This window comes from Gopherus evgoodei, chromosome 22, assembly GCF_007399415.2.
Source record: "Gopherus evgoodei ecotype Sinaloan lineage chromosome 22, rGopEvg1_v1.p, whole genome shotgun sequence".
NCBI lineage: Eukaryota > Metazoa > Chordata > Testudines > Testudinidae > Gopherus > Gopherus evgoodei.
Window position 1 is genome coordinate 11,270,237 of NC_044343.1, and position 69,358 is coordinate 11,339,594.

The 69,358-nt window shown below is 53.9% G+C and overlaps 2 protein-coding genes and 1 long non-coding RNA gene across 10 annotated transcripts in view; 2 read left to right on the forward strand and 1 right to left on the reverse strand.

The window, feature by feature from the left end:
* The window catches only part of LOC115638564 (AN1-type zinc finger protein 5-like), a 15,513-nt gene extending 12,250 nt beyond the window's left edge, over positions 1–3,263 (forward strand). For both annotated transcript variants that reach the window (XM_030540297.1, XM_030540298.1), the window contains exon 6: positions 257–3,263. In XM_030540297.1, coding sequence (XP_030396157.1) covers positions 257–405 — 149 coding nt within the window. In that variant the 3' untranslated portion in view covers positions 406–3,263. The remainder of the gene's footprint in view (positions 1–256) is intronic.
* An 11,501-nt stretch (positions 3,264–14,764) lies between these two features.
* On the reverse strand, positions 14,765–21,620 carry LOC115638745. 5 transcript variants are annotated; one of them, XR_003997520.1, is made up of 4 exons: positions 21,491–21,620; positions 21,035–21,177; positions 15,840–16,618; positions 14,765–15,589 (listed from the first exon to the last, which is right to left on the reverse strand). It is a non-coding gene; the product is annotated as an uncharacterized LOC115638745 (long non-coding RNA). The 5 variants fall into 5 exon arrangements; XR_003997519.1 differs by having other exon boundaries at positions 14,765–15,397; positions 16,289–16,618; positions 21,035–21,620; XR_003997521.1 differs by having other exon boundaries at positions 16,289–16,618; positions 21,035–21,620.
* A 482-nt stretch (positions 21,621–22,102) lies between these two features.
* ABHD17A (abhydrolase domain containing 17A) lies at positions 22,103–46,764 on the forward strand. 3 transcript variants are annotated; one of them, XM_030540702.1, is made up of 5 exons: positions 22,103–22,403; positions 24,912–25,447; positions 37,183–37,377; positions 43,444–43,623; positions 45,594–46,764. In XM_030540702.1, exons 2-5 carry the CDS (start codon positions 25,140–25,142, stop codon positions 45,817–45,819), a joined length of 909 nt encoding a protein of 302 aa, XP_030396562.1. In that variant the 5' UTR covers positions 22,103–22,403; positions 24,912–25,139; the 3' UTR covers positions 45,820–46,764. The 3 variants fall into 3 exon arrangements, with proteins under 3 accessions (XP_030396562.1, XP_030396563.1, XP_030396564.1); XM_030540703.1 differs by lacking the exons at positions 22,103–22,403; positions 24,912–25,447 and adding an exon at positions 35,382–35,845; XM_030540704.1 differs by lacking the exons at positions 22,103–22,403; positions 24,912–25,447 and adding an exon at positions 35,382–35,836.
* The last annotated feature ends 22,594 nt before the right edge of the window (positions 46,765–69,358 follow it).

Below are 69,358 nucleotides of genomic sequence, written 5' to 3' on the forward strand. Positions count from 1 at the left end.
GCCTAGTCACAGGAAATCAAATGAAGTGATGGCCAAGCCTGCTCCGTGGGAGCAGCTGAGCCGCCCCGGATGGGTGGGGAGAGGGGATGATCAACAGAGGACTCACAGGCAGTTAGTGCCTAATCTATCTTTTTTAGGCATAAATGGGGCATCAGAGCGTGCTAAGAGCCAACCCTCTCGCCCTGTTTGTGTCACCTCCCCATCCTGATAGTTCATGATTAACTCTGCTTTGTCTCTCTGGAATTCGCCTATCCAGGTTTCGACTGCCGCTGCGGGAACCTGTTCTGTGCCATCCACCGGTACTCTGACATGCATAGCTGCCCGTATGACTACAAGGCGGAGGCGGCTGAGAAGATCCGCAAGGAGAACCCCATCGTTGTGGCAGAGAAGATCCAGAAGTTGTGAAGGAAGCTGAGCATTGAGTACTTGAGCCTTGTGGCGTGGCACTTCTCTCACTCCCCTTCCCTTCCCCCCAAGGTGTCTGGGATCCTGCCAGGAGGCGAGGAGACTCAGCAACCCCGTGGCTCCTTTCTTCCCACTTCTTGTCCTCTACCCGTCGCTCAGTTGACGTGTTTTTAACCCATTTTCAACCGGAAAAGGGATCTGCACCTCCCCGCCCACCCTCCTGTTAAGAGCTTTGGACTTGTCTTCCAGCAGGGCTGCGCACACAGCTCACGGTGTGGAGGAGTTCAGCAGCCCTTCCGTTCTGTCTGTGCGACAGCCCAGGGCTTTGCAAACAGGAGCGTTGGTGAGCTGCTGTGAGCATTGGTGAGTCATTGCAGCACCTTGCTCAGCAGCAAACGTCATCTCCTCGCCCACTGAGGCTCCCATTTGGGCTCAGACACAGAACAAGGATTCTGTCCTGTTACAGCTCTGAGTTTTCCCTCTTCCCCTTAAGCAGCGGTTGGTGTCGCGACAGAATCGTGAAGCAGCGGCGGCTGGTGCAGCATAAGGAGCTCGTGGCTCGTGGACGCTGCAGCCAAATGTGAGCGTTACACCTATGAGCCAGGAACGTTAAGGAGAAACCCACAAATGCCTCTTGCCCTTCCCCAGGCTTTGTGGGATGCTGGGCTCAGCGGCGGGGGCTGCTTTCAACGCTCCGGTGGGACGCCCAGTGCTAGCCTCGTGTTTCAGACTCGCCCATGTGCAGTTGTTGGCTGCTTACCGAGCAAGGCCGATTGTAGCCCCACCAAAGCTCATGCTCCAATGACTCCTTTCCGCCCCTCCCACTCTTTACCTTCTGCCTTACTGTGTGATTCTCTCTTATCAGGGTTGTGTGCAAAACTCAGACCAGCAATCCTCCTCCTCCTCCTCCTCCTCCCTTTGCTGCACGCATGCAAATCTCAGAGAGCTCTGTCCTCCCTCCAGGCCTCGCTGATATTCAGTGAGCCTCTCTCTCGAATGGGTGGATCTGGTGGGAAATCACACTGAGCCGCCGACCTCTCCTAGCTCACTGCTTGTTCCCCAGAGTGCAGCGGTAATAGCAGATCCTCAGCTGTTGTGAATCAGGGCTGCTCCATTGCCTCATAGCAGCCTGCTAAAGAACTTCTACCGTTCTGAGCCATACAGGTCCCCCCCCAGTTCCCAGATGTGGATCAAAGGGGCTGAATTTGGGCACCTCTGGGACCCAGATTGAGGTTCTGATCCTAGATGGAGAGGAATGTTGGAAACTCACAGGATCTGGCCCTCGATTAGATTTGAAAAGAGGATTCGGGGCAGGGGTGGGTGTGAAATCCACTCCTGCGTGGCGCACCAGCCCCACACCCCTGCGCCATTGAAATCCCACTTACATTCCTGTGATGAGCAGGACTCGGTATATAGGCGCTGGGCAGGCTCTCTGCAGAGGAGTGAATTTCACCCGGGCCCCGCAGCAGCTAGGCGCCTAGGAATCAGGCTGCCACTGCTGCTTTGAGGGGAGCTCTCGGCTGGGAGCGTTAGGAGGTGGCTCGTTTCTGGGCTGTTTACAGGATCCAACAAACTGAACGAGCCCCCAATTGTAGAAGCAAAGGAAGTGAAATGAGCCCCCGGAGAACAAAGCAACTAAACTGCCTCTGTCCCACTTTGAAACTATCCCACCTGATAAATTGTTCCCTTAAACCTCAACTGTATAGTAAAAGTGCAAGAAGCAGTTCAATTCACCGGGCCAGACCTGAGCTGCTGTAAAGCAATCCTGAAATCCACACAGCCTGGCCCATTCACACCAGCTGAGGATAAAGATTTTTAATTTTTCTACCTGGATCCAGCCAAATCAGTCTCTCCCCTCCTTGTCCTAGCAGCATTCCCTGCAGAAGGTACTATGGGGAAAGAATACAAGAGCTACATTCTGGGCTCAGTAACACTGGTGTAAATCCAGAGTAACTACAGTGGAGATAGAGATCCTCATTCACTAGTGCCGCCCTCTCCAGTCTTACCCTGGTGTGACTCCATTGATCTGCATGGAGCTAGTGCATAAAACTGGAGTAACGCATTGGTGAATCTGATCCGCTCTGCAAATCCGATGTAGCTCCGTTGACTTCAGCGCAGACACGCCGGGCTAGCTACTGGGCTGGAGGATCCAGCCTGGAGCATCAATCCCAAGTAGCATTGCTGACTACATGGCAGATTCCAAGTCTTGTTTTGGTTTCAATAGAGGCGCTCTAGGCACTGAATCAGGGCCAGGCTGTAAACGCAGAGCAGCTGTGTTCTCATCAGTGTAGAAAGCTGGAACGTCTCCGCTGGAGTCATTCTGGATATACATGGGTGCTTCTGAGACCAGCATCTGGTCTCCAGCAGTTTGGGGCCATATAACCAGTGTCGGGGGTTGGTTTCCTTCTGCGCCATCCTTTTAGCCTCAGTGGGCTCATTTGGGCTTGTGTTTAATTCAAGCCAGGAGGGTGAATGCTAGCGGTTTCTTCCTCCCACCATACACTTGCTGGTGCCCACGTCCATCTTGAGCCCAGCAGAAACCCCACTTCCTTATGGAGAGACATTTTCATTGGTGAAAAGGGCCTGCTGCACCGTGGCTGGCTTGGTCCCCAGCCTTGGTTCCAGCATGGCCATGGGAGCCCTGGAACCATTCTCCGATCACACACACTGTCAGTAGCGTTCACATTAAGCCTGGGAATTCTTAACGGGGGGAAGGGGCAGTTCATTGTGAAGGGAAGCCCAAGCAGTGATAAACCAGCCCTCTGTTTCTCCACCACTTCCTCTATCTCTGTCTTCTTCCTAGAAAGTCTGATACCAGATATGTAAATATTAATATATTCTAGTTTGCTTGGATGGTGTCAACTGCTCTTTGTCTTGCTGTGGTTTGGGACCTCTCTGGCCACCTGCCATTTGAGCTGATGTTTTGCGGGTGAACTGCTGACTACCCCAGGAATAGCTGCGTGATGAAGGGTGCCACTGTCTTGTTCATCTGCAGTCATTGTTGGCAGCGCGCTTTGAGATTGCCAGGTGACAAGCGCCGTAGAAGAGCCGGGTATTCTGATGAGCGCCTGGGTGGGGTTTTCCCCAAAACGTATTGCACGTGTTTCTTATCTCCCTCACCCCAACATAAATCAGGAGTAGCTCCATTGGAATCAGCAGGCCTGATTCTTTGCCTTGTTCCGTGGGTCATTTAGAGCTGTGTAAAGTGACTGTTAAAACAGTGGCATTCTGAATTGCCTGTGAATTTCTGTTCATTCCCCCTGGGGCATGTGGCATTGGCCACTGTCGGAAGACAGGATACTGAGCTGAATGAACTATTGGTCTGACCCTGTATGGCCGTTCTTATGTGTTTTACACACCCACTTTGCACTGATGTAAATGGAGGGACAACGTGCAAGGAATGTGGGGGGCCAGCAGCGTTAGACTGACACAAGTGAACTCAGAATCAGGCTCTATCACGCTCCTGCTTTATCATTCACTTTCAGATGATCTCCAGGTCTGACTTGTCACAAGCAGTGGCTGGAGATGGCTGCAGTAAAGCTGCGTCTCAGGTCAAAGGGGTTTTGCTGCCACTGAGTGGGGCATGAGTCGTGCCTTGGGAGCTGTCTTTTAAAGTGCCTGAGTTGCTGTTCCATCCCCTACTGGGGAATACCCAAGCTAGCTGGGCTAAAGTGAGCTCAGGTGTGTCTGCCCATGCTGCAGTCACACCCCGTGATTGTGGTGCAGACACGCCCCAAGAGGCGTCTGGAGCCCAGGAACACAAAGCTACAAGGGGTTACTGAAACTCTCTTGCCTGTCTTGCCCAACGCTAACCAAGGCCTTGCCCCAGATGAGTGTCAAGCTGCCACTCACTGTAGTGCCCCTCTTCCTGGGACTCTCAGTGACTCTCAGCCAGCCAGTAAAACAGAAGGTTTATTGGACAACAGGAACACAGGTTACAGCAGAGCTTGCAGGCACAGTCAGGACCCCTCAATCGAGTTCTTCTGGAGTTTCAGGGTGCTTGGATCCCAGCTTAGGATACCCTGAATTCCCCAGCCCCAGCCCCAAACCGAAACTGACTTAACTCCCCTACAGCCGGCCCCTTCCTTTGTCCACCTTCCCGGGCAAAGGTGTTGACCTTTCCCCTCCCTTACCTAGCTCAGGTTACAGGCTCTGGCATCGTCCATCCCCTAAAGTCCTCCCCTGCTCTCCCACTCCCCACACAGACAGTCCCTACTCCATCACATCTCTCCCCCCTTCGAGACTGAACTGAGCGGGGTCACTCTGCCCAGTGACCTGGGGAAGTTCAGGGCCCCCTCTCCGGGACAACGCGTCCGCTGTCAGGTTGGCACTTCCCTTCACATGGACCACGTCCATGTCATAGTCCTGCAGGAGCAGACTCCACCTCAGGAGCTTGGCGTTGGCTCCTTTCATCTGGTGCAGCCAGGTCAGGGGAGAGTGGTCGGTGTACACGGTGAAGTGTCGCCCAAAGAGATATGGCTCCAGTTTCTTAAGGGCCCACACCATGGCCAGACATTCCTTCTCGATGGCCGCGTAGTTCTGTTCCTGGGTACTGCAGCCTGAATGCTTTGCAGGGATGGTGCTTGGAGGTGCGCATCCGTGGTGCCTGGCGGAAGCCATTGGAAGCATGGTGCATGATGACCTAAGGCGCAGCTTGTGTTCCTCTGCTCCCCATGGCCCTGAGCAGGCTGGAGCTCCACAGTATCCTGCTGCCAGAGCCTGAGGTCCATCCACTGCTCCTCAGCTGCCAGCGTGGCCATCACAGCAAGGCTGCCATAACCTGTCACTCACGGTGCCGTGGGGGATGTGGAAGCAATGGCTGGGTCCCAGGGGAGGGAAGGGGTTGGTGGCAATCACCTTGTGTGGATGAAAAGGGCTGAGGGCCAAATGCTGCCCTTGGGCTCAAGTTTGTATGGCTCCTGTGGGAGCTTTGGCCCAGATCCTCAAAGACATTTGGGCACCCAACTTCCCTGGAAATCAGTGGGAGTTATTAGCCCCAGTACCTTTGAGGAGCTGGGCCTTTGTGGGTCTGGTCAACAACCTGGGAGCTTCTGAAGCTGGGTCCATGTCCAGGGCCTCACTCACACCAGACGTTCACAGCCAGAGAATGTGCTTGGGGAAAGCAAAGGAAGGGGGGTGTAAGAATGCTTCTGGGCCTAGAGCCACCACCTGGAGCTGTCCAGACCAACATTTCCCTGACACAAGGAGATTCCCTGGAACCCTGACCGGGCTGCTCAATGGCCCCTGTGTCCTGTCACTAAAGCTGATAACCCGGCTCCAAACGCCTGGCATTAGTGAATCACATGCAGTCAAGGCAAAGTACAATATAGCCTCTGTGATCCCACAGCTAAAAGGCATCCCAGGGAGATGACCTCGGTGGCCTTTGCTCCAGCGATCTCAGGAAACTGGCCATGTTTCATTTTTGTGCCTTAGCCTGCGAATGTGAATCTCTGCTTCTGGACATGCCGAAAACAAGCTCCAGCTGGAGCGTCGGCGGGCTGCAGGGCCACGTCCTTGGCTGGGGGAAGTCAGTGGAGTAACACCAATTCATGCCAGCTAAAGATCAGGCCCACACCTTCCCGAACACACACTCTGTCGCTGATGGCTTTCACAGGCAAGACAAGAAGGGGAATTTCCCAATGGTGGAGGAGCTGGTCAGGTGAAAAGAGGCTCTCTTGGGGGGGGGTGCCCCCATGTGATTTGGGAAGGCCAAACAGGAACAATGCCAAGAAACAATGGAAAGGCTGCATCACGAGCTAGCCCCAGAGAGCAGCTGGGGAAGAGATGAAGCAGAGCAGAAACAGGAGGAGAGGAGCAGCTTTGGCAACTTCTCTGATCATCAGTTGCCTGCCATTGTCCAGTCTGAACACTGGAGGAGTCCTTGCTTTGTAGTAGTGTCCCTTGTCCTAAGACTGCCTAATATCTACCATTATATAATTTTCCAGCCACTGTTGGAAGAGCTTTAGCACCGTTGTGATTGGCAGCAGGACTTTGAAATTTGCTAGGAGGTGATGTGTGGTGTCAGGGAGGCGCTGCTGTTGGCTCTGTAATGATCCGTTTGGATCTGGCTGAGTTACAAGCTGTCCGAACCCACCAGTCGCTCTGCGTGTTACGCTCAGCACAGCTTGCTGCTAAAATTGCCTGACAGGCCGTCTGCACCGAGCTCAGCGCTATTCCCTGCGGCATTCGGAAGTGGCTGCGCAGGAAAATCCCTGGATGAGACGCAGACCAAAAGGGTGAAATTCTCTGGCCTTTGTTAGATGATCAAAATGGTGCCTTCTGGACCTGACATCTATTGATCCTCCTGGTCCTGCACCCCCATCAAAACACCTTTTGGCCTGTGGGAGGGAGCCTGAAGACGACGACTTCAGGTCTCCCCTGTTTAATCTCTCCTCACCTCTCCGTTCACTCCAGTTTTCTGAGTCTCTGCCAGTGTTACAAACCCTTTTTGCATCCTAGTTCTCCCAGGGCTGAAGATAAGTTGATGCCTCAGCCACCTCTAGTGGAAAAGGACAAGGATGGGTGCGGGGAGGAGGGTGCATTTGGGGCCCATGCCTGAGAGCCATGCACAGTGAGCAGTTTATATTAATCCTCGGCAGCTGTCTAGTTTATTTCAGCTGAGGTTCTACAAAGGCAGCTCACTTGTCACCCCCGTCTTTAACGTTGGGGAAACTGATGCACAGGAAGGAGACGTGAGGAGCCCCATTCTCACAGCAAGTGACAGGTTCCCTGCTCTAGCCACTACCTCCCAGTGCTGGGAATGGAACCCGGGAGTCCTGTCCGCCAGTTTCCCTGTCTCCCTCGCTCTCCTCTATTTGTCCCCCGCACCCTTGTTTATTTTTACTCTTCATCAGACTCTAATCCCCTGTCAGGGTTAATTCTCATTCTGCCCTCGCCTCGAGAGAAGCTCATTCTGAGAGCAAAGGACTCAAAGGTGGGGCGGGGGTGGATATTGTGAATCCTTCAAGAGGCTTACCCGGCACAGGTGCAGGAGTTCTGTGTTTAGAAGGGGGTTGGTTTTTTGCTCCTGATAAATGGAAATGAATTTACCTGGAGACAAGGAAAGAGGCGTCAGTCATAGATTGTAAGGCCAAATGAGAGGCAGTGTTGCCTAAGGGCTAGTGCACTGGCTTGAGACTGATTCTAGTCCTGGCTCTGCCAACGGCATACGGGGTGACCTTTTGGCAATTAAGTGATCTTTATTAGCAGATAAGTATGCCCAGTAGTCTGTGATGGGATGTTAGATGAGGTGGGATCTGAGTTACTACAGAGAATTCTTTCCTGGGTGCTGGCTGGTGAGTCTTGCCCACATGCTCAGGGTTTAATTGATCACCATATTTGGGGTCGGGAAGGAATTTTCCTCCAGGGCAGATTGGCAGAGGCCCTGGAGGTTTTTTGCCTTCCTCTGCAGCATGGGGCACGGGTCACTTGCTGGAGGATTCTCTGCACCTTGAGGTCTTTAAACCACAATTTGAGGACTTCAGTAACTCAGACATAGGTTAGAGGTTTGTTACAGGAGTGGGTGGGTGAGATTCTGTGGCCTGCATTGTGCAGGAAGTCAGACTAGATCATAATGGTCCCTTCTGACCTTAAGTCTATGAATCTATGAAAACCCTCTCTGTACCTCCGTTTCCCCATCTGTAAAATGAGGATGGCACTCTTCTGTGAAGGGCTTTGAGATCTCTGAGTGAAAAGTGCTGGGGATTTCTAGTCTGACCTCCTACACGGGAATGTCACCCAGTTAGCCCTGCCTTGAGCCCAATAACTTGTGTTTGGCCAAAGCATCTCTCCCAGTGTCGGGGACTTGAAGAGAGCAGGACATGGAGAATCTTGGGCGTTTGTTCCTGTGGTTCCTCCCCTCACAGAGACAAACATGGGCCTGATTTCTAATCTGAATGCATCTGACTTCAGGATCCAGCTGTTGCCGGCAGATAACTGCCTGAAGCCAAGCAACAGCGGGGGGGGTCCGTCGCCTGGTATGCCGCGCCAATAAACACACCAGGGTGGAGAAGCAAACCAAGTTTATTTGAGATCTCAAAGCGGTGCAGGGAGATTGACTCAGATCAAGCACACCTAAAACAAGCAGTCTGTTCCTTTATATCCATGAGAACTTTTCTCACTGACTAGCAATCCCCCGTTTCCCCTCCCTCCTCCTCCTTCCTCCCCCTGTAGCAATTACGTAAGCGCAGGTGCATTAAGTAATCTTGGCCGCGGCAGCTCGTTAGTAAGTTTTCCTTCTGCAAGTTATCTTGTCCTTCTGCTAAAGGTGCACAGGCCTCATTATTTCTGCTTTAGACCAGTTAGAACTGTTGCAACTGATAACGGCTGTTACACCTGGCCTTTTAGGTCGATTAAAGTTCAAACATGGAGGGACTCTTGTCTGCTGAGGCCTAAAACCAGGAAGGCTCCATACTCTTGTGGCCTTCCACCCTCCCGAGTTACGTAGGGTTATGCTTAGTGACACCAACAACTCCCTCCTTTGAGAATACTGAACAAACTTTTGGCTGAGTGTTCTCACATTTAAAGGATAACATGTGATTAAGCTCTAGGGAGCTGGAGTGCTTTACAGCAAGCAAGCAAGAGAAGAGTAATGATACACAACACCACACCAGTGAGCAGGAGGTGAACAATACCTTCCCCTAGTTCTCCCAGGTTGAGTAACCAGCCCCAGAGGGAATCAGAAAGAGTAGGTTTCCTTTCCTGGGCCTTCCACTGTTCAAAAGCCTGTTTGGCTGACAGGATGTGCTTGTTAATATCCTGTGCGCTTTCTGGGACATAAGTACAGCATTCATCCCCTATAAGGGCGCACACCCAGCCCTGGGAAGCCACACTTCCACCCAGGAAGTGTCCAAGTATGTCTCCATGATCACAGATCAGATGGTATTCCTGATGCGTCTGTAAGGGCAGTGGGCCAAGTCTGGTACTCAAGATCACTCCGAATGGCCATCAGCTGGTCATTTAGGAAATCGCGAATTCCTAAACATACTAGATCCCACTGCAATGCCTTCCCAGCCTCAGTTATATTTAATACCATCTTTTCTTGGTGTAGTACTATAATACACCTGTTATTTAACTATTCTCAGGTACTGTCAAAAGGCATTTCCATTAATAGCATACATTATTAGTCACTGGAATGGTTTCAATACGGGTAAAATTTCTAGTAGCAGAACAAACTCTTTGGGTACTTGTTATTTAAAATCCAATTAGAGAGAGATATATATGCTGAAGGATTTATCCAAAACACAGGGCACAGCCTGTAGAATAAACCCCAAAATCCAATTAATACCACATTCCCAAACATGGGTCCCACAAATGTCCTCCCACCAGTGTATAATTTGTTTCTTCACCAGGGTCAGTTCTTAATGTCCTTTCTAGTCAGGAATTCCTGGACTTTGCCAATTTCTGAGTGTTCCTTCTTCTTTCCCGAAACAGTCGTGGTGCAGCATCCTTGTACTTTTTCCCTACTGTCCAGAAGGCACAGTGGAGCTAGAAGGTGAAATAGGCTAATCATCAGTAGGAGAATTCTCCCGATGTGGAGGGGTCTTTTTGCAGTGAGAATCTTGGGTCCAAGCAGTCAGTCTTTGGCACTTCACAGTGGTGTTGGTAGGTAGCAGGACTTAATAAGGGCCTTTCCAGCATGGAGCCAAGGCAGTCTTTTGTCAGTGGACCTTTACATCAATCCCGTCTCCTGGTTCCAAGGAGTGGCAGGGCTGCTAGGGTCTTTGGGTAGCCCTTCTTTACCTGTGAGAAAAGAAACTTAACACATTTCATTAGTGCCTGGCAATGTTTTTCAGATCTCATAGCTGTGTGGGCAAATTCAAGCCCTCCTTTTCCTAGTTGTTAGCCAAGTCTTAACTGTGAGCAGTGTCCTTGAATGGAGTCAGTGTCTTATCTATAGCCTGAGCTTGCTAGCTAATTTTTTTTTTTCCCCGTTAACTCATTCTGTGCTTTGTTCTTCTTCCTTTCTTGTCTTCTTTTAACCTGCAAAGGAAACTTCCACTTTTTACTTATACACCTTTTTCCCAACAATGAAGACATAAACATTGTCATTATACAGTAATTAGTCTTATTATTTAATATATGCCACACACACCCTTTTACTAAAATAACCTTATTACAGAGCTTTGGAGCAACAAGCCAGGACAAGCACACCCACTTTGAGGAGTTAACTCAATACAACCTCTAGTCCAATAGCCTTCCACCATCCCAGCCCTCTGGCTAGAAATCTGAGGTAGCCAGAAAGATCCCATGTACAATATGGGGAGTGGGTTAACTTTTCATGTCTTTGCTTTCAAAGACTGTTGGTATGCAAATTTTAACAACAATTTTTGCAATTAACAGTTTGGCCAATGAAATTTCTTTTTCTTGAGGAAATGCATTAGACTTTAGTATATCACATTCTCCTGATTTATCCAAACAGTTTGTATACCAAGTTGAACAAAACAAATATCTGCATTTTAATTTAACCTTTTTGTTTGATTTTAAACTAGACTATTTTATAAAAATATTAAACACAAAAATTCCGGCCACAAGACAAACACCACAAGACAGAACATAGAACACAAAACATGATTTCTATTGTACCAGTAAATGCATGGTACGTTGAATGCTGTTCAGCTGGCATCAGTTTTCTCTGATTATCTGAAAGACAAAAAAGAGAGGTCTACCCATCCCTTCTGGGCAGACAATCATCGCTTGAAATATACAAATACTCTTGTTGGCTTCAGGCAAAACAGAGGAATTACCCCATAGTTTCTTGTATTTGTTTCATAGGCAGCCCAGGTTTTCAATTACATAACACTGTATACATTCTTCAGCTAATTCAACTAAATTGTTCACAGCCAAACCAAATGATTGCAATCCAATAACTTCTTTGCCTGAATTTATTTACAAACATTTCACAGACACCAAAAACTTTTTTTCTTTAGCATTTTTACAAAGTTCAACTGCTGTTTTCTCCAGCAACTACAGAGTTAACTTCTCACTCTCCCTTAAATCACTTGCTTGTCTCCCAACAGCCACTTTTATCAACTTCAATCACCATTCCAAGTAAGTCCTGAGTATTTGAAATCTCCATGCTTACACTTACTGACTCCTTCCTTCCACTACACCCTTAAAGTTTTCCAACCTGCTTTCCAATCTCTCTCTCTCTCTCTCTGTTGCCTGCCTGCCTGGGCCTGATCCTGCTTTTCTTGCTGAACTGTCCCTTCCATGGGCACCAACTTGTTCCACTACCAGTTTAGTTAGGAGGGTGGGCTTCTCAACTAGCCCCCACCCCTCCTGGTCTCTTCCCTTAAACATTCTTACTCACAAGACTACCCGTCCTCCTTCATGAGGCTTGCCACCTGGACAAAAACACATGGCCCATTGGGCAAAGGCCATTTACTTAACATATAATTTAAAGGACTATTCTTAGAGGGTTTACCCAGAGACTCATTCATCTGTTAGACACTTAAACAGAAAAGAGAATTACACAGAGAGCAGAGGGAATTACAGTCTAAGCCAGACTTTCCCACTTCTATACACTGACCGCTACAGGGGACGGGACAGAAGGATCTCCATTCAACCTCAGAACTTTCTCGCACACATGGCTTCCACTCCGAGGATTTACGAACAAGAGGTTCAGTTCTGTCCACACTCCTAACGCCCAAATGACCAGAGCAAAAAAACAACAGTAACCGGTTAAACAGAACAGAACCAGAACCAGATAGCGTTTTCTTATCCTATTAGGACTCACTTTTACTCATGCAGTTCTCAACATATAACACCAACAGTACCAAGCAAAGCAAACACAAAATAACAAGGGTAAAACAAATAGATGGTGTAAATTCTGCAGGGCTCCCCCCTTCTTAATTGCTCACCAAACTGTGACAAATTTCTGTTACCAATCTATCCCTCGTGTCAGGTGATCAGGCTGACACTACAGGATCGTTGGGGGAAGATAAAGAAAACACACCATATAACTGAATTTTAAAGCTTCATTAATAAAATAATAAAACAACAACGGAGAGTGTTGGGAACGCTCCCTCATCACTCAGGAAAACATTAATGCCCCAAGCCCCTTTCATACCCACACACGTACGTCCAGACTGGCCACTTCTGTGTATAATGTTCAGAGAAGGGGGGAGAGGTGGACTGGAGATTATCCTGTATACAGCTTGTCCAGAATTTCTAACATGCTTCCGCTCTTTGGAGGGCTGTTCTCTTGCACCCTGGAATCTTCTGCAGCGTCTCTTTCAGAGATTCCAATCCAGGTCAGCTGCCTGCGGCTTCTTCAGTGTCACCAAGCCACACCGGCTCCGGGGTCACAAAGGCACACTGTTGGATCTTACTGGACAGTTAAGCTTTGCAAATGTAATCTTAGTTCTGTAACTTGTATTGCCTTTGGTTTGCCTCTGTCTATATTTTTTCCTTCACAGCCAGCTGAGGCCGAAAGCAGTTTTTCTTTGTACTTAGCATAGTCTGCTTTGATTCTGGACCTTGAACGCAGAGCAATCCCCCCCTTCCATCCCTGGGCCAAGATGATTTTTAAATTAACCCGTTCCTTTCCTCAATAGACAAATTTGCTCACCCTGTGTCAGGGCTTTTTGGTGATTAAATGCTCCTCTTAGATGTATGATCTTATCTAGATTGAAGTACCTTCTAGTGGGCATTGTTTAGATGGATTTTCACGCGTGTAAATATTCCAATTCTCTAAATACCTGCAGGTTGTTGAACCATAATGTACGTACATGTAATATGCTGGGGTACCCTAGGGGGTGAGGTGGAATGTTTAGACTGCCCCCCACCCATTTTCCACTTACACACACAGGGAGGGTGCCCTGTCCGCGCTAGCGGCTCATAAACTAAGGATTTTTCCCTACAGGGTACTCACACAGGAGAGGCTAACGAGGATGGCCACGACCCTCCTACACCTCCCTTCAGCAAAGAGCGTCGGCTAGTCTCTGGGAGACGGCGCCGCTTACTCTGATTGCATCCAGTGAGATGATCAGACTGTCAGTAGCCCACACGGAAAGGAAAGGGGGAGGGAAGATGGGTACACACACTCCTAGACCCAGGCAGTTTCCTCACCGGACGATGCCAGGCCAAGTCAGCCCACCATGGGTCGGACCTCCTAAAGATCCACTAGTTACTGGGCTTGCGTTAGAGTAGTCCTGGTCACGAGCTTTTGCTTCACAGGGTACTCTGGGCGTCTTCCGGTAACAGTCACTCACACTGGCCCCCAGTACCATTCTGCATCTGATCTTGCTTTTTAGCTACAACAGGGAGAGAGTGCACTAGGACATAGGGTCTCCCTTTTCTAGACAGGTCCCTCCTTTGTCCCTGCACTATCCCTAACCTGCTTTTGGATCCTTGCACTCTGCCAGACAGAGGGAGGAACTGGAGCTACCGTGGGGTATTTTTACAAGAGCTCTCCATACAAACAGCTTCAGAAGCTACCCATTTGCTGACAAAACAGGAGTAATTGGAGGATCGTGTTATAATTAAGTGATCCTTCCGGTGGCCACCTTTCTGGTCCTCTAGTTGATATTGAGGCCAGTCTACTATACAGAACTTTTTAGTTTGCTTTTAGTTAGTGGATCTGATCCAAGCACTTCCCAATTCGCTAGAATGCATTCTAAGGGTGTACACCGTGCCCTGCCTGTACTCTGTCCCTGCCCCATATCCTAGGGTGACACTGGGCGTCCCCAGGTCATAACAGGCAAAAATCCAGACCACTGGACTGTTCCTACCTTATCCAAGGGACCGGTTCCTCACCGTCGCCCTCAACTGCTTCTCCGCTACTCGAGCGCGTTGCACCGTTGTGCCCTCTGGGGTCAGTCGAACTGCGTCTCCGCCGAGGCCCCCGGTGAAGTCACCGGTGCGCGCTGGGCGTCGGTCGTCGCCGCAATCCATCGACCACCAGAAGGGATCCAGGCAAGGCTAATTTTAGCCTCAATGCCCCACGTTGGGCGCCAAGAACTGTTACCGGCAGATAACTGCCTGAGGCCAAGCAACAGCGGGGGGGTCCGTCGCCTGGTGTGCCGCGCCAATAAACACACCAGGGTGGAGAAGCAAACCAAGTTTATTTGAGATCTCAAAGCGGTGCAGGGAGATTGACTCAGATCAAGCACACCTAAAACAAGCAGTCTGTTCCTTTATATCCATGAGAACTTTTCTCACTGACTAGCAATCCCCCGTTTCCCCTCCCTCCTCCTCCTTCCTCCCCCTGTAGCAATTACATAAGCGCAGGTGCATTAAGTAATCTTGGCCGCGGCAGCTCGTTAGTAAGTTTTCCTTCTGCAAGTTAACTTGTCCTTCTGCTAAAGGTGCACAGGCCTCATTATTTCTGCTTTAGACCAGTTAGAACTGTTGCAACTGATAACGGCTGTTACACCTGGCCTTTTAGGTCGATTAAAGTTCAAACATGGAGGGACTCTTGTCTGCTGAGGCCTGGGCCAGGCTTTTCAAAGAGGAGGCCCTAAGTGATGCCACAGGAGCTGCCGGCTCACCCAAAATCCTGGCCCCAAAGGTGGGCGCTGAGCCCCCTCAGTCCTTGGGCTCCAAAGGAAGAGCTGACACGTCTAAGTGCCGTTATTTGCAGTTATTGGGCATCTCTGACTTAATGTCACTTCCCTTCCCGTAGACAATGATTCTTCCCCCCCCCCGACTTTTTTTGGACCATTTTAAGCCACGGGCGTCCGGACTCCTGGGTTCTGTTCCTGGCTCCGCTACTGACTCGTGAGGTGACTTCATGTAAGTCACATCCCCTCTCTGGGCTCAGGTGGCCCCATGTCGAATGGGGCCATCACTATGACCCAGCCCTGGGGCTGATTCATTCTTGTTGGTGCGACGCTCTGAGAGCCGTGGAAGGATGGTGCTGGAGAAGGGCCAAGGGCCATCGTCATTCCCCGAACCCCATCAGCACAGGTGCTGTTTTACACCTTCGAGCTCCTTCCCTCCTGTGGGACGGGGCTGTGTCCTCGTTCCAGGGCAGGCGAGGGATCCCAGCCTGCAGAGAGACTAGACTCAGAAGCCCCTCCAGCCTGGTGTGTCATACTCACCACTTGCTCACACCCTTTGCTGGTGCAAAGCTCTCCTCCTCTGAGGGCTCTGCCTTCTGCTCTCCTGGCAGCTAACCTCCGGGCCTGAGCAGGAACGTGTCTGGGAGGTGCCAGCTGGGGTGTCGGCAAGGGCTGTGCCACTGGGGAACAATATGGGAGAGGGAGACGGGACCTAGCTATTCCCGCTCCCCACCGACCCTGCTTGGTACAGTTTGCAGCAGTAAGGGGGTGCAAGGCCTTGTAGCACTGTGGCTGGAGAAGGGGCAGAACCTGCTCTGACTAGCATGGCCTTACCCTCCACTCTGAGTCATGGCTCTGCCAGGAGGGGGTGCGCTCTGCCAGCCAAGTAAGAGGGAACCAGAGGCCGGTTCTCAGCCTGTCATCACCCACCAGCCTGTGATAGGAATTCCCAGCCTCCCATCTGGCTTGGGTGGGGGAGAGCACACTGAGGTGCCTGTGAGGTGCACCGCGCTGAGGTGCCTCTGCCGTGCTCCAAAGTTGGCCTCTGTGCCCTAGGTGGAAGGGAACAAATGTGACGGAACCAGCTCACTCCACGGGCCCAATCCTGTACGGTGCTGCTCACAGCAGGGAGCAGAAGGTGCTTAGGCCCTTAAGACTGTGGCCAAGCTGAGTAACACCACCCGTCCCCCACCACCGACATGCACCCCCTCTAGGGTGGAGCGTGCCTGCCAGGAGGCAGCCCGTGGACAACACACTGCAAAATCTGAGCCTTGGCTCAACTGCTACCCTGATGCGATGCATCATGGGATCTTTAATAACCACACAGCTCACGGAATGTCTCTGTTTCGTGACGTCCCAGCCAGCCCAATGCAACTCACCTTCCCAAGGGGATGTTGTGAGACTACATTAACATGCTTACCAAGCACTTTTCGCTGAGAGACTCCAAGGACAGGTGACACCTTGTCTGTATTGATCCAGTGTTCCTCTGCTGTTTGTTGAGGGTGTTTCCCCAGGCCAGGAGATCCCAGTCTATTGTCAAAGTCTGGCTGGCTCCATGCTCCGTCTAGGTGTGCCGGTTTCCAGACTGGGTTTGCCAGGCCAGTTAATCCTCTCTGGGTCAGCTGGGGCTACGGGTCCCGTCTGCTGTGACACATCTGCCTCGCTTAGACTGGCTGTGTAGCGCCCTGCATCACCCTTATTGTCACCACCTTAACGGGGAGGAGGCAGGGGTGAAAGTAACTTACAGGACTTACTGGTACTGCCAGAGTCCTGAGGGGAGCATGGCCTTACCTGGAAGAGGTGGAGCCTCTCAAGATTTAAAGGCCCTGGGGCACCGGCTGTGACTGGGAGTTCCAGGGCTTTTATATCACCCTGGGGCTCCCAGCTGCAGAGGTAGCTGGGAGCCCCTGGGGCCCAGGGGCAAATTAATGGGCCCGGGACTCCCACCGCCGTGGAGCTCCGGGCCCTTTAAATCCCCACCGCCCCGAGCCTTGCTGGGCTGGGGCCAGGATTTAAAGGGCCTGGAGCTCCTGCCGCTGCAGGGAGCTCTGAGCCCTTTAAATCCCGGCCTCAGCCCGGCCGCTGGAGCCACGGGCAGGATTCAAAGGGCTCTGGGCTGCCTGCAGCTGCGGGAGCTCTGAGCCCTTTAAATCCAGCCCCAGCCCCCGGAGCCGCGAGCAGGATTCAAAGGGCTCTGGGCTCCCCGCAGCCACAGGGAGCCCAGAGACCTTTAAATCCCTGCCGCGGAAGCCGGTACGGTCCAGCACGGTATACTGGCTCTTGCCGGTACGTTGTGCCGGACCGGCCCGGCTTACTTTCATCTCTGGGAAGAGGAGCTCTTCGGCCTAGTCTGAGCGGTCATTTGACCCCAACTGGTCCTGGGGCTGGGTCTGGGCACGATCTGTGGCCCCCCCACAGCTAGTAATGGGGGCAGCTGGCAGGGAGTCAGCCGGGGGATGGAAGGGGCCTGTGAGCAGACTGACCTGCATTTTATACCCAGACTGAATTAGTCACTCGAGGTAAATCAGACTCAGACTTATAAATGAGGTTGAGGCTCTGAGTGAACAGAGAGGGGTATAGACACGTCACTGAGCTGGGACCAGCAGGTGTGTGGGGTTTGCAAGCCTGGGCCAGCCCTAGAGAAGGAAGACGGTAACCAGTTCTGCAGGCCTGTAGCTCTCCTTTCCTCTGGGAGCATCAAAGCCCTTTGCAAGCACTGAGCAGCATCTGGGAGGCTGGTTAATTCCCAAGTGGATGCCACCCAGGAGGGAGGGAGGTTGTTTCTGGGGCTTCCACTAGGGAGGGCTATGCTGGGAAAGGGGGTTTGGGGCACTGCCCCACCTCCTGACATGATGCCCTCCCTGACAGCTCCCTCAGCAGGCCAGCAGTGGGGAGGTGGATCAAATTAGGTCAGGATTCAGACTGAGGAGCAGTCAGAATGGGGCTAGTGGGGGTGGTGGGTGAAGAGCCAGGAAGACAGAAGGGGGCTTGGTGGGCTGGCCCAGCAGGATGAGTGGGGACTAGAGGTGGATGAAATTTCTTTGATGAAAAACAGAGTTTCAGGAACAAAAAACATTTTGAAAAAATAGAGCAGCCACCATCCCATTCAATGGGAGATTATAAGAAACACACTTTCATGCTTCAGAGCCTTAATTGGCTGCAGTGGTCAGGAAGTAATGTCCCCTGTGGGCAAATTATTCCATATATGTCCACTGAGGGGTTTCTTGCATCTTGCACTGAAGCAGCTGGTACTGGCCACTTGCCAGTGTGTGCTGCTAGGACTTGTGGGGCTATATCCCCGGGCAATAGACTGAGCTGCTCTGTGACTCTTTCCTAGTGAACTGAGGGAGAACTTGGTCTTTTGGGCACATGGGGAATTGTGGGAAGGTGCTTGGAGGACTATCACACTCAGGTGGTTTACCCTGCATCCTCACTGCACGTTGGGGTGGGGTTACCAGCCCTTGTGAAAGCAGCACCCACACGTTGGCCTAGCCCCTCCACCGGGCCAGATAGCCTGGGTTGAAAGCACCACTCCACTCAGGTCAGAGGGATTCGTGTGTGGATGGGAGCTGGGTTAAGGGCAAAGCCTTGCAGTGAAGATGCACCCTTCTGAGGGTGTGGTTAGAGCAGAGGCTCACATACCTTGGCTGCACTGTGATCCTCCAGGCTGGAGGCTGTGATTTTAGCCACTGGCGGCAGCGTAGCTCTGCCTTCTGAGGCTTGTGAATGATTTTTGCACTTGACCCACCCTGTGTGCTCCTCATACCTGCAGACCCTGCACCCCAGTCCCCTCCTCCCCTGTGCAATGCCCACTGGGTAACGGGGTCTGCCAGCGCTCAGGATGTGGCTGCTGGGTGTGAACAAGGCTGCCGCTGGAAGTGCTGGAAAGGGTGATTTTCAGAAAGGTCTGGACTCTGATGCCCATTCTGGTTGTCGTGACAGCTGGAGCACTCTAAATATCCAACCCCTGTGAAGGGGGCACCTCGGGTTTTATAATGGGACATAGAAATGCTACGAATCTGCACATTCAGGGCCTGGTTCTCAGTTCTTCCCTCACTGCATGTAAGGCAGGGATGGAAGGGTGGGGGAAAGGCAAAGGTGACCTTACATCACCTTTGCACTCCCTGTATTCTAGGACCTGTTTAGCTTCTGGTGTAATTAGAGCAGCCCTCAAGCTGCTCTAACTTATGCTCTACTTCCTATAGGCCACAGGGAGCTGAGAACAGCCACAGTGCAGAGCGCTCTAGCCACGCCCCTGATATGCCCCTATGCTGGGGACTGGAGGCAGGGCTGTTTAGAGCCCTGGGACCAAAATCCACTCACGTTACGGCTCCTTTGCACTGCCAGATTGGCATCCAGGGGCCTTGGCATAACTGAGAATCTGGCTATGAATATTTTAAACACCTGCACTTCCTGGTGTCAACATTTGAACCAGATGCCTGAGGCTTATTAAGTGCAGTGACTTTTTAAAATGGTTTAGACACATTGGGTTGTAGTAAGAGCTGGTCTGCAGGGGGAAGCTGCAGCAGTTAAACTACAGGGGTGAATGTAAACTGATTTAGACTGGGGCAAAATGCTGTGGGGAGACCCCTATTTCAGTTTGAGTGGCTTATATCATTCTTCTTCTTACATATTATTGCCATTATTATTACAAACACAGAGCAAAGGGACAGTCCCTGCCCCCAAGGAGCTTGCGATCTAAATATGAGTCAAGAGACAACCGCAGGCATGGAGTACGAGGACAATATTGCTTAGCACGATAGGCTGTGGTCTCCGCAGCGCTGTCAAGTTTTCTGTCCTGGGCTCTTATACAGCTTTTCATCAGCTGCGCTCAAAGCGCTTTACAAACAAGGTCAGTCTCATGATCCCCATTTTACAGATGGGGAAACTGAGGCACAGAGAAGGGCAATGACTTGCGCAAGGTCACCCAGCAGCAGAGCCAGGAATAGAACATAGGTCTCCTGCATCCCAGTCTCTGTCCACTAGGCTGCAGGGCCTCCCCACTAAGCTGTCGTGAAACCGAAGTAAGAGCGTCCATACAGGGATCTTTATTGATTTCACTACAGCGATTATAAAACCCATTGAAGCTAAACTGGTGCAACTTTCTGGTGTAGCCACGCCTGAAGGATCCTAGACACACGCCCATGCGATGCGAGGCTATTCGATCGGCCCCAACGCCGCGTGCGCGTGCCCTTAGTTTACTGCTCTGTAACTTTTACAAATGAGGCTTCCTCTTTGGGAGCTTTATGTTGTTCCTGGCTCTGAAAACAGCCGTCTGCGCGGAGAGTGAGAGGACCCAACATCCCTGCTAAAATAATGGGACCGGTGCCATCCAGGTTGCGCCCACGTGGATCATGCTAAGATCACTGGGGCTGTGGCACAGCAGAGCCTCTCTGGAGCATGCAAATTAAAACGCCAAAATAGGTTGACACGTATAGTACAACTGGATCACTCCTGCATGAGTGGCGAAGGCTGGGTAGGGCGCTAGTCTAGGAGGTGGGAGATCAGGGGTCAAATTGCTGCTCTGTCACGGATTCTTTGCATGGCCCTTGGACACGTCACGTCATCTCCCTGCGTCTCGGCTCCCCCCATCGGTTCAAGGGGGATCATTGCCCTGCCTGGCATATGTGAAAGACTGGGAGGTGCTCCGATATTGGGGTAACGCAGGGGCCAGTTTAGCACCAGAGGTAGAACCTGTTATTGATTGGGCGTTATGAGATAGGGTACCGGACCAGGAGAGCTGTTGTCGGTGTTATGGTAGCGCTTCGAGGCCCGGTTGTGCAGGGTGCCATACATCCAGGTAGTAAGAGACAGTACCTGTCCCCAAGAGCTCACCCCCGAAATAGACATGACATACAGGGGAGGCAGAGAAGTGACTGGTCCAGGGTTGCACAGCAGAACCAGGAAGAGAACCCAGACTCCTGTCTACATTGCCACCTGGATTCTAGCTCTGGCTCTGACACGCACCCAGGTGCCTCAGTTTCCCATTCTGTAAAGTGCTTTGAGATCCACCGATGAAAAACTCTGGGAAGTTGCTGAGAGTTGTCGTTTTATTCCTGGTTCAGCAGGGACCCGTGGCACAGGGGATACACTCGGCGTGCTCGGAATGGGACAGGTCACCTCACCTGAACCCTCCCGGCTCACCACGTGGCTGGAGTGGCCTCTTCTTGCTAATCCGAGATCCGAGGAGTTTTTAATGCCGCTTGAGGGAAACTGCAGCCTCTGTCACCCATGTTCCTGTACATGAAGCCCCAACCTCGTACGCAGCCTGCAAATAAGGAAGTGGGGAGAGTGTCACTACAGAGAGCGCAGGAAGTGTGAATACCTCGCCGCCCCATTTTGCACAGCTTCCAGAGTACCCGGGCGGGGCGGGGGATCCAAGCACAAAGCATGCACCTAGCCTACAGGGAGTTCGCTGCCGCAAATGAAGCAAGCTGGGGCTTGCGAAGGGTGGGGTGAATAGTTCATCCAATTAAGCACGGAAATAGCAGCCATGCAAACCGGGGGGGGGATTGCTGCAGTTTATGAATTATGCATCCGACATGCACGCAGCAATGAAGCATGCACCCCGCTGCACACACCGCAGCATGGGGGCAGCTGGGGTGTCGTTGCAGCAGCCCGGGGAGCGCGCAGCCCCCTTCCCTGTGCACCAGGCTCCCGCTCCTCCTTCCCCGGGGGCTTTGCAGCGAGCAGGACTCGGGAGGAGGCGTCACTTCCAGTGCGGGCTGCGCTGCTGTCACATCCGCCGCTGGCCGCTCGGAGCGAGGGGAGGAGACGCTGGCTGCACCGGCCCAGGAGCCTGGAGCGTCCGGGAGCAGCGCGGCGCGCCGGGCCCAGCCCGGAGGGGCCCCCGGGGGGGATGCGGGAGGCCGCGCTCGGCTCAAGCTGCTCAGCGGGCCCGGGACCGGCTCGGACCCCGGATGCTCCCCGCTTCGGAGATTGCAGAGGATAAGGGACCGAGGTGCCCTGCCTAGGAGCCCCCAGTCCGATCCCCCGTAGCTCCCGTCCCGCCGCAGCCCCCAGCCCGATCCCCCGCAGCCCCCGTCCCGCCGCAGCCCCCAGCCCGATCCCCCGCAGTCCCCAGCCCGATCCCCCGCAGCCCCCGTCCCGCTGCAGCCCCGAGCCCGATCCCCCGCAGCCCCCGTCCCGCTGCAGCCCCCAGCCCGATCCCCTGCAACCCCCGTCCCGCTGCAGCCTCCAGCCCAATCCCCTGCAACCCCCGTCCCGCTGCAGCCCCCAGCCCGATCCCCCGCAGCCCCCGTCCTGCTGCAGCCTCCAGCCCATCTGGGAGCTGATTCAATCTCCCCCGTACCGCCTCCCCCAGCTGCGATCACCCCCCCCCGTCCCATTAGCAGCTGATTTCCCCCCTCGCCCCTTCTTTCCCCCTGCCCCCCACCCCGGGCTGCTGGTGTCTTCCTTCCTCAGCTCCTTCAATATCTCCAGCACCGAACTTGCCCTGCTCAGCAGAGCCCGAGGCGCCTGCAGGATGTGGGGGTGATTATCCCAGTTTTCTAGCGTGCTGGGGGGGCGGGGGAGCACTGGTCAGTGGGGGTGGGGGGAGGTCCCTTTCCTGGCATTGACTTCTGCAAGGGCAGGATCGCAGCCAGCTTGTGTAAATCCAAATGCTGTGTCCCCCGCCACCCCCCGGCTCCCACTAAGTTTGGAGTTTGACCCTTGCAGGAGTGGGGGAGGCTAGTTTTCTTTTCTTTTAAGCAGTCGTTTTCCCCCGGTGGCTGGTCCCTTCTTCTGCCCCCAAATACTGTTATCAGGCCGGGTGCATTTGTGTCTGGGAACAGAGATAAGTGTCTGTCTGTAGCATAGATACTTTCCTGCGTTTTGTAGCACTGTAATGGTGCTGTATCTGTCTGCAGTGTAGATAAGTGTGTGTGTCTCATGCTGCACAAGTCTAGTACAGACAGGTGTGTGACTGTCTGTAGCAGGGTTGGAAGGGACCTGAGGAGGTATCTAGTCCAACCCCCTGCTCAAAGCAGGACCAGTCCCCAACTAAATCATCCCAGCCAGGGCTTTGTCAAGCTGTAGTGGAGAAACCTGTGTGTGTGTAGTGTAGATGGGTGTGTGGTTTTTCCATTCTGCATGTCTGTAGTGTAGACCGGTGTGGGCGTAAGCCTGTACTGTAAATACCTATGTGTTTCTATCCTGCATGTGTCTATAGTACAACGCATAAGTGTGTGCCTGTAATACAGGTGATTGGGTGTGTGATCATGTATTCTGGTTTTGTCTCGTGCATGTGGCCGTGAAAAACAAGTGTACATTAGTGTTTGTGTGTGCATCTCCACAGTGTGTGCCTGTCATACATGGTGCGTTTGTGTACATGTGTCTGATAAAGCAGTGCGTGTGTATTGTGCAGATGGGTCATGCGGCAGTACGTGTGTCTAATGGCACATGTATATGGTGCATCTGTCATGTCTGTGTGGCAGACACATGTCTCGTGTGGACAGGTGTGTTTCTCTATGTTGCATGTCTCTAATGTAGCATTTATGTAATGGGAGGGAAGGATCTGTTCTGCTAAGTAACTGCACAATGAAATGGAAGGAAGTGAGCCGCTGATCCTGGGACCTATTGGGGCGGGTATGGGGGTAGGGGCTGAATAGATGATTTTCCATCTCCCTCCTGCCCCCTGTCAGCTTGTGTTGGGAGGCAGGGGGAAGTCACATCAGAGGCCCAATCCTGCTTTTGCCTACACAGGCCTAAATCCCGAGGAACTTCATTGTCTTCAGCACAGCTACTCAGGATTTACACTGGGGTGAGATCAGAATTTGGCCCCTAATGTAAAACAAGTCCCAAACTGGAGGGGTGTGTGTGCAGTAATCCAGTTATTCTGGGAGTGGGGGGATCCGGTTATTTGGGATAGAAATATTTCCATATAAGCCTTCGATTTCACGGTCCTCTTTCCCTCCACCCTTTCCTCTTCTTTCCCTGCCTGCGGAAGCAGCTGGAGTAGAATTCCTCTGGGTCTGGGCTAGTTTAACATTCCTCAGTCGGGAGGCTCTGCCCAAACTTGCAGAAACCACTTTGGTGTGTGTGTTACGTTGTCTCCTGGTTGTGAGCATGTGCAGCAGAATTGCTGCCCATGTGTGGGGCGTTGTGTTATTTCTGGAGTGGATGTGGTGCCATGCTACTATGGGGATGATGGTAGCACCTGCAACATGCTAGCCCCATGTCCCGTCATCTGAGCTTTGCGGGAGGGGGCAGGGAATCAGATTGCAGAATCAGGGCCATGGTGGGCATTGTGTACTGTGTTGTGTGTGGGGTTTGAGACGCAGGAGGTATGCCGTGTGTGTTGGTGATCAGTGTGCGTTGGTCAGAGTGTGGCTTCAGTAGGTGTGTGCTATGGGCTGCATGTGGTTTTTGTCAGTATGAGTGTATGTGTGGTTTTCGGTGTGTTGTGTGGCTGTGCTGTGTGTGGGTTTTGGTAGCGGGTGTATGTTGGGTGGGTGAATTATGTGTGAGCAGAGGACTGCGTGGGGATATTTTTTTGTGGTTTTCGGTGTAGGTATGTGGGTTTTGGTGACCAATATGTGTTGTGTGGGCGTACTGTGTGTATTTTACGGGAGGGCTGTGTAATATGTGATTTTTGGGAGGAGGGTGTTGTGTGAGTATGTGTTGTGTTTTGTGGGGTTTGGAGTGAGGGTGGTAAATTTTTTGTGTGTCTATTGTGTATTTTGCAGCAAGAGGGTTGTATTGTGTAGGTATAAAACATGTTTTTGGTGAGGTGATGGGTGTTATGTGTTTTTCAGTGAAGAGGGTGTGTTATGTGTGATTTTCTGGGGAGTGGTGTGTATTGTTTGGTTGTGTTTTGTGTGCTTTTCTGGGGAGGGGTGTGTATTGTGCAGTTGTGCTGTGTGTGTTTTCTCGGGAGGGATGTGTATTGTGCGGTTGTGTGCTGTGTAGCTTTCAGAGCGTGGGCTGGGATGCTGGTTTTGCCATGTTGCACTGCACGTCGTTTCTCATGAACCCCTTATCCATCCCCTTCGGTCCTAGGGCATTGCCGACAGGTGCGGACGGCCAGAGGGTGGCCCACCCTACTTCAACCGGTGCCGCGGCGCACAGGACATGCCTGGCCCATTGGTTCTGATGGCCGCCGTGCCGAAGGGAGGCTAAGGAGACGGGTTGTTACCAGGCCGGATCTGCTGATTTAAAAAAAAAAACCTTTTGATTTTGTTCGTGAATTTGAAAAATAAACTGAGCTCCACGCTTGATTCCGTCGCCATGAACGGACTGTCGGTGAGTGAGCTGTGCTGCCTCTTCTGCTGCCCGCCCTGCCCCAGCCGGATAGCGGCCAAGCTGGCGTTCCTCCCTCCGGAGCCTACTTACACCGTCGTCCCCGAGCCGGAGCCCGTGGGCAGCACCAGCTCCCTAAGAGGAGGCACCGCGGGGCGATGGAAGCTACATTTGACGGACCGGGCGGATTTCCAGTACGCCCAGCGGGAGCTGGACACCATCGAGGTGTTTCTAACCAAGAGTGGCCGGGGGAACCGGGTCGGCTGCATGTATATCCGGTGTGTGCCCGGCGCCAGGTGAGTGGCAGGCTGAGCCCTCTTTGCAGAGCAGGGCACGGCCGCAGGTGTTGACTGCTGCTGGTTATAGGGTTCCCAACTCAGTTGGACCAGGGGTCCTGCAGATCCTTTGTCTGGAACAGTTTGTAGGCAGCGTGCCATTCTGTGCCAATGTAGCTCCGACATGGCGCCACTTCCTGACCTGCAGCGACCCGGTGCCAAATCTGGCACCTTCCCAAGCGAGATCCCAGTCACAGAGATTTGGAGATGCCCTGGCGAATGCTCACTGGGGGTTGGCTCTCAAAACCTGTTTTGCTCATAACTTGAAGTGGGGATGGAATTAAACAAAAAGATCGAAGGAAAAAGCACAGAGCTTGGGGCACGGATCCTGTTTTCCATTTCCAGCCCTGCTGCTGACCCGGGGGGGGGGGGGAGGGATTGTGCTGCCTACTTAGCTGATTGTTGTGAAGTGCTGTAAGATCCGCCAGTGGATGCTGCTGGCGCAGGGCAGAGGGTTATTGACTAATAATACCGAGGCTGAATCAGGCGAATGGGTGAGTTGTGCTGCGCCGGGGGTGTCCAGGCTGCCTGTGGGGGCCCTGCCCCTTTGCCGGAGACATTCACAGCTCGTTTGCAGGCCTTGGGGGCCAACTCCAGGCTCCCAAGGATGGGTTGCAAGGCAAGGCCTTGTTGCCCACTTCTGATTGGCCGGGTTTTCCCTCACCTGAGCGTAGGGGCCTGGCCTCCGGCTTGCTGGCCCCTTGCTTCAGGTGGCAGAGCTGGGGGCAGGGAGGGGCAGAGTGAGCGGTAGCTTTATTTATGGACTGTGGCCCAGCGCTGGGTCCTTTCTCTGTCCCTGCCCCCACCCGATCTTCAGCTCCACTCCCCTGCCCCACTTAGCGGGCTGGGCTCATTAGTCTCGTTAGCTTGAGTCCGGGGTTTCTAGGCCCTGACTCTCAGCTGGAGCCCCAGCTGCTCTCCTGAGTTAGGAGTCTCAGTGGCATCGCATCCCCTCCCCCCAGCCCTCTGTGCTCCTCATGCCATGATTTGCAAGCCCCACATATCCAGGCATCTGCCTGGGTGTCTCTTCCTCCCATTGTCACCCTACTGCCACAGATCAGCCCATGAGCTGCTCGGGTTTCAAGGGTCCTCCCAAAAGTGCATGTCCCCAATCCAGCAGTCACGTCTCCCTCCCTTCCACGGTGCCCTACTCCTTCCCACTGCCGTCGGTGTGCCCGGATCGAGCCTTGAGAAACCAAAGCAGGGTCCCTCAGAGGTGCTGAGTTGGGATCAGAGCTGTGGTGCGACGGGCAGTGAGAAGACCCTTTCTGCTGGCAGCGGGGAGCATATAAGGAGGCCAATGAGCCCCATTGAATGTCAGTGTCAATTAACCCCTTCCCTTCCCTCCCCAGGCCCACCCACCGCCCACAGAGAGCACACAGCCTTTCCCTAGCCTTGATGAAGGGCTGGGGCTGCCTTTTCCTCAAGGCAGGCGTCTTTTCAGTACCTCTCCATCCGCTGGGTATGCGGGGGTTTGTCTCAGCCCAGTGGTTGGTTGGTGTCCACAATGGAAGAGCCACCCTTCGACGCCCTTGCCGACCATGCAGCAGTCAGGCCAAGTGCCGGCCAAGTGCGATCCCAGTGCCAGCCCTTCCCAAGTCAGTCCAGGCCCATGGCTGGCGTGGGCTATGGATGTACTGCACAGAGGGGCCGTTGCTCTCCAGCGCCGCTGACTGCATGCTCCGTGTTTGTTCCAGCCAATGCTTCCCAACCTGGTCTGTCTCGGGGTCCCGCCCCCTCTAAGTCGGGATTCCCCTCCCACATAGCAATATGGGGCAGGCAGGGGTAATGTGACCCTCGGGATGAGAACTCACAACTCATCTTCTCCAGGTGCCCAGCCTGAGACTGCTGGGGAGTGCTGGGCGCCCAGGACCCCAGCTGGTGTCATTGCTGATGCTCACCATCTCTGAAAATGACACCCGTGGGCTGATGTCCTGGCCCTGCAAAAGTGGGAGTTTTGCCATTGACTTCAATCGAGCTGGGATTTAGATTCATAGAGTTTAAGGCCAGCAGGGACCATTAGAACATCTTGTCTGACCTCATGTGTATCACAGGCCAGAGAATTGCACCCAGTATTGAGCCAAATCACTTGTGTTTGGCTAAAGCAGTGGTTTTCAGCCTGGGGTCCACAGGCCCCTGGAGAGCTGCAGACTACGGGGGTCTGCATGTCCATTTGAAATACTTTAGGGGCCTGCAACTGAAAAAAGGTTGAAAACCCCTGGGCTAAAGCATCTTGCAGAAGGGCATTGGGTCTAGATTTGAAGATATCCAGAGATGATGTCCACCTGGTAGCTTGCTCCAGGGGTTGATCACTAGGCTTCCCTAGGTGTCTGAAGTGATGATAATAGGAGCCAACAGAATCAGGAGCTGCTTTGGCAAATTTGGGTCTAAAATGTTAGAGATTTTATTTCTAAATAGGAAAAAACAAACAAAAAACAAAGACAGGGGATTTAAAGTCACAAATATGATTTTATATATATATATAATAAATATATTTTTTCCTACTTTGCCCCTTCTGTTTGATTTGGGATCATAGATTCAAGGCCAGTTGGGACCACTGTGGATCATCTAGTCTGACCTCGTGCATAATGTGCTGCCCCCAAATAATTCCTAGAGCAGGTCTTGTAAAAAAAAAAACATCCAATCTTGGTTTGAAAACTCTCAGTGATGGAGAATCCACCATGACTCTTGGTAAATTGTTCCAGTTGTTAATTACACTCACCGTTAAAAATATGCCACTTATGTCCAGTTGGAATGTGTCTAGCTTCAACTTCCAGCCATTGGGTCGTGTTAGACCTTTCTCTGTAGATTGAAGAGCCTGTTATTATAGATTTGTTCCCTGTGAATAACATCTTAACACGTAGAGACCTAGATCTTTGCTGTCAACCTGCCTTGCACGGCAGAATAGTCCCGAGATAGAGGGCGTCTCAAATACTTAACTTACCTTTTACATGCTCAGGCTGGCAACTATTTGTCATGGACAAGTGAAATATCACTAGTTCCCCATCTGCCCCCCATGATTCTGTGCTATATAGGTTCTGATTCCTTACCCATCACTGTGGTATCTGAGTGCCTTTCTCTGGAGCGTGTTTTTTCTGTGTATTACACAGGAACATCTAGCGGCACCGTTGTGCTCAATGCAGTTGATTTTGTGCCTGGGCTGGTACATTTTGCTAGCCTGCATGGGGCTGAAATTGTGCCAGTCTTCTCCGAGGCTCCCTGCTGCCCCCGTAGGCTGGAGTGGGACTTGCCTGGCCCACTCCTAAAACTCTAACATTTGTGGCTGCACCTGGCAGTGACAGCTGGGGAAAGGCAGACAAGGGAGCAGCACCGAGGCTACCTCATGTTGTAAGTGGCCTGCCCTGGAGGCTGCCGTTCATCCTGCCTGTGGTTAGGGCTTGCAGGGGCATGGCTGAGTTTGGGAGCCAGCAGCTGCTGCGTAAGCTGTCTGCACAGCCGAGAGCTTCGCAGCTGCCTTTGGAATTCCTGTGTCACTGCCTTTGTTCCTGATGGCTGACGTGCGGCATGATGCCTGTTGCTTGGGCCACCTTGGGCACTGGGTCTCTCAAAATGGGTCGCTCTTTGGATCGGAGACGTCCAGACGTCAGTGACTCAGCAGGGGGCACTCCCCTCTCAGAGGCAGTGCTGCCTCACGCTGTGTGGGTGGAAGTGGGTCTTTCTGTCTGGCTCCTGGTCCTGGTTGAATCCTTTCTCAGGTAGTTACCTTCTTCTGAAGCGAATCCTCCCTGCAGGGTATTGCACACTTCCTGTCCTAAATGATTACACAGCGTGCCAGTGCAGGGTTAAACAGCTGCCGTGTTCCCACTCCAGAAGTGGGTGCCTCTTAGCGGTGGGTGAAAAGGTCCCAATTGGCGTACAGTTCCTGCTTGTAATTAAACTTAATGAAAGGGCATTTGTGAAGGGCTTTGACAGCGTTAACAGCATGAGACTAAGGCCACGTCTACGCCACTGTAGCCTTGTAGTGTAGATGTTTCCTAATGCAATGGAAGTTAACCCAACTCTCTGAGCGGCAGTGGCTAGGTTGATGGAAAAATTCTTCTTCAAGTAGTGTCCCTGCGTCTGCTCCTCTTCAGGTGCCTCTTGAGCCCTTGATCAGAGACTTTTCCACTAGCAGTGTCCATTTAGGCCATGCGTGCACCCTGTGCCTCCTCCTGCCGAACACCGAGGTCACATAGGGACAAGCGGGTGAACCGCCCTCAGTTCCTTCTCCAGCACCTTGGCCTGAGACAGAGCCCTAGTGTCCTCTTGGGTCTCTCCTTGGTCCCAAGGGTGTTCTCCGAGGGTCTGGCGGTAGTGGCTGCTGATCCCCGACAGGAGGCAATCCTGGATTATCTGCAGGATTTGAAGAAATTGAGGTTATCACTTAACTCCGTTAAGGTCCATTTGGCTGCAATATCAGCCTTTCATTCAAATATAGAGGGATTTTCCATATTGGCTCTTCCTGTATCTAGATTTTTTATGGGTTTGGGGAATCTCTATCCCCAGACTAGAGACCCAACCCCAACCTGGGACCTCAGTCTGGTACTCAGTTACTTTATGAAACATTTGAACTTATGGCAACCTGTTCTCTACTCCATTTATCTATGAAGACAGCCTTGTTAGGAGCCATCACAATGCCCGTATAGTTGAGGAGATTGGCACTTTGATGGCGGATCTCCCCTTTACAAGAATACGATTTCTTTACACCCATGCCCTAAATTCTTACCTAAGATTCTCTCAGAGTTCCACCCCAACCAATCTATTCATATGTCATTGGTTTTCCAAGAGCCATAGACCTCTGTAGGAGTTCTGTTTTCATACCCTGGATGTTTGAAGAGCACTGGCCTTCTACTTGGATGGGACCGAGTGATTTCAGAGGTCCCCCAAGCCGTTCGTCTCCTCCGCGGATATATCCAAGGGATCTGCGTTTGCTGCTCAGAGACTGTCGAAGTGGATAGCTGGATGTATTGTCACTTGTTAGGAGATCGCAAGCATTCATCATCCTCAAAGGGTGACAGGACATTCTACCAAATCACAAGAAACATCCACAGCATTGCTTAAGAACATCCGATGTCTGAGTTATGTAGGGCTACCATGTGGGCTTCAGTACATACATTTTCGAAGCACTACGCCTTGATACAGACCATCAGATCTGATGGGGCTCAGGGTACAGAAGTACTATTTTCAGTTCTGGACTCAGTTCTGAAGCTCCCTCCTGCCTGTGGGGAAATCGCTCAGAGGTCCCCTGAAGTGGAGCACCCATAGGGACGCTACTTGAAGAAGAGATTGCTCACCTTGTGCAGTGACAACAGTTCTTCGGGATGTGATATTGGCATAGAAAGTACACTTATCAAGTTTGCAGATGATACCAAACTGGGAGGGATTGCAACTGCTTTGGAGGACAGGATCATAATTCAAAATGATCTGGACAAACTGGAGAAATGGTCTGAGGTAAACAGGATGAAGTTTAATAAAGACAAATGCAAAGTGTTGCACTTAGGAAGGAGCAGTCAGTTTCACACATACAGAATGGCAAGAGACTGTCTAGGAAGGAGTACGGCAGAAAGGGATCTAGGGGTTATAGTGGACCATAAGCTACCTATGAGTCAACAGTGTGATGCTGTTGCAAAAAAGCAAACGTGATTCTGGGATGCATTATCAGGTGTGTTGTGAGCAAGACATGGGAAGTCAGTCTTCTGCTCTACTCTGCACTGGTTAGGCCTCAGCTGGAGTATTGTGTCCAGTTCTGGGCACCGCCTTTCAAAAAGGATGTGGAGAAATTGGAGAGGGTCCAGAGAAGAGCAACAAGAATGATTAAAGGTCTTGAGAACATGACCTATGAAGGAAGGCTGAAAGAATTGGGTTTGTTTAGTTTGGAAAAGAGAAGACTGAGAGGGGATATGATAGCAGTTTTCAGGTATCTAAAGGGTGTCGTAAGGAGGAGGGAGAAAACTTGTTCACCTTAGCCTCTAAGGACAGGACAAGAAGCAATGGGCTTAAACTGCAGCAAGGGAGGTTCAGGTTGGACATTAGGAAAAAGTTCCTAACTGTCAGGGTAGTTAAACACTGGAATAAATTGCCTAGGGAGGTTGTGGAATCTCCATCTCTGGAGATATTTAAAAGTAGGTTAGATAAATGTCTATCCAGGATGGTCTAGACAGTATTTGGTCCTGCCATGAGGGCAGGGGACTGGACTCAGTGACCTCTCAGTGTCCCTTCCAGCCCTACAGTCTGTGAATCTATGTGTGTCCCTATGGGTGCTCCCCTACTTGTTCTCCTTCCCCTCTGCTTCAGACGGTTCTCTGCGGAGACGTTTGAGTGGAGAAGGCACGGAGGGCGGTTTGCCGACGTACCCCTGTAGAGCCTCGGTGTCCAGCAGGAGGCGTTGAAGGGTGCATGCGCGGGCCGAACGGGCATTGCTATCGGAAAATCTCCCATCAAGGACACGAGAAGCGCCTGCACATCTGAAGTGGAGTGCCCCTACGGGGACACTTCCTGAAGAACTGCAGTTACAGCTTAAGGGGAGTAACTGCTTCTTCAGTTGCGTACGCTGGGGGTTAGGTTGGCTGAACTACGGCACAGGAGCCTGAACTTTTCACCCCCCCGAAAAGTGATGTGACTAGGTCAATCTGAAATGTAAGCATACAGCAGGGTCAGCAGAGAATGCCGGATGATACTAGAGAGGTTTTCTCAGCCTGAGTTTGGAAAGCCCATTACACAAGTAAGGTATATAGAGTATCCAGATGAGTGCTAATAAAGCCGACATCCCGTTCCCCACCATCATGCAACCGGTGTATACCATGCGTCACAGGAGAAACTACAGCAGAACCTCCGAGTTCCAAACCCCTCAGGAAGGGAGGTTGTTTGTAACTCTGAAATGTTTGTAATTGAACATTTACAACTGACCATTGACTTAATATAGCTTTGAAACTTTACTATGCAGAAGAAAAATGCTGCGTTCCCTTTATTTTTTTAGTAGTTTATGTTTAACCCAGTACTGTACTGTATTTGCTTTTTTTTGGTCTCGTCTGCTGCCTGATCGCGTACTTCCTGTTCCAAATGAGGTATGTGGTTGGCTGGTCTGTTCGTAACTCTGAGGTTCTACTGTATGCTAGAAATGGATTTAGACGTTTTAATGGGACTTATTTTTTGGTATTCCTCCACCTGTAAATTCCGGTGCCCGAGGCCTGCTCTGCATGCAGAAACTACAGTGATTTTAGCTAAACTAGATTCTGAATTTGGTAACAAACTGAATTAAGCTTTTCCCAAGAGGAGGCCCTCTTGAACATGCTTTAAGAGTGTCCACACCAGAGGGCTGTTTGATCTAAATTGATTTAGAAACTGTTTGACTTAAATTAGCCCAGTTACTGTGTGGCTAGATTAAAAGCCCTTTGCTACCATGACTAAGATTTTTAAAAACCACTCAGCTTTCCATTTAGGCTTTAGGACCTGACTTTAAATGATGTGTCCTGTCCTCCCTCGTTCCTCCCTGAATCTTGGTCCTTGTGTCTTACTGCAGCATGGCTCAGAAAGGGCCAGTAACCCCCTTCACACACCCACATCCCCTCACGCCCTAAAACAACCTCACGTAGTTTGTCTGTGCATAAGCATCTTGTGTCTTTCACGTGCATGATCTTAGGCCCTTCTGAAGCGAGAAGTGAGAGCTGTGTTTTCAAGTAGTATAAAACACCTGCTGAAGCAACATTGCCTAGTGGGTAGAGCACTGTATCCTGGCTTTGCCACTGATCGGTGGATGACCTTGGGCAAGTCCCTGGCCCTCCCACGGTTTGTCTGCCTCCTTTGTTTAAGTTGCAAGTTTTTTGGCCCAGGGGCTGTCTCTTACTATGTGTCTGTGCAGCGCCTAGTACGATAGAACCCTGATAGAGCTCCTGTAGTACAACTCATCAATAGTAGCAGCAGTCAGATCTTAAACTTAAACTGGCGTAGGCCCAAGTTTACTCATCATGGGCATCTGGTCAGGGTAAATTGGGTACAGCAATGGAATAATTTTTGGGATGGCTGCTCCAGCGGAATGAATAAACTTTGGGGCAGGTTGGTTAATAATCCCTAGTTTGTATGTAGCACTTTCCATCAGAAGCTCTCAAAGCGCTTTACAAAGGAGGTCAGTGTCATTCTTCCCATTTTACAGATGGGGAAACTGAGGTGCAGAGAGGGGAAAGTGACTTGCCCAAGGACTCCTGTCAGGCCTAGTGGCAAAGCTGGGAGTTGAACTCAGGGCTCGATCCAGAGTGCAGGTGAGGAGGGCAAAGGCAGCGATAAGTGCAGTGTATGTGGGGTGATGTGTATCTGTGTTGGCCTGATCTGCCAGGGTCTGCAGGGTCGGGCCCTGCCCCTTGGCACCTGACTTTGGCCGTGGGAAAGTCAAGGGCTCTCCCTGCCGCCCAGCGGAAGACGCTGCCCACAGCTGTCGTTGAGACACCTGGAGCACAACTGAATTAGGCTGGGATGGCCTAAGCTGCCGGTGTGGGGTGGGTGGAGAACCAACCCAGGAGATAGGGAGTGAGGTCTGGACCAGGACAGTGGGCATGGGTGAGATAGCCTGGAATCCAAGGGTCCCCCAGCCAGACCGAACCAAGGGTCAGCTGGACCAGCCAGATCACACCCAGGGTCACCCAGCCGGACCGTACCAAGGTTCAGCCAGATCACACCAAGGGTCCCCCAGCCGGACCGAACCAAGGGTCAGCTGGACCAGCCAGATCACACCAAGGGGCCCCCAGCCAGACGGTACCAAGGTTCAGCCAGATCACACCAAGGGGCCCCCAGCCAGACCATACTAAGGTTCAGCCAGATCACACCAAGGGTCCCCCAGCTGGACTGAACCATGGGTCAGCTGGACCAGCCAGATTACACCCAGGGTCACCCAGCCGGACCGTACCAAGGTTCAGCCAGATCACACCCAGGGTCACCCAGCTGGACCATACCAAGGTTCAGCCAGATCACACCAAGGGGCCCCCAGCCGGACCGTACCAAGGTTTAGCCAGATCACACCAAGGGGCACCCGGCCGGACTGTACCAAGGTTCAGCCAGATCACACCAAGGGGCCCCCAGCCGGACCGTACCAAGGTTCAGCCAGATCACACCAAGGGGCACCCGGCCAGACCGTACCAAGGTTCAGCCGGATCACACCAACGGTCACCCAGCTGGACCGTACCAAGGTTCAGCCGGATCACACCAAGGGGCACCCAGCTGGACCGTACCAAGGTTCAGCCGGATCACACCAAGGGTCACCCAGTCGGACTGTACCAAGGTTCAGCCAGATCACCCCAAGGGTCCCCCAGCCAGATTGTACCAGTGGTCAGACAGAGCAGCTGGACCATACCAAGAGAGCAGCTGGGGGAGGCTGAGGGGGACAGAATTGAAGAGCTGAGCAAAGCAGAAATGGGAGGTTTTCGCGTAGTCCATTTCTGACGGTTTGAAGCCGTGGGGGAGGTCTGGGGCTGGATGCTGCTCGGGTTGCCACACTCCCAACCAGGCCACCTGCTGCTGCCTGGCCCCCTTCCCGTCCCGTCCCATCCTCCAGCACGGCTGGCGCCCATGGGCCGTTCAGGCTCTCCGTGGCCGGTGTGAGGTTTGGAGCTCTGGTCGGGGTTCGTTCCACCTTGCACCCAGGCCTAGAAGCCCTGGATTTTGGGATGTGTCGCTGCACGTCTGTCCTGTGGGGCTGTCCTGCAGGCAGCACTGTGACCCAGCGGCGGAGCAGGCAGGGCGAGGGGGGACCGGGGTTGGCAAAGAGGAACTGGCTGCCCACGAGCAGGATTTCTGCCTCCAAATGTGCCAGTCGTACCATTAGTGCCATAAAGAGCTGATCTAAGCACAGACCTACCCCCATTTTGTTTTGCAGGCTCCTGGGTTTAGCGCACCGTTAGGACAGGCCGGGATTGCAGGGGATTTCTTTGCCTCTGAGCTGACCAAGTGTGTTAGCACCTGGTCCGGTTCAGATGCTGCCGGCCAAGCCTCTCTGCCTTGTCGATATTGGCGGCCTCATAGACGCCGGCCCCATCTGGTTGCCAGGTGCTTGGTCTCTGATCTTCTCTCTGGCTGCTGGGATCCAAGGAGCGTGTGTCCCCTTGCCCCTCCCTTCCCCTGGACTGTGGACTGCTCAGGAGCTGATTTTCCCTGGTGCATTTTAAAGATCTGCTCTCCCCTCGGAGTAAGGCCGAGTCACGTCCCCCGTCCTCGCTCTGAGCAGCGTTTGCACTTCGATGCTCACAACATGCCGAAGGGGGAGGAGTGCCCCCCATCTTACAAAGGCACTGAAAGGACCCCGGAGCACAGCACTCCTAAGCACGGAACTGAAGTTAGCTCTGCCCCAGCGGAAAGAGAGACAAGGTGGGCAAGGTAATGCTTCTTATTGGACCAACTTCGTTGGTGAGAGAGACGAGCTTTCCAGCCACACAGGGCTCTTCAGGGTTGGGAAAGGTCCTTCCAGCCTCCCAGCAAAATGCAAAGTGGGAACAGTTTGATTATGTATTGTAAGTAAGGGGCCATTCAAGTCAGAGTTGTCCATTAACACCTCTGCAGTCATAAAACAAAAAGGGGGGCTTAGCAGGTTACAGATCATTGTCATAACCATAAATCCAGTGTCTCTGCAGTTTGTGATTTTTAGTGTCTAGCAAAGTTATGCATTTAAGCTCCCAGGCTCATCTTTTGAAAGCATTGTGCAGGTTTCCTTTGAGGACTAGGACTGACAGGTCAGGTATAGAGTGATCGCTTTGTGAAAAGTGTCCACCCACAGAGTGATGGGGTGTGTTTGGCTTTTATCGTTTCCCTGTGTGAGCTCAATCGAAGGATAGTGATTGTTTGGTTTCACCCACACAGCTGTTATTGTGGCATTTCGTGTGCTGGAGGAGGCACACCACATGCTGTGGCAGGCAGGTGTAGGACCCGTGGATCTGGAAAAGTGTGTTGGGCTGGGGGGTGTTGATCATTGTAGTGGTGAAGATCTCTCTGCAGGTTTTGCATCTGTTGTTCTGGCTGGGTCTGGGGCCCTTTTGTGTTGGTGTGGGGAGCTTGCGTCTGATGGTCATCTTGGAGAGGTTAAGGGTTGAAGGCCAGAAATGGAGGCTCAGGAATTATTTCTTTCAGGGTGGGGTCCCCACTGAGTATGGGTTATAGTTGTTTGATGACACGCCGTTGGATTCCAGTGTGGGATGGTAGGTGAAAACTAGAGGTGTGCAATTGGAGGGGGTTTATTTCTGGCCTGAAGCAGGTTCTCTTGAGGTTTTTGGGTGGCCCGTTCCATAATGCGATCTACTTCTCTGCTGGCATGTCCTAGTTTGACCAAGGCGGGTTTAAATGTGTTAAGGTGTGTATCCCGGACTTTCCCTGTCGAGCATATTCTGTGCTGTCTGAGTGCCTGGCTGCAGAGAACAGAGTTCTTGGTGTGTTTGGGGTGGTTACTGGATCTGTGAAGGTAGATGGGGAGATCCTGGGGTGTCTTGTATATGCCCCCTGATCTCCCCTGCATCCTCTTCCCTCCCCAAACTCCCCTCCCCCATGCCCCCTTCTGTGGCTCCCCCTGCCCTTGGCTAGCGAGGTGCTGCTAGTGGCTCCCCAGCCCTGTGCTGGGTCCCTGTGGCGGCAAGACAGTTGGCGGGAGGCTGCAGTGTCCAGCAGTGTCCCAGGGCCTCTGGCCACCTGTCCCTGTGTATTAACCCATGGCTCTGCCCTGGCAGGTTCACGGTGCTCTTCTCCCATGGCAACGCCGTGGACCTGGGCCAGATGAGCAGCTTCTACATCGGCCTGGGCACCCGCATCAATTGCAACATCTTCTCCTATGACTACTCGGGCTACGGCGTGAGCACGGGGAAGCCCTCGGAGAAGAATCTCTACGCCGACATCGACGCGGCCTGGCAGGCCCTGAGAACGAGGTGAGCTCCCCCTGGGGCCGGCTAGCCTCCCCAGTGGCCCCACAGGCTCAAGGCTGCTGGGGAGGGGGGCGTAAAGAGAAATGAATACAGGAAGATCTGGCCTTCCTGGAGTCCTTCTCAGGCAGTCAGTGCCTGGGGACCCCAGGCCTGGCATAATGGGGGCTATGGGTCAGGATTGAGGGGCATCAGCAGAGCTGTGGACAGGAAGGACCCCCACAGCCAAGATAGCAGGGGGCTGCAGGTCAGGACTGTGGGCCATTGGCAGAGCTGGGGGGGTCCGAGGGCTGGCATAGCATGGGAGCTGTGGCTCAGGTTTGAGGGGCATGAGCGGAGCTCAGGGCCAGAAGCACGTGGGAGAGGGAGAGCTGCAGGTTAGGGTTGAGAGAGGCACCATGGCCCAGTGGATAGGCCTTCAGAGAGCCGAGTCCCACTCTGTGACCTTGGGCATGTCACCCCTCTGTGCCTCAGTTTCCCCCATGTAAAACAGGGAGAACGATACCGACCTGCCTCGTAGGAGATGCGATGAGGGGTTTTGCTTGTTGTGCATCAAGTTCTTTGAGAGCCTCAGATCAGGTCACGTGCTAGAGCAGGGCCAAGGGTTATTTATGATCTGGACGACTGTCACCTGGTGGGATGGATTTTTGCTCCTTTGGGGCAGCTGTAGAGTGAGATTTCTGGGGCTTGCAATCGTGTGCGCAGTATCGGAGGGCAGCTTTCCCTGCGGTCGCAGAGCCCCTCTGCGGGGAGCCAGGGAGCACAGACGTATCACTGATATAATGGGGGGTGATAGGAGGAAACCCACTACACACCTTTGTGAGCCTGGAAAAAAGGTTCAGGTTTCAAAGCCTGAGAGTTGGGCTAAAAATGGGGGAGTATTTTGAGGGGGATGGGCAGATTTCTCAGCTATTTACAGAGGAGAGACAGCCTTTTGGCTTAAACCTCAGAGAGCTAGGACTCCTGGGTTCTCTTTCTGTCTCTGCCACCGACTCAGTTTATCATGTCACTTCCACCGTGCGATGCCTCAGTTTCCCCATGTGTTCAACGAGGAGGACCCAGGCTTGCTCTGCTGGGATGAACTGTCCAGTGTTGCTGGGAAATCTCAAGTTTCTATGGAGTCCCACCAGGCTCCATCCTCTCACCCTGCAACGTGAAACTGTCGGGGGATCTGGCAAAGCAACGCTGGCTGCAGCGTGCGGCCGCCGCCTGGCTCTGCCCCTCCACCAGCAAGGAGCCCCATCTCCCAGGTCTCTAGGTCAGTCTAGATCCGCACCAGCGTGAAAGGCGAGTGGCTGAGGCAGAGGCCAGACAATGCAGAGTGAGGAGAGCTCTCCTAATCCCAGCATCCCCCGACCCAGGCTACAGTGGGGTTGTTGGATGCTCAACCTAGGAGTGCATGTGTGATGCTCCCTCTCCGTGCCTAAGCCACAGCTGGTACAAGGAGAGCTGGGGAAATGTTCCCGCCAAAACTTTTTTCAGCAAAAGAGGCAGATTTGGGTTGACCAAAACATTTTGCGAATTCACTTTGAGTTTGGCAAATTGTTTTGGTCAGAAAAAGAAGTCTCAACCCCCCTCCCCCCCTCCAAAATCCGAACAAGCAGCAAGTTTTATTATGACGTTTTTGAAACTGAATCTCATTTTACGATTGAGAACGAGATTTAATTTTTCTTAAAAAACGAAAAAACGAGGGTGTGGGAGAGGATGGAGGATGACGAAGCTCAACATCAAAAAGATTTGACTGATTATTTTGACTCTGCGAGTTGCTGAAGACATCAGAATGGTTTGGGTTTGGGACGACCTGCAGCAATTTTTCCCCAATGTTTTACAGCTAGCCAGCGACCCCCAAACTCCATTTCTCTCCCAGCTCTAGATCTGAGTCTGTTCCAGCCCCAGCTGGGAGAATTGGTCAGGCGGTAGCAGCCCTGGCACGCTTTTAGCTCTGGAAGTCCCTGGTTTGCCCCCCGGTGCATTGGCCGAGATGGCAGCTGTCGCAGCTAGATGTGGCCACGATACCAAGCAGCCACTGCTGCAGCTCGCTAGGGCAGCCGCGTGCCTGGAGCAGGCCCAGCTGGCATAGAAGGCAGCAGTGTGGTGGCTCTGCATTTCAGGCGGCTGGGAGCCCGTCACTCCCAATGAGATACACACAGCCCAGCTCGAGGTCGCTGCAGAGAGTGCCGTGGGGGCGGGGAGGGCCAGGAAAGCCCCGTGGCCTGCACTGTGGAAAACAGGAAACCTTGCTGGGCGAGACAGCCGCTCGGAAGGGACTCGCAGGGGAGGCTGCTGGTGGGGTGGGGACAGGGCTAAGCTAATGCACAGGGCGGCAGGGGTGGGCAGGCTACAGGGGAACCGTGGGGACGGAGCCTTCCCCTTGGGGTGGCCAGTGTGACTGTGATCCAGGGCTGGTGGGTCCCAGTAGGGTGACCACATGAACCGATTTTATAGGGACAGTCCTGATCTTTGGGTCTTTTTCTTATATAGGCTCCTCCTACCCCTCACTCCCTGTCCCAAATTTTCACACTTGCTGTTTGGTCACCCTAGTCCCAGCTCAGCTTCCAGGGGGCAGGGCCAGTGGCCATAGTGGCTTTAACTGGCCTCAGCGAGGAGGCCAAGGGCTGCCCGGGCCCCAGAGGCTGAACCCCTCCTTCCTGGGCAGGGTATGGTCGGGGACAGGGGCTGCATCAGGCACGGGAAAAGCTCACGCCCCAGGCAGCCAGGACTGCGGCTGGAAGGACAGTGTGTGTGGCGCTCAGCTGGTGGAGGGCAGGACACCTCCTGTGTCTCCCCAGCGCCTCCTGCAGGTGGTTTAACAAGCAGGCTCTGGAGGGCGTTCCCGCCCCACTCCCAGTGCAGGCTGGCAGCTCTCCATGGGAGCATGTGGGGAGCAGGGACAGGTGAGCGGGATGCTGGGGGACAGGTGGCAAAAGGAAGCATCCTGGAGAACCAGCCATGGTACATGAGCCGTGCTGACTTGGCACGAAGGGACGGGCCTGGATGCTTTCTCCTGTCACGCACCGATCAGCGCCAAGGGGGGCTACATAGATTGGATGCTGGGGGCTGGCAGGAGGGAGGCTGGGAGTCTCTGAGGCTGCTCTGGAAGGTGCCCAGCAAGGGGCTGTGGGGAGGTTTGTGCCCCTTTTGATACAGTAGGAAAAGGGCCTGGAAGGTTTGTTCTGCCTGGTTTGGGGTCTGGCGGGGGTGGCAGGTCTGGTTTAGCTGGAGGACTCCTGGGGTGACTCTGAGATGTGCAGCGGGAGCTTTGAACTGGTTGGGCAGAATTGCTGAATCTTCTTTCCAGGGAGTGTTTCTCCTTCAGGAAATAAGGTGATAAGGGAAGTGGTGGAAACAGCCTGAGTAAAAGTCCCTGGGCACAGGCTACCCGTGGCTAACCCTGTTGATTCTGCTGTTGCTCAGTGTCTAACCAGGCCAGGACGCCTGAGTTCCCAACGTAACAAACCACACAAGGAAACAAATAAAGCTTCAGACCTATTTTGCATGTCGTTAGAGGATGCCAAACTCCCCTCTTCTATTATATTAGAGCCCAGCTAAACCTGGGCCCATTGTCCCAGGTGCTGCACAGACACGGAGTGAGATAGTCCCAGCCCCAGCGCACTCACAGCCTAGCTAGACAACAGAGACAAAGGGCAGGAAGGGAAACTGAGGCACAGGGTAGGGACTTGCCCATGGCCATTCAGTGGCAGCAGTAGGAACAGAACCCAGCTCTTCTGAGTCCCAAGCTGCTGCGCTACCACTCGGCTACACTCGTGCTACTCAGCAGGGAGGTGGGTTCCTCCTGTGGTCTTTGGAGGAGGCCGCCTATCCCTCCCCTGGCTGCCTAGTGCCTGTTCGGAGAGCAGCCTGCACTGCGTCCGGGGTGTCACAGCCCCAGGCCCTGTCATCCGGGCAGTCACAGGCAGGGGCCGGCATCTCTGCGGAGGGGAAAGCAGGAGGGAGAGACCGGAGGCCGCGATTTATATGGTGGCGCTAGACAGTCCCAGCCCGTGCAGCAGCTCTGCCCTGGGGTGACTCATATCCCGGCGCCATGGGGAGCCTTCCGGTTTGGGTGAAGGCAGGACGTGGGCTGGGCTCCGTTAAAAGAGAGAAGCCACAGAGTGGGGCTGGGCACTCAGCAACAGGAGCCAGATTCCCTCTCCAGGTTCCAGCTCTGCCCCAGGGCAGAAATGACTGGAAGCCTCCTGGCACACAGCACTTTAGCAGGTTGGTCTGTGGCCCAGTCAAGGCTCCCAGCCCTGAGTGGGGGCTCGCTGGCCAGTCCCTCAGTACCAGTATCCCTCTCCAGAGCAGGCTGCACTGGCACCGAGAAAACCAACTGGCAATTCAGTTGTATTTCACCCAGAGGGAAGGCTCCAAACTCGGGGGAAAGACCAAGCCCCCTGTGCTGATCGGGCCTCAGTGATCCAACCGGAGAGGTGTGTCCTTCTGGAGCAGAGGACATCGGGGGAGGTAGTTTGCCTGGTTGTTGCCCAGGCTGCGGGTAAATAGAAGCCTCTGTCCCCACGGCTGCCAACGTGGCATCTTTCCCCAGCACCGGACGCCCCAGGGAAATGTACACTGGAGTCGCTGACGTTGCTAATTGCTCAGCGTCTGCCTGGGTCCCGCGTGCGGCCCTGCCTCTGCCCTCGGCACTGTGCAGAAGTAGGTCACTGCCAGGCAGGTAGCCAGTCCTCGTCCTACAGGGCTCGTAATCCAGAGAATCCCTGTGGCTTGGAGCAGACCATGGGGCTGGCGTGTTGCTGCAGCCGTCTGCTGGGGGGGAGGGCTGGGAGCCTGGCGTTGGCTAGCTCGGAGGCTGAGTTCGACAGTTCCAGCTGCAGGGCCGGCCCCCCTCCTGGGCCTGCTCAATGTCTTGCTTAAATTGATCCTGGGTGGGACACGGAGCCCCCCACACCTGGCGGCTTGTCCCAGCCATCCATGGCCCCTGCCTCTCCTGCAGCCAACAGTCCCTCTGCTGGCTCCTGGCTGGGCCGCCCTCCCGTCCATGGCCCTTCCTACCTTGCTACTGCCTCTGCTCCGGCTCCCAACACTTCCCTCCACCCCCACACCCTCAGCACCTCCCTGGGCCCATGCCCCCACCTGGAGCAGCCATCCCCTCCTCTGCCCACTTCCCCCTCCGTCCTCCCCAGCTTTCCCTGCCCTACATCAGCCCCACAGGCCTGCACGGGCAAAGGGTGTGTACGGGATTCAGTCATGTTCACTGTGGGGAATGAGCCAGGGCAGCCCAGCCCCAAGGATCTTAGCGTGCCCAGGACTGAGTGGGGGGCACCTCAGGCTGGTCTGATTGAATCGGGGGGCGAGGGGGGAGCCAGCTACCTGTGGAAGGGGCGGGGCCCGAAACCCAGAGGGAATAAGCCAGTCACCATGGCAGTCTCTGCGGTGCTTGCGTGTATGTTGGCCTGGCGATGGGTGTTTGTTTCAGTTGATAGTGTTGGGAGGAGAGGCTAGAAGAAGGGGGGCCCTGCCCTTTGTGCCCTGAGCTCTGTTGCAGTGGCCAGGAGGAGGGGGATCAGGCCCAAGGGTGGGAGGCCTGTGTGTTGGGGGTGGCCCCCTTCCCCTCCCCTCACTAGGAGGCAAATCAGTGCCACAAGCCTGAGTGCAGGGTTCGGCTCCCTGCTGCAGCTCCCGGGGGGAGTGCAGAGCCACACCCAGCAACACCTGCTTGGGAAGGATGGAAACAGGCTGCTGTGTGGCTGGGAGTCCGGGGTACAAGGCTATGAGAGCATGGGGGAGTCACTCAGTCTCTGTGGTTGGGGGTGGTTAACCTGCCTTTTGCCCAGGTGGCCTGCAGGGAGACAGCCAGCTTGGGCAGCCCTTTGCATTGCCCTGTACTGGGGTCCCCGATGGGCAGGTGGGAATCCTGCCACCTATTGTCCTCTGCCCAGGGACCCTCACTCTCAGGGAGTCATAGGAGCTGGGCCTATGGGACCTTCTCCTGGCCTGGGCGAGACAGTTCCTTGTTCACCATCAGCCTGTGGGTTCGGGGCTGCAGGGAGAATGTCTCCCCCAGCTGGACAGCGCCTGGGAATTAACCCCCCAGATTCCTTTCCTGCCCAGGTATGGGATCAGCCCGGAGAACATCATCCTATATGGGCAGAGCATCGGCACGGTGCCCACCGTGGACCTGGCCTCTCGCTACGAGTGTGCCGCCGTGGTGCTCCACTCGCCCCTCACCTCGGGCATGAGGGTCGCCTTCCCCGACACTAAGAAGACGTACTGCTTCGACGCCTTCCCCAAGTGAGTGTTTCCCCACCCTGCCCCTCCCTGGCTGGGGTGCAAGTTCAGCTCAGGCTGCCAGGGGACGATGGCCCAGTGTCCACATGGGCTCCAACTGCAGCTGGCCCTTGGAGGGGTGTGGGGCAGCACAAGGGATTGTAGGTAAAAGGTGAGCCTTGGGGCTGCTTTCTGTGTGGCTGTGACACCTGCTTATCCCCTGGGAGGTGCCCGTCTCCGCAGGGGTGCATGGATGTCCATCGGTCCCAGATGGCAGGTTGCAGACAACCTATTAAAGAACCTGGGTCTGAAAATTGGTGCCCCTCTGGCTGCCAGCCGCCCCTCTGGAAATCCAGACACCCCTGGAAGGGGGCGGGGAGGCACTGGTTTAATCCCACCCTCCCCCATTCTCGTGCTGCTGCCACACCTGCTGGGCGCCAGAGCCAGCCTGGGGACCGAAGGCAGATTCTCCTCTAGAAGTGGCAACGGGTCCCCCCAAACAGTGAGATCCCAGGATGCCTGCACCGTGCTACTTTGTACCCTCAGCACCCCGCTTGCATTGGAACCACAACCTGGGGCCCTCGACCCGCCTTGCAGACATTAGTTGCCCAAGTGGGCGTGGGAGGTTTTTCCTGCTTTGTGCAGCATCAGCAGAATGGGTTGTTATGTTCCGGGCAGCGCCCCTGTGTAATCACAGTGACAGCCGTGGCCTAGTTTGTACGTCTACACTGCAGTAAAACACTGGCCCTGGTCCGCTGACTCAGGCTGTGGGTCTGTAAAATTGTGGAGTAGATGTTCAGGCTGGAGGCTGAGCTCTGAGACCCCGCAAAAGGGAGAGGGTCCCAGCTCTCCAGCCGGGGCCAGAATATCTACTGCAATTTGATGGCTCTGCGAGCCCAAGTCAGCTGACCCGGGCCAGCCACGGGTGTTCTATAGCCGTGTACACATAACGGTCAGTTACAGGCAACGTCAATCACAGACTCATGGAAGTGTCGGGCTGGAAGGGACCCGGGAAGGTTGTCTAGTCCAGCCACCGGCGCTGAGCCAGGACTAAGTAAATCTAGACAGGTTTTTATCCAACCTATTCTTAAAACCCTCCAGGAACAGGGATGTATCGAAAGGAAAATCCCTGGGGAACTGTGCCAAGAGAGGTGGTGGATCCTCCATCACTTGGAATCTCTAACGGGCGATCAGTCGGCTCTTTCTAAAGGATGCGCTCAGGTTGTCCGAGTTCTGAGCCCATTGCAAGAAGCACTGGGGGAAATCCTCTGACCCGTGCGTGCAGGAGGTCAGAGCAGAGGACCACACCAGTCTCTTCTGGCCTTGGAATTTAGGAGTTGACAGCGCTGGCTTGGAGAAGCCCCCTGTTTTCCCTTGTAGTCAGAGCACGGCAGAGCCAGAGTCCCTGGGGTTCGTCTTCACTGCAGAAGAGGTGTGGTCTGAACTCAGGTCAGCGAAGCAGGTGAAAACAGTAGTGAGGGCGTGGCAGCTTGGCTTTGGACTGGGCTGAGCAGATGCAGATGGAGCCCGGGCTGGATCTTGAGCTGCCAGCCTGAGCTGCCATGTACTATTTCAACCCAAGTTCAGAACACACCTCTTTGACTGATTGCCAGTCCATGTGGAGCCCCTGCCCCCGGTTTCCTGGCACTCCTAGCAAGCCCATTATTGTGGGCTAACACTGGTCTGTGGGGCGTTAGAGGATACACAGCCCCTGTTGTGAGGAGTTTACAGTCTAGCTGAGAATGGTGGGGGGTGGGAGCCAGAGTGGGGTTTGCTGTGAGTCCTTACTGTAATTTCTCAGGCCCTCCACCTCAACAAATTGTGCACCAGGCTATGAGCTAGTAGGTTGCTTCTCCTCCTCCACCCCAGAGGTGGCTGCATTTCAGTGATGGGGTCTGGACTGCAGCCTGTTCTGGGGCGCCCCTGGTGACAGGAGGTGCTTGATGCAGGGCAGCGTTTGCTCAGGGGGTTGTTTGCTTCTCTCCTCCCTGCAGCATCGAGAAGGTGTCCAAGATCACTTCGCCCGTCCTCATCATCCACGGTACCGAAGATGAGGTCATCGACTTCTCGCACGGCCTGGCGCTGTACGAGCGCTGCCCCAAGGCCGTGGAGCCCCTGTGGGTGGAGGGGGCTGGCCACAATGACATTGAACTGTACAGCCAGTACCTCGAGCGCCTGCGGAAGTTCATCTCCCAGGAGCTGGCCAGCCAACGCAACTGAGCCCCAGCTGCCATCCCGGACTCTGACCCGGAGGAGGGATCAGGCCATGCTGCCCCCTGGAGGTGTAACGAACTTGGGCGGCCCCAGCTCCAGCCCACACTGAGGTTGGCGAGCTGGTGGGACGTGGCCAGTCCTCAAATGTACGTTGTGTTTCAAGGCACGGTGCTCCCGGCTCGGGTCACCCTCCACCTCCCAGCCACACACTACAGATGGGACATGCTGGGTGGATCCCATTTCAACCTAGGCAGCCCCAGCTAGAGGAGTCCCCATGCAGTGGGGAGAAGACCGGCTTCACCTTCCCGACTCCTGCTCCGAGTGCTGAGGCCACTTTCGATCCGTCTCCGGAGCTTGCCGTGGGTTCTATCGCCCCATCCCACTGCAAACAACTCGGGAGCCATCTTAGTCCTTTTCCCATCATGCAGCTGTTCAGACATTAGCAATGAGATGGCTTGGAGTCCTGGCCTGGCTGCAGATTTGAGGGGGTTAATTATCCCTGCAGAGCCCCATGCCTTTTCCTATCTGGGATCTGATCACTGCATGATTCACCCCCCACACCCCCCATCTGCCTTACCCAATTCAGTAGCATCAGAATGGAGGAGCAGGGCTCTCTGGCCCTGAGCAAAGCTTCTCTTGGATCGAACACCAGTGAGAACCGGGAGGGCAGGGATTGAGGGGACCGAGCCGCATTTGATCTCCCTGCTGGGAAGGAATGGCCCTGCCGTGTAGTCCCTGCTCTCTGAAAGGGGTCGGGCAGGCGTGGCTAGGAGACGTGCGCTGTCCCCGATCTCCGGCATCCGGCAGTTTTCTCTTTCCACAGGACTCCCCTATATTTGGGGCACCCCCTTTCTTTACTCCAAATATCTACAGACAGATCCCTCATGTCACACTGGAAGCAGGGAAAAGAAGAATAAAGATTTAAGATGTAAAATTTTACAAGACTTCTCACCAGGTGCCCATCTGAGCTTTTTTTACATCTCGGGGGGTCCGAGAACGGTGGTTTTAGAGCCCAGCACAAGGGGCGATTTATGGCGCTTTGCATCGTGATTTGTTGTGCCAGAGGCCTGATTTCCCCCTTCCTCTCGAGCTAACAACTGCAGGCCTGTGAGCACAGTACGGGTTCACCAGCAGGGCAGCCACCCTCCCCCCCGCCCCACCCACACACACTCATGCCCTCCTCTCTGAGGTGGATGGAAGCCACTGGGGCATCCCCCCTTTGCCTTCTCCATTCTGGGCTGTGCTACCAGGGCAAGGGGGCATAGGAGCTTTATGCCACTTCTGTTGCCCTCCGCATGCTGGGGACTGAACCTGCCCCCAGGCTAAGTCAGAGCAGCCCTGGGCTGCTCAAAATCTCTGGCAATCTGTGCTCCAATTTCTGGCTTCCCTCCCTGCAGTAGCCAAGCCCCTCACGATCGCTAACATATTTATCCTAAGCCCCCCAGGAGACAGAGCAGGGCTCTTATCCCCATGTTACAGAGGGAAAACTGAGGCACCAAGAGACTATCTCGGGCTGATTGTAGTGGGAGTTCAGCAAAGGTCCCCCAGCGAGTGTGTAGCCAAGCAGGGAAATGAACCAGCTAGCACCCCAGCCTGGCCTTTCCCCAGAAGGGTGGGCCAGTGCAGAATCTCTGATACCGTGTGCTCTGGGGCTTTTGAAGCAGGCACTGTGTGGCTGCTTATGGCAGCTCTGTGCTGGGCTCGTGCTAGGGAATTCACCTCCAGAGCCTTGCAACATAACGGCCCCTCTGTGCCCCCAGAGCAGCGTAGGGGGACCGGAGGGGGCAGACTGGCCTGAGGGGTGGAAATTACCCCAGTTTAGAATGTGTCCCCCTGACCTAGACTCCCCCCTTTGCCCCATTTATTAGAGTCCACAACAGAATCTCTGCCCCAGGTGAGTTCCTGACGTGCTGCATGGAAAGCTTGGAGCCTCTCCAGAGCTCTCTGGCTGTGCTGGCGTTTTCTCCCCATTGCTGGGTACGGGGCTGGCGTGAAGCAGTTTCCTGCCCTTCGGGCCTGGTCGCATTCCTGCAGGTGAGAAACAGTGCAAGAGGAGCAAAGACAGACCAGGCCTCGGCCCCTCAATTCTGCCCTCATGTGCATCCCCCTAGCCGCAGGGCTGAGTTTTAACCCCAAAGGCAGCCAGTACTGCACAGAAAACTAGCGGGGTGAATGTGGCACTCGGGAGAACGAGGGATTAGTCAGGCTGGTGGGAGCTAAGCCGGGAGGGCTGGTGTTCTGCAAGCGTTCTCCACACAGCTCTGCTGGTGCCCCTGTCCTGATCTGCACCCCCTGCTCTGCTAGGCCTGGAGTCTCCCCTGCCCTAGCTCTGCCAGTGCCCCGCAGCCCCAGGCTCCCCCTACCAGCTCTTCTAATGACCAGCAACCTTGACAGAGCAGGGGGCCGGTCGGTGCAACAAGACTGACATCTGTGCAGACATGCTGGGAGCTGGCACATCCCGCCGTGCAGGAGGGGGAGCTTGTAAAGGGGACCCAGAGCAGAGGAGGGGGGCTGGGAGAGGTGGGGGAAGGGAGGGAGACAAGCCCCACTAACAGCCAGCGAAAGCCTTGTGTCCTGGGTGCCCTGACGCCTGGCTCTGTCTGGTGGCTCTGAGTCCCAGCAGGGCTAGGGGTGGCGGGAGGGATGGGGCCTTCCTCTGTCTGGGGCAGCATGTGGGGGAGAGACATGTCCACCACACACGCCTGCATTCACCCTCACCACAGGGTCACACCTGTCCCCCTATGTGCATACTCCCCACGTGCACTCATACGTATACCTCCCTGTGTTCACGCTCAACCGTGTGCACGCTTATATTTGCACACATGGGAGTACACACCCACCTCCACTCCCAGCCATACAGGGAAGCTGGGAACAAACTGTCTCTTCGAATCAGGCTGTGGTGACTCTGCCTGGCCTGGCCCCTCTGTGCATCCCTGGCCCCTTTGCTTCTGGCGGCGGGGCCAGCCAATGGGGGCTGACTGTGCCCCCCCTGCACCCCTCAGGATGTGGGCCGTGGGGGGAGCATCAGAGACCTGGCGCTGGGGTGTTGGACACCAGCTTCTCTCACCCACTGGCAGGGCTGGAGCTCAAGGAGGGGCGGGGGAATTGGGTTTGGGGCCTGGCATGAGAAATGATATGACTCCCCGCCCCGCCTGGCAAGGGTGCCCGTGTGTCCCTGCTCGTATCACAGTCGTCCATCCCCTCTCCTCCCCCCACCCCCTCCACGGGGCGGGTCAGCCCCTGCTGGTGCACTCAGTGGCCCCGTAGCCTGGGATGCACTGGAGGGACTCAGGGGCAGACTGGGGCGGGTCGCATGCAGGGCTGGGCGGGGTGGGGGGGCTAGTTTGCGGAAGGGCCCAAGCCTGAGCTCCAGGAGAGCTAATCAGACCCGCTCGGGGGTGCTGCTCTAACCCACCGCACCAAGCCCCAGCTGGGCTCCCTCGTCCCAGGCACAGTCTGGCTGCTGCCATGCTGCCCGTTTGCCAGGCCTTCTCCAAGCAGCCCTGTCCCAGCACTGCCTGCTCCCCTCCCCGAGGCTGGTCTCAGAGTCCTGGTCCCCCCTGCTCCCCCAGTCTGTGATTCCTTGTTGCCCTGCACGTCCCCTCCAAGGCCCGTGGCCTGCTGCAGGGTCAGGTGACGCGCACTAATCTCCTTAGGGGCCTGGCGGGGCTCCGGGGCAGTCATGTGCATGGGCCACGCCATGGCTTGGCTGCCCAGTCTCAGCTGGGAGGACTCAAAGGAGCTCATTGTTCGGGCCGGGAGGAGAAACTGAGGTGGCAACAGCAGCAGGAGGCCGAAAACGCCAGCCCGGGGCCTCCATGCAGGCCCAGGGTTGCTCCGTGGACAAGGCAGCCCCCCTGTCTGGCCATTCGGCTCTGGGCTGCTGCCATGGAGGGGCAGGCAGGGGCACTGCCAGTCAGCGTGGGCTGCCCCATTCTCTTGCCTGGCCCTGCAACCTGGCCTGGGCCCCTTCAATGCTCTGCTCGCTCTCGCTGTGCCTCTCGCAGCCTTCCGGGCTCCTACGATGCCCCAGGACGCTTGCCCTGCCCTGCTCCCCACAGTATCCACCCTCGGCATCTCTCCCCAGCTTCTGGGTGTGCCGGCGGGTGGAGCCGGAGCCTGCCATCAGGAACTCCCTGCATGCGGATGGGCTAGTACGACACACCCTCTGTCGTAGCAGAGCCATGTACTGATTAGAGCTGGGGACTGGGGCGTCCGGACTCCTGGGTTCTCTTCCCAGCTCTTGGAGGGGAGTAGGGTCTAGTAGTTAGGGCAGGGGGGGTGGAGGGGTGCTAGGAGTCAGGACTCCTGGGTTTTGTTATCAGCTGTTGGAGGGGACTGGGGGGTCTAGTGGTTAGAGCAGGGATGGGGTGTCTGGGTGTACAGGAGAGGGGGCCTGGAATTAGGACTCCTAGGGCCTAGCCTTGTAAATGTAACGTGCTACCTCCTCTGCTGCTCTTTCTCCACTCCTCGGAGTTTTCCTCCCGTCCCTCTCCCCAGAGTCACATGGCTCCTGCCTGCAGACCGCCCACTGGGTCTCATGCACACAGACACCTGTGTCTCTTAGGATCCTCCTTGGACTTGAACTCACACATCCCCAATCCTATAGAAGCTCAGTCTCTGGCCCTGATCCCCCCTCGCTGCCCTCTGTCCGCAGCCACCACCCTCCCTGGCTCCGATGAGCCAGACCTAATCCTGACACAGAAACATTCTGTTTGCGCCAAATGTATTTTTATCCTCTTACTGCTGCCTGTTTCCTGTTTATAAAGACCCCTGAGGCGCTGACGTGAGCCTGGCGGCCTGGAATCTGGGCTCCAGGGCTGTGTGCAGGGCCTAGGCTTGGGAGGTTTTACTTACTGTCTCAGGAGAGGGACAGTCCTGCTCACAAAACCGATCCCCAAAATAGAAAGAAAGGAGGGGGTCTAACTAACCCTACTGCCAAGGATTACTGTCTAGTAATCGAGTGCTTGGCACTTCATACATGTTATTGGGGACCCCTGGGGTCCATGGTGAGGGACGAGCCCTTCCCTGAAGGGTTAATGACCAATGTAGACCCACAGAGAAACAGAGAGGTCAAGCCACTTGCCCAAAGTCCCACTACGGATTAATGGCAAAACTGGCTTTAGCATCTCCTGAGTCCCATCCCACTACCCTGTCCACTTGCCCCTGAGCCTTTTGGTGCACACCCCTGCGAGGGGGGCCGTTAGCTGACTGATGAATTCGGTATTTATGCTGAGCTGATTGCTGGAGTAGGACAAATGGTTTATATGAGATGATGGATATTTTGATTCTGTAGCTCGATTGGAATACATTAGCTATGAGTATAGGGATTTGATGAGATGAGAGATTAGGTGATAACTAGCTAGATGAGAGTTTAGACTGAATGATAGGCCCAAAAGGGATAGATTAGATTAGCTAGAACGGCTGATGGATGACCGAGCAGAATAGAGCAGTGCAGTAGATATACGAGTCTGAATGACAGATGAAAGGCAGACTGATCGATTAGATAGAAGAGAGATTATATTAGAGTAGATGGCAGAGAGATAGATTAGAAGGATAACGGCTATAACTGGGTGGCCAAACTGTGGCTCGCAAGCCACATGTGGCTCTTTTGCAGTTGAAGTGCCCCCCCATAGTCCCACTTCTCCACCTACCAGACTGGGGGTTGGGGGGGAGAGCTCAGGACCTTTGCCTTGCACTGGGCTGGTGGGCCTAGGGGCTTCTGCCCAGACGAGAGGGTTGTCTTGGGGCTTCAGTCCCACAAGGTGGGCCTGCTGGGGTGCAGGACTTCAGCAGGAGCATGGCTGGAGCCCCGGCAGGCTCCTTCTGGAGATTGTCATGTTCGGCTCAGCAGGTCAGTATGTTTGGCCACCCCCTGGGCTATCGTCCAGTACTGTAATTGGTGAGTCAACTAAATTATTGATAGATGAAAGTAATATTTAATATTTTAGATGATACATGACCAGATTCTACGCAGTGCTAGATTTGATGATTGAGAGGCAATGATCTTGGACGATAGATTCAATTCGATTATTGTCTTTTAACATTTCTGTCATGGTAGCTGTGAGCCCGGACCGAAACAGCTGTGTCGGCAGGAGCCCCGGGTCTAGGCACAGGTTCTACTAGCAAAACAGCACTTTACAGGTATCGCTCGTTTTGTCTGCGGGCTGGAGGCTGGAATAAATGACCCCGGTAAAAGCACGACTTTGGCAGCATGAGATGCAGCCACAATGGGAACAATTAACTGGCATATTGTACTGGGATAGGTGGATCGGTGAAGTGCCCTGAGTGTAGACATAGCCATGGGCTTTGAGTTTTCAGACGGGACAGAAATAATAGTAAACATACAAGCAAAATATCACCAGAGAAAGAGAAGAAGAAAGAGAAAGAGATAGAGGTTCAGTGAGCTGAGAGCAGGAGCTCCTTGTGTCTGTGTCTTCTCTGCCTGGCCCTGAGTTTATAGGGTTTATGCCCCCTGTTGTCCTGCTCCATCATGACGAGGTGACATTGTGTCATGACCTTGCAGTGCCACTTCTGAAGGAGGCCCAGGCCCGAGCAGTGAGCACTCAGCGCCCACCTTGGGAGCCAGATTTCCAGAGTTCAGCGCCCCAGGTGGGCTCGTCCCGTCCAGGTTCCTGAGCAGCCTCTGGAAGCACAAAGGAGAAGGTTGGTCCCTAACACACAACTCCACCCCAGGGTTTTGTTCCATGCCGAGCTCGGTGCATGCCGGGAGCAGGCTTTGCTGGGTTCTGCCCGCAGCTCAGCTGGGATTGGTGGAGCTCACTGGGCCTGATTCTCCAGCCTGTGCAGCCCCTAACACCAATGCCCAGAGGATGTCAAAGGGCACTGCCCCAGATGATGGGGATGCAGGCACACTCTGCCATGCGGTACAAGGTGACACAACCGGGCAGCGGTGAATGGGGCCCATGGCCCAGGCCCCTCACTCTGGTATCCCTGAAACCTGGGAGGTAACAGACACTCACACTTCCCTCTGCAGCTGAAAAGCCCAACGGGACTTTTAATCAGGATCTTGCCTAGAGTCTGGGACCTTTTGGGCCAGGTTCTGAACAGTATTTAGGTGCCTAACTCCCATTGCAGTGGGATTTCAAGGGGAGTCAATACCAGTGAGGAACTGAACCTTACCAGCCTGCCTCCAACTCCACACTCTGTTTATTGGTAAAGAGATGGAGTCTTCTGGTGAGGTCTGGACACAGGTTCAGGCACTGCCTCCCCCATCTCAGTCCCCTGTGGTCTCCTTCTGCCTCTGCTCTGCCTTGATTCAGCTAACACGAGGCGGGTGTAACTTGCACGGCCTGGCTCATGGTGAGCAGTGACAGCCCTGGTGCTTGCGCCAGAGGGGAACACAGAGGCAGGACTTGGGATTGGCGTAGCAGGGCCCTTCCACCAACCACCCGATATTGCAGGCCCAGGGAAACCAGAGCTGCTGCCGGCAGGCAGTCGGAAATCTCGCACCCAACTCCCCCAGCCTCCTGGTGCTCTTACTCATTCCCCACATGGCTGGGAGGAGCTGTCCCTCTGGAAAACAGCCAGACCTGAGCATCAAGGGCCTGTTTCAGACAGGTTGAGCAGCCCCAGCTCCCACTGGAGGGCGCTTAGCACCTCTGAAATGCCAGCCCATAAAGGCTTAGAGGTTGGTGGCACATGGGAGAGGATGGGAAGCCAGCACAGTGCAAGGAGCTTGGCCTGGAAATTCCCTGTCCAGCCCGTACCATTGAGCAGGGGTAATGGCCACACTCCACCCTGGGTGACGTGGTCTCCAGGAACGGCCCGTGGCTCAGCAGGGTGCAGGGGCCCAGCCTGGTGGCGAGAGCACATCGGGTCCAAGAACAAGACATGGCAAGGTGGCAAGCTGAAACAGATCAAAGGAAAAGCTTTTACACACAGTGCCCACATAATCTGTGGGACTCACTGCCATAAGCTGTTGCTGGGGCCAAGAACTTCGCAGGCTTTAAAAAGGGATGGGACATTTCTGTGAAGAACGAGACCATTGAAGAGTAAATATTCAAAAATAAACAGGAGCTTTGGCAGAGAGATAAATCAAGATGCTTCAGGGCGTGGGCGGACCTGTAACTGTTGGGTCAGGAGGAAACATGCCCTGGGGGCTTCTTAACCCATCCACTCCAGGGCTTCTTCCAGCTGCCTTGGAAGCAGCTGGGGTGGGCCAGTGTTGGAGATGGGATGTTGGGATAGAATGGCCCTTGGTCCAGTCCGGATTCCTCTGGATGACTGTGCTGAGATCTGCAGCAGTTAGGAAAAGCCGCAAGCTCTCGGTTAGCCCCGCATGAGATGAGGGCAGACCAACCAGCTGCCCCATGTCCCTTTATAGCTGCTGAGACCGGCAGGACAAGGCATCCTGGTCACTCCAGCTTAGAGCCCTGAGCTGGGGGACATGGGCCTTCTCCATCAAGGGCCCATACTCTGGTATTCTCTCCTTGTGATTAGGGGTCTGGGGCATCAGGTGGTGATCCCAAGTGGCTGCTTGCTTTGCTTGTGAATCAGGCTGGTGGAGGCTGAATACATACATCTCCTCCTCCCTGCCACTGCCACCCCCTGGACTCCTCACTTCCCCGGGCTGACTCAGTTTCCCCATCCAGACCAGGGTCCCATTTACTCTGCCTCTGCCCACTGCTGGCGGGGATGGTTTATGCATAGGCCATTCCCAGCTCAGAGAGTGGATGTGCATGGCATAGGCCTGGCCAGATGACAGGCATCAGTCATCTCCTATCCACATGGCATGCTCCCCAGAAGGCAGTTGGGCCAGCGCCGACCTGTGGTTGTGGTGCTGGAGGAGTGCAGCATGCTTTGCCCCAGCCAGTAAATGATCCAGCAATGGGAGTTTCGTTCCCGGTTAGGTTAGCACGGGGCATAAATGAGCCCTTTGATGGCTTGGGTCTGCATGTCACAGTCATGAGACCCCGTTCACAGACTGGTCATGGGACCCAGGAAACTGAATTATGGCCTCTTAAGGAGCTTTCTTTCTTTCCCCACTGCGGTTTTCACGTGCTTGTCATATGAACAAAGAAGGTATAAAAGGCCGAGGGTGGGGAGGGAGTCCAGCAGGGGCTCGGGCTGGCGAGAGGAGACCCAGCCAAAGGGAGGAAGAGGGACACCAGGGTGATGGGCTCTGCAAAGCGCCAAGGGAAGATGGAGAGAAAAGAGAAAATCCGCCCTGCCTCCCCCCTGCATGCTGGCGGATGAAGCTGGCGTGAGTCTGGCCTCCCCAGGGCTGTGCGAGGCCGTGGAGTCCAGGTTTCTGCGTGGCTCAGTAAGTCCTGGGAGCGCTGGCTGCATTGGGCGGACGGTGATCAGGGCAGCAGCGTTGGTTGGGTTTCCCAAGCTAGAGGGCAGGGGGGGCGGTGTGGGTGGAATATAATCCAGGGTGAGTGCAGCCCCTGCCTTTCTCCCCAGCCCCTGGCACGACTCACTCTCTGGATGTGTCAAACAGATGGCTCAAGAGAAGAAATGTTGGCGTTGGAGGGGAGGAAGGGGCTGCTTGTCTGACATGCGGCTGGGCACTCAGGGCACATGGCATTGCTCTTGTCCTCCCATGGGCTGGCTGGCACTTCCCCAGACGGGAACCCAAAGGGCACAAGGCGGTGGAGCCTCCCAGCTGATCGGAATTCCCCCGGCTCTAACGGCACCAATATCTCTCAGCCACCAGTGGCCATCCCTTGCCCTCCCAGCTGATATACGTGGCCCTGTGCCAGGAGAGAAGCCACTGGATGAGGGTGGGGCTGTCTGGGACTGATCGGAGTAATGGCTAGTAACCAGAGCTGATTCCTAGCTCTGCAGCCACACGGCCAGGGAGAGCAGTGGGTGGAAGAGGGCAGCAGGATCCAGGATGGAGAGTGGAGCAGCCATCTGGCCCTGTATATTCTGCAGAGATGCTCCAGCCAGGTCAGTCCCATCACCTGGCCCATTGGGGTGGGAGTTATCTCCCAACAGGCTGGGCGGGTAGTAGAGAGGGGGCAGAGGCAGCACCCATGCCCTTATCATGCCCTGTCTCTGTGCTTGCCGGCTCAGCCGGGAGGGGATCACCTGCCCCAGGGCCCATGAGCTCTGCCCATCACTGTCGGGGGGACGGGATGGTCCTGCAAAGGCAGGCGGTTGGTCCCCCAGGGCTGACCAGCCACGCAGCAGCAGCCGGCTGCCCGTGAAGCCCCTGAGATGGGGCAGAGACTGGAAATAACTCGACATCTGCCCCTTCCTCAGCAGGTACCCTGATCTCTGCCTCTCCGCCGAGGCCTGGAGACTAGGGCAGAGGGAGCTGCCAGAGTCCCCCCAACCCAGCTCATGGAGTGTCTCAGGGATGTGGCCCCACACAGCCCCACCACCTGTGGGAGGCTCCAGGCAGATGTGCTCTGGACGGAAGGGGTGGCTGAGGGCGAGAGGCTCGGCTGTGCCCTTTCCCCGCTGCTGAGCCAGGCAGCAAAAGCCCCAGCTCCACCCCAGCTGCCATTGGCCCCTTGGCACTGCATGCCAGGATCCTGGCATAGTGCCGAGGCAGACACACTGTTCGGGCCCAGGCAGTTGGCCTTGTCAGGAGAGCAAGGAGCCATTCCCAGCTCTGCTGCTGATTTGCTGTGAAGCAGCCCCCTGCTCTGTGCCTCAGTTTCCCCCATCTGGAACAAAGTTAGTGATCTTTAATGGTACCTCACTGGGGCTGCAGAGTCCACAGAAGAAAGACCCTCTGGAAGGGCCGGCTAATCACATAGGCTAGAATGGAATAGAGGGGTTACGTTCCCCAGCTCAGTAATAAGGCTGATGAGAGGCTCTGTAGCACCTTCCACTTGTAGATCACGGGTTCAAATGCAGCTCAGGTGAGACACTGTTGTCACCAGGTGCTGGCTATTGCTGTGTGAAAGGCCCTGGGAAGCATTCCAGTCCCTCTGTTAGGGAGCTGCTGTTCACATCTCAACCTTTCCCTTCCTGGCAGCATTAGCCAAGGAACAAATGAGTCACAGAGGCCAGATTCCTTTGTCTCACCCGTGGAGGGGGCGGGCCCTGGCAGGGCTGGGAAGTGTGCAGTCCCTCTGCCCCTGAGGTTATGGGGCTGCCTTCTGGGGAGGGGGATTTAATTCTTCAGCTCCAGATGCAGATCAAGGCTGGCCAAAACCAGGTACATATTTTCCATGGCCAATTTTGGAAGAGGTGAACCATTGTTTTCATTTGAAACTTTTTGTAGAATTTCCCGCTTTTTCGACAAACCAACATGACATGAAACGAAATGAACATATTTGTTTTGTTTTATTTTGACAACCAAACACAGGTTGGGTTTTTGCAGGGTGGGGGTAGGTTTGGGGAGAAAAAGGGGAGAACCCCCCAAAATACAAAAAGAGAAAACTAGAAAAAGGAAATTTTTTTTTCCTTTCGAAAAACCGAAAGGAACTGAACATTTCCAGTTTGCGCCGAGACTAAACAATGTGGTGTGTTTAAGCCAAACAATGGAAAATTGACAAGGAACCCAAAAAATTGCAGTCATTTTTGTTTCCTTCTAAAAACTTTTTTTTTTACATCAAAATAACTCTTCTGTGACAAAATGTTGCCTGGCTCTGGATGCAATAACAGCCCTAACTTCTCTTGCTGCTTCTCTCAGGGTCCTCAGTCCCAGCCTGGCACATTTTGCCAGCACTAAATTCACTCCATATGTTAAAAAAGTGAATAGCCAAAACTGCTGCTGCTCCGTGGTTCCTTCTAGGTACCACTAGAAAGAGCCAGGTTCTAGTCCTGACTCTGCTACAGCTTTGTTGGGTGAGCTGGGGTGAGTTGCTTCGCCTGCCTGTGCCTCGGTTTCCCCAGTTGTACAATGATACTGGCCTTGGTAAAGTGCTTTGAGGTCTATGGATGAAACATGTTAAGAGCTAGAGGTTGGCGTTAGCTACGTTTGAAGCTCAGCACGAGGTTCCAGGGGAGCAAGGTAGGGAGCCAGACAAGAGACGAGTGGGGAGCAGAGCAGGGTTGTGGGGGGGGGGAGACAAGGCCGCACAGGAAACGCCAGCATTTGGACGGGGTGGGGGATGATTATTGAAGCCCAGCTCTGCCTCTGGGCCTCACCCCCTTGTTCACCGTACAAGGTGGTGGATCGGCACAATCTGGAGTGGGTGTAAACTGGTTGGTCACCATAGAAACCAGATAAAGTCCTGATCTACGATGGGAGCGCGGCGGCCAGGGGGAATTCCAATGAGTCTGGACAATATCCATCCCCTCCTTTGCTCCGTCAGCCCCCCGGCAGGACTGGCTCTGGGTCGGTCTCTGCAAGTCGGCAGCCTTGGGAACCTCACACCCAAGCCCCGTCTTTGCAGAGACATGACCCCCCACACACTGCTGGGCCCACCCAAGAAGCTCAGTTTGCATCTGTGCCCAGATGGTGGCTGGAGACTCCCTGCTAGTCACTGAGCACTGACGGAGCAGTGAGGACTAATGGGCATCACAGGACGACCTGATGTCCTGATATTAGGGACTTTATTTTATTACACAACTCTACCTTCTCCCACTCAAAAAAAGTGTGGATTTTTCTCACACGCTCTGGCCTCCCTAGATGTGTGGGGCCTGGGGAACTCTCTCGCGGTGGCTTCAATTACAGTACCACTGAGTACAGGAAAGTGCCCGCTGGGCAGCGCTCCGCAGCCCGTGGGCTGTCTCTGGACTTGGCGAGGGGCTGGAAAAGGCTAGGGGGTTGGTAGCCGACCTCGAGGCCTCCAAGCCACTGCACTACACCCCAGTCACAGGAACAAGAGCCGAGGGCCTGGAGTCGGGGGTCACTTGATCCCGCGCCCTGGTGGGCAGGGCCATGCTCCTGCCCACGCTGCACCGAACCTCGCGATGCCCAGTGGCTGGTGGAAATTCACCTGCATTTCAGCCCTCCGGTTTGCAGCCCTGCCCAGCCTGGGGGTAGCCCCCCCCAACACACGAGGCTCGGGGGCCCCTTGAGAGCACTAGACACATAATCTTTGCATGCCCACACCTCCTTGCACACACACGTATACTCACACACACAACCTGTCACTCTAACCACCTCACACTGACGTTTTTTTAACCTGGCTCATTTCTAGGAAATAAGAGATTTATTTATTTATTTATTTTCTTTTGCAGCTGTGATGCTGAAGGGGCTCCCCTTGCCCTTCCTCCTCCCCTCCCCCCTTGGGTCCTTTTCTTCTCCTCTTCTCCCCGTCTCCCACTGCCTTCCCACCTCTCTCCTCCCCCTTCTCCCCCCCACACTTTTGCCTTCCCCTGGCTTGGGACTCTGAATCCCCTCACTGTCCCCACCCCTCATCCCTGCCCCACATCTGTGGAGCAAGCGAGGGCGATTTGAGGAAGGGCACCGAGTTCCCGCTGTGAAAGGCCTCTCCGGTGCGCCCTGTGAGCTTCCCTTTGTCATCCTATGCCTGAGAGATGCTTGGAGGCTGGGACGGTGAAGGGAAGCCCACGTGGCTGCCAAAGCCCTCACCAGAACAGACCTGATATGAAGACATGGGAGCCTCCCTGCCAGCCAAGACCAGCCCTCCCAAGAAGGGCAGCATTAGGAGCCTCCCCTCCATCCTGGACACTGGAGGGTTTGTCTTACTCAAGGGGGCTACCACAGGGAGATGGGCTAGGGAGAGGATTCAAGCCAGCCCATGACTGGGCATCAGGCAGCGCAGAGCTGTTCTGCTAACTCATCCTGGCGACCAGATCAGGTAGGTCCCACTGGGCCCACTCAGGTGCAGAGAAGACTGAGGCCATGTCTACATCTAAAATTTTGCAGCGCTGGTTGTTACAGCTGTATTAGTACAGCTGTATAGGGCCAGCGCTGCAGAGTGGCCACACTTACAGCAACCAGCGCTGCAAGTGGTGTTAGATGTGGCCACACTGCAGCGCTGTTGGGCGGCTTCAAGGGGGGTTCCGGGAACGCGAGAGCAAACCGGGAAAGGCGACCAGCTTCGCCGCGGTTTGCTCTCGCGTTCCCGGAGCCACCCAGCAAACCGCAGGGAAGGAGACCTGCTTGCTCGGGGTTCCGGGAACGAGAGAGCAAACCGGGGAAGGAGACCAGCTTCGCCGCGGTTTGCTCTCGCGTTCCCGGAGCCACCCAGCAAACCGCAGGGAAGGAGACCTGCTTGCTCGGGGTTCCGGGAACGAGAGAGCAAACCGGGGAAGGAGACCAGCTTCGCCGCGGTTTGCTCTCGCGTTCCCGGAGCCACCCAGCAAACCGCAGGGAAGGAGACCTGCTTGCTCGGGGTTCCGGGAACGAGAGAGCAAACCGGGGAAGGAGACCAGCTTCGCCGCGGTTTGCTCTCGCGTTCCCGGAGCCACCCAGCAAACCGCAGGGAAGGAGACCAGCTTGATTACCAGAGGCTTCCTCCTTCCACGGAGGTCAAGAAAAGCGCTGGTAAGTGTTTACATTGGATTACCAGTGCTGGATCACCAGCGCTGGATCCTCTACACCCGAGACAAAACGGGAGTACGGCCAGCGCTGCAAACAGGGAGTTGCAGCGCTGGTGATGCCCTGCAGATGTGTACACCTTCAAAGTTGCAGCGCTGTAACTCCCTCACCAGCGCTGCAACTTTCTGATGCAGACAAGCGGCGAGAGAGGGTACATCTACACTGCAAACTGACCCGGGCTCTGAGACTCAGCCCTGTGGATTTTTCTTTGCAGTCTAGACGTACCCAGAGAGACAGAAGGAGGGGCAGGGGGTCCTGCTGGGTGAGCTTGGGAAAGAACTAGGGTGCTACCGCTTCTGGTGGGAGTTTCAAAGGTGCGATGGGGAGTTATTTGTCTGGCTCCTTTTGGATTTGGTGGGAACCGGATGCACCCTTCAAAGATCCCAGCCTGTGTTAGCACCGCCCTGCCCATGAAATGGGTGAATCATTGGGCACCGTTCGGTGGGGGGGAGGCTCCCCGATCACACAGCCGCTGTCAAGAAATGGCATCTCCGGGAGGGGTCTCTTCTGTCAGTACCCGCCCAGGGCGAGTGAGGCAAAGTCGGCGGCATGAGGTTGTTAGGCAGGCCGGTGTCCCTGGCGTGTCCCATCGGCATGTAGGGATCCCCTGTCTGCAAGTCCCATGGTGGGGGACAGACACTGGAAGGGCCTCAACAAGGGTGCAGGCAGGGGGCAGGTTGGGTGGGATGGGTAAGAGGGATGCAGATGGGGAAGCATCTGAAGGCAGAGAGCTATCAGGCTGTGAGGCTGTCTCCCCTGGGGGGCAGTTGCTATGTGCAGGGCACGGCCGGCCCCTGTGGGGCACAGAGTGCGGGGAGCAGCATTCAGCTGACCAGGCAGGGGGGATGATGTGATCTGCTCCTCTGGGAGAGGATTTCCCTGCTCCACTGCATCAGGGGGATTTGACCCCATGCAAGAGGCAGGGAGGCCTTCTCCCAGGGTTTGTGCAGATCCCGGGCTCCAGCAATGCTCCAGGCTCATCCACTCCGGCTGAATCCCCCTGGCCTGAATCCCCCTCTGCTCTGGCTGCCTGGAAGGTGAGGGCTGCCTGGAAATAAAGCCCCAAGCCCCCGCCCAGCCGGCCCTGTCTCCATCTTCTCCCCACTGGACTCCAGATCTGCAGCAAGGGGATTGGGGAGACAGGAAACTATAGAGCCAAGGAGACAGCTGGGCCCCGCAAGCCAGGCAGACCAGAGTGAGACCCATGCCCAGCGGGCCTGCTCCCTGTCCTGACCTCCGGGCATGCTCTGAGGTCCAGGGCTTTAGAGCCGATGCTGGGAGGAGCCCGTATGAGAAGGGAAGGAAGGTGAGTTTTCCAGTATTTGGGGCAACACTGGAGGGAGCGGGGGTTAAATACTGATCCCCAGTGATGCCAAACCAATAAATGGTTTACAAAAGCCAGCTGCTTTCAGAGTGTTTTTTAATCGCATGAGCCATTCAGGATGTCATCCTAGGCAGGCCTGAGCTAGATCCTACCTCTGGTCTTGGACCTCACCTTCTGTTCCAAAATGCATCAATTTAAGCCAAGGTAAAGTTTGATTTTTTTTTTTAAAAGCTGATTTAGTTCAGCAGGTGCCAGCCACAGTGTGAACATTCTCAATCTGAATTAAACCAGCCTTATATCAATTCAGCCTAATTTGATCCTTTATCAGTGAAACAAAAAAAGTGTATGCCTGGCTTGAAGCCAATTAAGGGTGTCCCCACTCAGTGGTTGACACCTCGTTAACTAAACTGGTTTTTAACCTGATTTAAAATTAAACTGATAAGACTTTGAATAGAAACCAGGCCTTGCTCCCATTGGAGAGCACCTTGAAAGTACTCCTGTTCGTTTCAATGGAACAATGCTTAGAGAAAGAGGCTACTCAGGGTGAGTAAAGATGGTGGGATCTGGTCTTCAGACTTTCTGTTAAAGGGGCATTTTTTAATGAGTAAATATGACTAGGAAACTTCTGTGCATTAAAAAAAATGACTGTCTCTTGCACTATTTGGTGTTTTTTCTTAGAGTCCCAGGTCCTGGAGTCATGGGATTATGGTAGAATCTCAGGTTTTGTTTTAAAACAAAGTAAATTGCTAGTCATCATTGCTGCAGAGAAAAGCTTGAACACTTGATTCCTAACCCCACCCCAACCCTAAAGCAAATACCATCTCCCCATAACATTTTTTTTTTAAATCATGATCTTTTTAAGTCAGTCTCATGCTTTTGAAAGATGGGGTTGATACCCTGTCTCCATTTCCCCACAGCAGGGGACAGCTTTGCTGAAGTGCCAGAGAATCAGGTAGTGGAACTGACTATAAACTGAAAGGGAAACTGACGATGCTGCTTTGGCTGAAATGCAGAAAGCAAACCAACTGCATTACTGGTGAAAATAACATTGACTTGTGACAGTTAACATTTGTACTTCGGTAGCACATATCAGAGATCAAGACGTCAGTGTATCAGACACGGTGAATTAAAAAAGTCCTCGTCCCAACAAGTTTTTATGAGTTTTTTGCAATTGCAGTATTAATACTCTAAAGTAGGATAAATAATGGCAATAAGTATTGTAAAATATAATGACAGTGTGAGAACAGCCCTTTAAATATCTTTAAGCACATACCCTGGGAGGGCTACAGCACTCAAGATTGTTTGGGCAAAGTATATATTGTAATAAATCCATATCCACTTAAGTATGTCACAGCAACACTGGGGAAAGAACCCAGGATACTTCTGCTCTAAAGGACCAAGCCAGCAACCACTGACTTCAATCAGGCTCCAAATGCACAAGCCTCTGCCACTTGAATTAAAGGGAAATCTCCATTTGCTGCTGTCCCTGCGGGGCCTATGACACACACCTGAGCAGTACGGAATCCATCCAGTAAAGGGCAGTCATTACAACCTTTTATGGACACTCTTGCTATCCTGTTGAGAGAAAGAGTTATTGATATAACAGTGCGCTGTTTCACCGTTCCATCTATAGTATATCCTCATTAAGCTGGAGCATGAGGTGCTCAGCACCATGTGTCTATGCATTCCTGCTTCACCCCTAGGGGGTTGAGTTCAAATCCTGCCTCAGTGAATTCAGGCTCACTGCTCCACACACCCACTGAGGTGATCAAGAAAGGCTGAGGAGTGAATAAGCAGTGAGTACTGCAGGTCAGGGCAGAGGTGACTAGGGAGAAGCTGGTACAACTCCAGGCTGGCCATTGCCCCTTGCTGAATTCATTCTCAAGTTCTCCTTACCTGGCACCTTTCACCCAGAGATCTCAAGGTAGTTTACAAAGCCGGTGCCTATTCTACCGATGGAGAAACCAAGGCAAAGGGAAGGGATGTGCCCTGCGAGCAGCGTCAGGATCAGAACCCAGGTATCCTGAGTCCAAGTGGAGTGCTCTAGCCACTGGGGCACACTGTCTTGGGTAGTGCTGGTGAATAACACTGGCAGACCCGGCCTATAGGATTCCCCACCTCTGTCGCTGGAGGGGGAGAACAAACATGACCGGCTGCAGGTTTTGTGGTGATCTTCTTTGCACGAGGGCCAGGAGTGCCTGGATTTCCCGGTGATGCTATTCCTTCACTCAGCCAGGCCGGAACCCTGCAACCAGAGCAACTCCCTGGGAGCCCTGCCTTCCAAGCTGGTGATAGCTGCGGCCTCTCCTGTGGGGGTGGCTGACACACCAGGGATTGAACTGGGGGTCCAGAGCCAAAAGCAGGTGCTAGCACAGCTTGGGCGAGAGGTGGGCTCAGCTCCACCAAGGCTCAGGCAGGAACTATAACACAGGCAATGGGTTATGCTTACACAGACTCAGCTTGAGGCTATCTGCTCATCCATCAGGGAAGAGAGGAGGGCAGGGCTGTGAGAGTTTATTTTTAATGCAAATATTTATGTAAATTAGGGTACAAGCCTCAGGCTCCCTGCAAGTTTCCAACACAGCAGCTGGGGGTGTGCAGATTCTTAGTCCCCGTTGCCAGTGTGGTCTCTTGCTTAGGGTTTGGGCTCACCCTGAGCGAAGTTGTGAAAGTCACAGGTGGGCAGGAGTCTGAGGTCTGGGTCTCCACTGCAGCTTTACCTGCCCAAAGGGTCCAAAAATCATGAGTTTTTTTTCTTTTAAAAAGCCATTTGGGGTTCATTTTATTTTCCTTTAGGCTGCATGCCAATCCCATTGTCCGCAGCCATGAAGGCTAGAAACCTAGGGGCAGATCCTCATCTGGTGTAAACTATTATAAGGCCAAAATTCTCATGACTCCAGGAGCTGGGCTTTAAGAAAAAACCCACATAGCACGAGGGTTGGTGATACCACCATTGCCCTGCTCTCTGTGCAGGACAACGTGGGTGCAGGAGGCAACAGTTCTGATCTGACGGTGTATGACACTCGCTTTGCCCTGGGGTCAACGGCTGACAAGGTGAAACTAGCCACTCAAATCTGGTTTGGATTAAAGAATTGTCCTGGCTCTTTCCCTCTCCATCCGAAACTGAAACCATGGTGTGCATTTAATCCAGATCCCCACAGCCATGGGCAAGGAAGACCCATGTTCTCCTTCATGGCAGGGGGCTTTGTTGGTGGGCACCTGTCAGTAACCTCATAGGGGAGAGCTAACACTGTGGCCAGAACCTGCAGCAGCGAAGCCGACAAGGCAGCCACACCCTGTCCAAGTGCTTGATACGCAGGGCTTGGATCGACTGCTCCGCTCCGGTCCTGTCCCTTAACACCCACGAAGCTCCGATGAATGCATCACAGCCTGTTTAGAAAACCTGCCCCGTCCCAGATCTCCGCTTTGCCTTCTTGTTCCTTTGGTATACAGACCCCCACCCACCTTTCTGTTTTCTGGACAAAGAGAGGATGCAAGTCTAGTGGTTAAAGCAGTGGCCTGGGAGCCTGGAGTCCAGAGTTCTGGCTATGGGTGGAGACGGGGGGGCTAGCAGTTAGGAATAGAACCCAGGTGTCCTGACACCCAGCCCACTCCTCTAACTCTGAGCCCCGTGGGACCTTGAGAAAAATCAATGTGCCTCAGTTTATCCATCTGGAAAATGGGGGGCAATGATATTTACTGACCACTCGGGTGTTGTCAAACTGCTGCTCCAGAAAAGCAGAGTCCTGCTCTCCTTCCCTGGCTCCTTATCTTCTGAGCGATTTAGTGACGTCTGAGAGACGTTCACATCTTGAGGCCCTGGGACCTGCCTGAACTCTGCTTCCGGAGGCAGCCAGCCCTGATGAAAGCAGAGTGAGTGACTTCCCCTCTGAGCCGCAGCCTTTCCTGCCTGTGGGAGGGTGAAGCGCCTGGAGTGTGTGGGCTGGCAGGACATCCCTGTGTGGGATCATGGTGCTGGGAGCCCTGCTGCTTCTCAGCTCACAGCAATTGCACCCAAGCTACAAACAGGGGCTTGTCTGCAGCCACCAACATGGAAACTGAGGCAGACTGGGGCCATACTAAGACTTTTGCCAGCAAAGCAAAGCCAGTTGGGGGAGGGGGAATTTTTAATGAGCTGTTGATACCAGCAAAAGCCTGAGTGTAGACCCAATTATGCCAGCAAAATAATCCTTTTATTAGTACAGCTAATTAGTACAGCCGGCTGGCAAAGGGAAACTCCCTACTGCAGAAAAGGCTGTTTCCAAATTTTGTTTTCATTCTGAATCGGAACAAAAAGCCAAAATTTTCCATGGGATGCAAATTCCAAAAAATATCAATTCCGGCCCATTTTGTTCCGTTGAAATGTTTCATTTCAATGGTGGTAAAAGCATTTCCTTTCGATAACACGACTCCAAACGCTGTAAGAGAAAATATTAACTAGCATGTCGAGGGCATACAAGACAATACAGTGTTATGTTAATAAGCCACTGGGTCAGTGTTGCGATCGTGAACATTAATATTAACAGTTCATATCAAAACTGAAAGAAAATGAAGCCAGACAATAAAGTTGAAACGAAACCTTTTTGCCACATAGAAACAAAATGTTTTGACGTTATCGAAATGACAAACTCAAAAGGGTTTGTTTAGTCCATTTCATGTGGAAAATGTCTTCAAAATTGACACGTTCTCGCACAACGTTTAGATTTTCATAGAATCATGGGACTGGAAGGGACCTCAAGAGGTCATCTAGTCCAGTCCCCTGCACTCAAGGCAGGACACAGTATTATCTAGACCATCCCTGACAAGTGTTTGTCTTAAAAATCCCCAATGATGGAGATTCCACAACCTCCCTAGGCAATCTATTCCAGTGCTTAACCACTCTGACAGTTAGGAAGTTTTTCCTAATGTCCAACCTAAACCTCCCTTGCTGCAATTTAAGCCCATTGCTTCTTGTCCTGTCCTCAGAGGTTAAGAAGAACCATTTTTCTCCCTCCTCCTTGTAACAACCTTTTATATCCTTTTGACCAAACTCCATTTTCCAATGGTCCGTCGAAACATTTTCAACCAGCGCTAGTTATTTTGTCTGGGACGCTGGCGTAAGCTATACGAACAAAAGGACTCTTTTGCCTGGCTGCATGTCCACTGGGGGCGTTGTTCCAATACTGCCTCCACCAAACCTTCTCCAGCAGCACGTAGGCTGGACTGGAAGCTATTTGATGGGCGATCCCAGAGCCACAGCCCGCAGGGCTCATGCTGAATGGGTTCCCCTCTGTAGCAGCTGTCCATGTTTGCGGGATTCGTCATGCTCAGTGGTCTCTTTGCAGCCCTAAGCCCCACCTCGGGAACACCCTCGGGGTTAGGGGCTGCTCTGAGCTGGAGGCCTGAGGATGCATGGCCAGACTGTGACACGTTGGCTGTTTGTCCATGCTGCAAGGGACCACTGAGGTAGGGCATAAGTTAGGAGGAACCTTGGGGTTGCTCTAACTTGCCCTGGGTCTGAGCCAGCAGCCTCAGGGAAGGCGAGGACCATTGGATCTTTGATCCTTATGTCAGGCTCTACGTTGTCTGGCTAACACCCATCCCCAGGGGAGGTGGGCAATCAGGCTACCGCCTCTCAACACCTTTTGCAGGTGTCACACAGCTGGGAGGTGGGGAGCTTGCTACCAGCTTCCACAGCAAGGCTCTGTCCCCTTCTTGCTGGCCTGGCCTTGTCTACATGGGGCTCTCAGGCAAGTCAATTCGAATTAACTTTTAAAACGGGTTAGTTAAACCACATTAAATCCCGTGTGGATGCTCTTAGGCCTGGTCTACACTTATAGGTTGTCATAGTTATGTCCCCAGGGATGTGGAAAATCCCCACCCCGGCGCTGTGGCCGTGCGGACCCAACCCCCAGTGAAGACTGGTCCCTGTTTCAAAGCGCACCACGTCCAAGTGCACGAGGGACAGGCTGCGGGGATGCATGGAAGTTATTGAGTGGGAGACTCCCACCCCAGCTGGTTGTGCGCTGACTCCTTGTCTGGCCAAGTCCTCCGACTGACGTGTGCGCAAACGCCACGTAAGCGAGGAAGCTCCGAGGGGATCGCTCACTCTACAGGAGCTAAGGGTCGGCTCCTGAACCCATTCAATAGAAAACTTTGACGTCAGTTGCACAAGATCAAATCTAAGGCCTTGCCAGCATACAGAATCAGCCCCACTTTAATTAGAGCAGGTGCATTAAACAGCACAGCCCATCTTGCATGGACACAGTTATACTGGTGTATGCTGGTATAGCCACTCCCCTACGGGAAGAGGAATAAGGCACCTGGTATAAGGCACTTTTATAGCAATATAACTGTGTCCACACTAGAGATTATACCAGTAGAATGACACTGGGGCTTGTCTAACATGGGCAAATTGACCAGAAGAGCTGTCGCAGGAGAGATGGAAGTGGATTGAGCTAAACCAGAGAAGGGAAACTCTTATTCTGGGATGAGAGCATCTGCACTGGGCACTGGTCGCCGTCGGGTGAGGATGGCAAGGAACGATTCCTAGCGAGGCTGATGCCCCAGAAAATTCCACATCCAGGAATCTGACTTGCGGCATTCAGTCGATTCTGGGCCCCTCCTCCACCACTGGTTTGCACCATTGCCAATCCTCTCCCGTGGCAGACACACGCCCACGTCTGCTCCACCCTCCCTCGTTGCCTAGCAGCCGCCTTCCCGCCCCTTGCATACAGAGTCACATTGTTTCATGCATGGACTCTCACAGCATTTCCCCCCACCTCCGAGCATGACAAGATTTTTTTCACCCCACTCAAAGCCTGGTTGTGAGAGGTGCTGTGCACCAGCAGCTCCCGTTGCAGCTGCAAGTGCTCGGCACATCTGAAAACCAGGCCTTACGGCTATTCTGGCTATAAAGATGAGTTGCAAAGCAAGCCCCTGGGTTGTTTGTCCCCTTTCCCGGCGGGTTTAGGGGCCACAAAGATGGCCTCAAAGTTTGTTTTGGTTTCCTTAAAGGTTGAGGGAGCACTAAAGTTTATTTGGGGTTTGATGCGTCAGGTCCAGCTGAACTTTCTCTTGCAAGACTTTGGCAAGCAGTGGGGGACTAAGGAAGTGACATAAGCAGGAGAGGAAGGAGGGTCCAGTGGTTAGAATCCTCAATTCCCTGCTTTGCTGAGGACTTTTCCTGTGACCTTGGGCTAGTCAGTTAGGGTGGGACCTACAAAGGGACTTAGGCTTTGCAATGTTGGGTGTCACAGCGCCTGGACAACCACAGGAACGCTCTGGGATTTGCAAAGCCGAGTTAGACGCCGAGGCTCTCTAGCCTATGGATGGGGAGAGACAGGTGCCCAGGAACACAATCCACAAAACCAGAGTGCTTGGTGGGAAGACAAAGCTAGCCAGTGGGAGACACTGATGAAGGGTTTGTGAGATAAGCCCTGCCCGCCTCTCTCTTGAAGATTGGCGCCTAAGTCTGAGCAGCAAGAAAGTGCCTAGATCTGTTAGGAATCCATGAACGGGACCCCCTCTCCGGGGTTCTAATGGCGTAAGTGACTAAGGTGTTTCTTGTGTGCCTGTCTCGTGCCATGCAAAACGGACAGAGGCGAAGGCCAGGGCCGTCCTTGGGTAGATGCAGCATACGTGGCTGCATAGGGCACCTGAAAATTTAGGGACCATAGGTGCCGACTTCTCATCTTGCCAGGGAGTGTTTGACCTTGCCTCTGCTCCAGGCCCTGCCCCCACTCCACCCCTTCCCTCCAGCCCCCACCCCTCCGCTTCCCTCCCCTGCTCCACCCCCACCG

Excerpts from the sequence above, each read along its gene's own strand:
- ABHD17A (XM_030540702.1), top strand. The coding sequence starts at position 25,140 with ATGAACGGACTGTCGGTGAGTGAGCTGTGCTGCCTCTTCTGCTGCCCG. Across the intron at positions 25,448-37,182 it reads CGGTGTGTGCCCGGCGCCAG|GTTCACGGTGCTCTTCTCCC; the intron begins GTGAGTGGCAGG and ends CTGCCCTGGCAG. Across the intron at positions 37,378-43,443 it reads TGGCAGGCCCTGAGAACGAG|GTATGGGATCAGCCCGGAGA; the intron begins GTGAGCTCCCCC and ends TTTCCTGCCCAG.